Genomic DNA, 72,089 nt, shown 5'->3' with positions numbered 1-72,089 from the left:
TTGCCCAGGACTGGCCAACACAAGGACAAGTCAGCATTAACCAGGGTATTACATTTTTGAAAAAAACTTTTTTAAAGAAATGTTCCATAGATGAGATTTTGACTTTTACCTGGATTGTGTATCGACATGGCTGATAAGCACGAGTATGAAGAAATGTCCTGAATGAAATACAAATTGAAAATCTCCTTTTACAGGAATAATTCGACTCTGGCTACAATGTGGAAGGGACAGATTCAGGTGGTGTTGATAGTCAGTTACAAACTGCCTCGTGACATTGCCCAGGACTGGCCAAGACAAGGACAAGTCAGCATTAACCTTGGTATTACATTTTTTTTAAAAACTTTTTAAAAGAAATGTTCAATAGATGAGATTTTGGATGTTAGCTGGGTTCTGCATCGACATGGCTGAAGAGCACGAATATGTAGAAATGTCCTGAATGAAATATGATTTGAACATTTCCTGTTACAGGACTAATTTGACTCTGGCTACAGTGGGAAGGGACAGATTCAGGTGGTGTCAATAGTCAGCTACACACGTTCCTGTGACATTGCCCGGGAATAGACAAAACAAGGACAGGTCAGCATTAACCTTGGTATTAAATTTTTTCAAAAACTTTTATAAAGAAATGTTCAATTGAAGAGATTTTGGATGTTAGCTGGATTCTGTATCGACATGGCTGAAGAGCACAAATACGTAAAAAATGTCCTGAATGAAATACGATTTGAAAATTTTCTCTTACAGGACTAATTTGACTCTGGCTACAGTGTGGAAGGGAAATATTCAGGTGGTGTCAATAGTCAGCTACACACTGCCCTGTGACATTGCCCGGGACTAGCCAAGACAAGGACAAGTTAGCATTAACCTTGGTATTACATTTAATAAAAAACTTTTTTAAAGAAACATTTACTAGATGAGATTTTGGATGTTAGCTGGATTGTGTATCGACATGGCTGAAAGATTGCATGAGATTGCATGAGAGCAGCCAAGACTCGGACAAGTCAGCATTAACCAGGGTATTACATTTTTGAAAAAAACTTTTTTAAAGAAATGTTCCATAGATGAGATTTTGACTTTTACCTGGATTGTGTATCGACATGGCTGATAAGCACGAGTATGAAGAAATGTCCTGAATGAAATACAAATTGAAAATCTCCTTTTACAGGACTAATTCGACTCTGGCTACAATGTGGAAGGGACAGATTCAGGTGGTGTTGATAGTCAGTTACAAACTTCCTCGTGACATTGCCCAGGACTGGCCAAGACAAGGACAAGTTAGCATTAACCTTGGTATTACATTTAAAAAAAAACTTTTTTAAAGAAACATTTACTAGATGAGATTTTGGATGTTAGCTGGATTGTGTATCGACATGGCTGAAAAGGACGAGTATGAAGAAATGTCCTGAATTAAATACAAACTGAAAAGCTCATTTCACAGGACTAATTTGACTCTGGCTACAGTGTGGAAGGGAAATATTCAGGTGGTGTCAATAGTCAGCTACACACTGCCCTGTGACATTGCCTGGGACTAGCCAAGACAAGGACAAGTCAGCATTAACCTTGGTATTACATTTTTGAATTTTTTTTAAAAGAAATGTTCAATAGATAAGATTTTGACTTTTAGCTGGATTGTGTATCGACATGGCTGAAAAGCACGAGTATGGAGAAATATCCTGAATGAAATACAAATTGAAAATCACCTTTTACAGGACTAATTCGACTCTGGCTACAAAGTGGAAGGAACAGATTCAGGTGGTGTTGGTAGTCAGTTAGAAACTGCCTCGTGACATTGCCCAGGACTGGCCAAGACAAGGAAAAGTCAGCATTAACCTTGGTATTACATTTAAAAAAAAAACTTTTTAAAGGAAATGTTCAATAGATGAGATTTTGGATGTTAGCTGGATTCTGTATCGACATGGCTGAAGAGCACAAATACGTAAAAAATGTCCTGAATGAAATACGATTTGAAATTGTTCTCTTACAGGACTAATTTGACTCTGGCTACAGTGTGGAAGCTGTGACTAGCCAAGACAAGGACAATTCAGTATTAACCTTGGTATTACATTTTTGTTTTTTTAAGAAATGTTCAATAGATGAGAGTTTGACTTTTACCTGGATTGTGTATCGACATGGCTGAAAAGCACGAGTATGGAGAAATGTCCTAAATGAAATACAAATTGAAAATCTCCTTTTACGGGACTAATTCGATTCTGGCAACAATGTGGAAGGGACAGATTCAGGTGGTGTTGATAGTCAGTTACAAACTGCCTAATGACATTGCCCAGGACTGGCCAAGACAAAGACAAGTCAGCATTAACCTTGGTATTACATTTTTGAAAAAAACTTTTTAAAAGAAATGTTCAATAGATGAGATTTTGGATGTTAGCTGGGTTCTGCATCGACATGGCTGAAGAGCACGAATATGTAGAAATGTCCTGAATGAAATATGATTTGAACATTTCCTGTTACAGGACTAATTTGACTCTGGATACAGTGGGAAGGGACAGATTCAGGTTGTGTCAATAGTCAGCTACACACGTTCCTGTGACATTGCCCGGGAATAGACAAAACAAGGACAGGTCAGCATAAACCTTGGTATTAAATTTTTTCAAAAACTTTTATAAAGAAATGTTCAATAGATGAGATTTTGGATGTTAGCTGGATTCTGTATCGACATGGCTGAAGAGCACAAATACGTAAAAAATGTCCTGAATGAAATACGATTTGAAAATTTTCTCTTACAGGACTAATTCGACTCTGGCTACAATGTGGAAGGGACAGATTCAGGTGGTGTTGAAAGTCAGTTACAAACTGCCCCGTGACATTGCCCAGGACTGGCCAACACAAGGACAAGTCAGCATTAACCAGGGTATTACATTTTTGAAAAAAACTTTTTTAAAGAAATGTTCAATAGATAAGATTTTGACTTTTACCTGGATTGTGTATCGACATGGCTGAAAAGCACGAGTATGGAGACATGTCCTGAATGAAGTACAAATTGAAAATCACCTTTTACAGGACTAATTCGACTCTGGCTACAATGTGGAAGGAACAGATTCAGGTGGTGTTGGTAGTCAGTTACAAACTGCCTAATGACATTGCCCAGGACTGGCCAAGACAAAGACAAGTCAGCATTAACCTTGGTATTACATTTTAAAAAAAAAAGTATTTTTCAAAGATACATTTACTAGATGAGATTTTGGCTGTTATCTGGATTGTGTATCGACATGGCTGAAGAGCACGAATATGGAGAAATGTCCTGAATGAAATACGATTTGAAAATCTCCTTTGGCAGGACTAGTTTTGCGCTGGCCACAGTGTAAAAGGGACAGATTCAGGCAGTGTCAAAAGTTAGCTACACACTCCCTCATGAGATTGCATGAGAGTAGCCAAGACTCGGACAAGTCAGCATTAACCAGGGTATTACATTTTTGAAAAAAAAACTTTTTTAAAGAAATGTTCAATAGATGAGATTTTGCCTTTTACCTGGATTGTGTATCGACATGGCTGAAAAGCACGAGTATGGAGAAATGTCCTGAATGAAATACAAATTGAAAATCACCTTTTACAGGACTAATTCGACTCTGGCAACAATGTGGAAGGGACAGATTCAGGTGGTGTTGATAGTCAGTTACAAACTGCCTCGTGACATTGCCCAGGACTGGCCAACACAAGGACAAGTCAGCATTAACCAGGGTATTACATTTTAAAAAAAAAACTTTTTTAAAGAAATGTTCAATAGTTGAGATTTTGACTTTTACATGGATTGTGTTTCGACATGGCTGAAAAGCACGAGTATGAAAAAATGTCCTGAATTAAATACAAATTGAAAATCTCCTTTTACAGGACTAATTCGACTCTGGCTACAATGTGGAAGGGACAGATTCAGGTGGTGTTGATAGTCAGTTAGAAACTGCCTCGTGACATTGCCCAGGACTGGCCAAGACAAGGACAAGTCAGCATTAACCTTGGTATTACATTTAAAAAAAAAAAACTTTTTAAAGGAAATGTTCAATAGATGAGATTTTGGATGTTAGCTGGATTCTGTATCGACATGGCTGAAGAGCACAAATACGTAACAAATGTCCTGAATGAAATACGATTTGAAATTGTTCTCTTACAGGACTAATTTGACTCTGGCTACAGTGTGGAAGCTGTGACTAGCCAAGACAATTCAGTATTAACCTTGGTATTACATTTTTGTTTTTTGTTTTTTAAGAAATGTTCAATAGATGAGAGTTTGACTTTTACCTGGATTGTGTATCGACATGGCTGAAAAGCACGAGTATGGAGAAATGACCTAAATGAAATACAAATTGAAAATCTCCTTTTACGGGACTAATTCGATTCTGGCAACAATGTGGAAGGGACAGATTCAGGTGGTGTTGATAGTCAGTTACAAACTGCCTAATGGCATTGCCCAGGACTGGCCAAGACAAAGACAAGTCAGCATTAACCTTGGTATTACATTTTTTCAAAAACTTTTATAAAGAAATGTTCAATAGATGAGATTTTGGATGTTAGCTGGATTCTGTATCGACATGGCTGAAGAGCACAAATACGTAAAAAATGTCCTGAATGAAATACGATTTGAAAATTTTCTCTTACAGGACTAATTTGACTCTGGCTACAATGTGGAAGGGAAATATTCAGGTGGTGTTGATAGTCAGTTACAAACTGCCTCGTGACATTGCCCAGGACTGGCCAACACAAGGACAAGTCAGCATTAACCAGGGTATTACATTTTTGAAAAAAACTTTTTTAAAGAAATGTTCAATACATGAGATTTTGACTTTTACCTGGATTGTGTATCGACATGGCTGAAAAGCACGAGTATGAAGAAATGTCCTGAATGAAATACAAACTGAAAATCTCCTTTTACAGGACTAATTCGACTCTGGCTACAATGTGGAAGGGACAGATTCAGGTGGTGTTGATAGTCAGTTACAAACTGCCTCGTGACATTGCCCAGGACTGGCCAACACAAGGACAAGTCAGCATTAACCAGGGTATTACATTTTTGAAAAAAACTTTTTAAAAGAAATGTTCAATAGATGAGATTTTGACTTTTACCTGGATTGTGTATCGACATGGCTGAAAAGCACGAGTATGAAGAAATGTCCTGAATGAAATACAAACTGAAAATCTCCTTTTACAGGACTAATTCGACTCTGGCTACAATGTGGAAGGGACAGATTCAGGTGGTTTTGATAGTTACAAACTGCCTCGTGAAATTGCCCAGGACTGGCCAACACAAAGACAAGTCAGCATTAACCTTGGTATTACATTTAAAAAAAAAACGTTTTAAAAGAAATGTTCAATAGATGAGATTTTGGATGTTAGCTGGGTTCTGCATCGACATGGCTGAAGAGCACGAATATGTAGAAATGTCCTGAATGAAATATGATTTGAACATTTCCTGTTACAGGACTAATTTGACTCTGGCTACAGTGGGAAGGGACAGATTCAGGTGGTGTCAATAGTCAGCTACACACGTTCCTGTGACATTGCCCGGGAATAGACAAAACAAGGACAGGTCAGCATTAACCTTGGTATTACATTTTTTCAAAAACTTTTATAAAGAAATGTTCAATTGATGAGATTTTGAATGTTAGCTGGATTCTGTATCGGCATGGCTGAAGAGCACAAATACGTAAAAAATGTCCTGAATGAAATACGATTTGAAAATTTTCTCTTACAGGACTAATTTGACTCTGGCTACAGTGTGGAAGGGAAATATTCAGGTGGTGTCAATAGTCAGCTACACACTGCCCTGTGACATTGCCCAGAACTGGCCAACACAAGGACAAGTCAGCATTAACCAGGGTATTACATTTAAAAAAAAGCTTTTTTAAAGAAACATTTACTAGATGAGATTTTGGCTGTTAGCTGGATTGTGTATCGACATGGCTGAAGAGCACGAATATGGAGAAATGTCCTGAATGAAATACGATTTGAAAATCTCCTTTGGCAGGACTAGTTTTGTGCTGGCCACAGTGTGAAAGGGACAGATTCAGGCAGTGTCAAAAGTTAGCTACATACTCCCTCATGCGATTGCATGAGAGCAGCCAAGACTCGGACAAGTCAGCATTAACCAGGGTATTACATTTTTGAAAAAAACTTTTTTAAAGAAATGTTCAAAAGATGAGATTTTGACTTTTACCTGGATTGTGTATCGACATGGCTGAAAAGCACGAGTATGAAAAAATGTCCTGAATGAAATACAAATTGAAAATCTCATTTTACAGGACTAATTCGACTCTGGCTACAATGTGGAAGGGATAGATTCAGGTGGTGTTGATAGTCAGTTACAAACTGCCTCGTGACATTGCCCAGGACTGGCCAACACAAGGACAAGTCAGCATTAACCAGGGTATTACATTTTTGAAAAAAACCTTTTTTAAAGAAATGTTCAATAGATGAGATTTTGACTTTTACCTGGATTGTGTATCGACATGGCTGAAAAGCACGAGTAGGAAGAAATGTCCTGAATGAAATACAAACTGAAAATCTCCTTTTACAGGACTAATTCGACTCTGGCTACAATGTGGAAGGGACAGATTCAGGTGGTTTTGATAGTCAGTTACAAACTGCCTCGTGAAATTGCCCTGGACTGGCCAACACAAAGACAAGTCAGCATTAACCTTGGTATTACATTTTTGAAAAAAACTTTTTAAAAGAAATGTTCAGTAGATGAGATTTTGGATGTTAGCTGGGTTCTGCATCGACATGGCTGAAGAGCACGAATATGTAGAAATGTCCTGAATGAAATATGATTTGAACATTTCCTGTTACAGGACTAATTTGACTCTGGCTACAGTGGGAAGGGACAGATTCAGGTGGTGTCAATAGTCAGCTACACACTGCCCTGTGACATTGCCCGGGACTAGCCAAGACAAGGACAAGTCAGCATTAACCTTGGTATTACATTTAAAAAAAAAAACTTTTTAAAGGAAATGTTCAATAGATGAGATTTTGGATGTTAGCTGGATTCTGTATCGACATGGCTGAAGAGCACAAATACGTAAAAAATGTCCTGAATGAAATACGATTTGAAAATGCTCTCTTACAGGACTAATTTGAATCTGGCTACAGTGTGGAAGCTGTGACTAACCAAGAAAAGGACAATTCGGCATTAACCCTGGTATTACATTTTTTTTTTTTTAAAGAAATGTTCAATAGATGAGAGTTTGACTTTTACCTGGATTGTGTATCGACATGGCTGAAAAGCACGAGTATGGAGAAATGACCTAAATGAAATACAAATTGAAAATCTCCTTTTACAGGACTAATTCGACTCTGGCTACAATGTGGAAGGGACAGATTCAGGTGGTGTTGATAGTCAGTTACAAACTGCCTAATGACATTGCCCAGGACTGGCCAAGACAAAGACAAGTCAGCATTAACCTTGGTATTACATTTTTGAAATTTTTTTTTAAAAGAAATGTTCAATAGATGAGATTTTGGATGTTAGCTGGGTTCTGCATCGACATGGCTGAAGAGCACGAATATGTAGAAATGTCCTGAATGAAATATGATTTGAACATTTCCTGTTACAGGACTAATTTGACTCTGGCTACAGTGGGAAGGGACAGATTCAGGTGGTGTCAATAGTCAGCTACACACGTTCCTGTGACATTGCCCGGGAATAGACAAAACAAGGACAGGTCAGCATTAACCTTGGTATTAAATTTTTTCAAAAACTTTTATAAAGAAATGTTCAATTGAAGAGATTTTGGATGTTAGCTGGATTCTGTATCGACATGGCTGAAGAGCACAAATACGTAAAAAATGTCCTGAATAAAATACGATTTGAAAATTTTCTCTTACAGGACTAATTTGAATCTGGCTACAGTGTGGAAGGGAAATATTCAGGTGGTGTCAATAGTCAGCTACACACTGCCCTGTGACATTGCCCAGAACTAGCCAAGACAAGGACAAGTCAGCATTAACCTTGGTATTACATTTAAAAAAAAGCTTTTTTAAAGAAACATTTACTAGATGAGATTTTGGCTGTTAGCTGGATTGTGTATCGACATGGCTGAAGAGCACGAATATGGAGAAATGTCCTGAATGAAATACGATTTGAAAATCTCCTTTGGCAGGACTAGTTTTGTGCTGGCCACAGTGTGAAAGGGACAGATTCAGGCAGTGTCAAAAGTTAGCTACACACTCCCTCATGCGATTGCATGAGAGCAGCCAAGACTCGGACAAGTCAGCATTAACCAGGGTATTACATTTTTGAAAAAAACTTTTTTAAAGAAATGTTCAAAAGATGAGATTTTGACTTTTACCTGGATTGTGTATCGACATGGCTGAAAAGCACGAGTATGAAAAAATGTCCTGAATGAAATACAAATTGAAAATCTCATTTTACAGGACTAATTCGACTCTGGCTACAATGTGGAAGGGATAGATTCAGGTGGTGTTGATAGTCAGTTACAAACTGCCTCGTGACATTGCCCAGGACTGGCCAACACAAGGACAAGTCAGCATTAACCAGGGTATTACATTTTTGAAAAAAACCTTTTTTAAAGAAATGTTCAATAGATGAGATTTTGACTTTTACCTGGATTGTGTATCGACATGGCTGAAAAGCACGAGTAGGAAGAAATGTCCTGAATGAAATACAAACTGAAAATCTCCTTTTACAGGACTAATTCGACTCTGGCTACAATGTGGAAGGGACAGATTCAGGTGGTTTTGATAGTCAGTTACAAACTGCCTCGTGAAATTGCCCTGGACTGGCCAACACAAAGACAAGTCAGCATTAACCTTGGTATTACATTTTTGAAAAAAACTTTTTAAAAGAAATGTTCAGTAGATGAGATTTTGGATGTTAGCTGGGTTCTGCATCGACATGGCTGAAGAGCACGAATATGTAGAAATGTCCTGAATGAAATATGATTTGAACATTTCCTGTTACAGGACTAATTTGACTCTGGCTACAGTGGGAAGGGACAGATTCAGGTGGTGTCAATAGTCAGCTACACACTGCCCTGTGACATTGCCCGGGACTAGCCAAGACAAGGACAAGTCAGCATTAACCTTGGTATTACATTTAAAAAAAAAAACTTTTTAAAGGAAATGTTCAAAAGATGAGATTTTGGATGTTAGCTGGATTCTGTATCGACATGGCTGAAGAGCACAAATACGTAAAAAATGTCCAGAATGAAATACGATTTGAAAATGCTCTCTTACAGGACTAATTTGACTCTGGCTACAGTGTGGAAGCTGTGACTAACCAAGAAAAGGACAATTCGGCATTAACCCTGGTATTACATTTTTTTTTTTTAAAGAAATGTTCAATAGATGAGAGTTTGACTTTTACCTGGATTGTGTATCGACATGGCTGAAAAGCACGAGTATGGAGAAATGACCTAAATGAAATACAAATTGAAAATCTCCTTTTACAGGACTAATTCGACTCTGGCTACAATGTGGAAGGGACAGATTCAGGTGGTGTTGATAGTCAGTTACAAACTGCCTAATGACATTGCCCAGGACTGGCCAAGACAAAGACAAGTCAGCATTAACCTTGGTATTACATTTTTGCAATTTTTTTTTAAAAGAAATGTTCAATAGATGAGATTTTGGATGTTAGCTGGGTTCTGCATCGACATGGCTGAAGAGCACGAATATGTAGAAATGTCCTGAATGAAATATGATTTGAACATTTCCTGTTACAGGACTAATTTGACTCTGGCTACAGTGGGAAGGGACAGATTCAGGTGGTGTCAATAGTCAGCTACACACGTTCCTGTGACATTGCCCGGGAATAGACAAAACAAGGACAGGTCAGCATTAACCTTGGTATTAAATTTTTTCAAAAACTTTTATAAAGAAATGTTCAATTGAAGAGATTTTGGATGTTAGCTGGATTCTGTATCGACATGGCTAAAGAGCACAAATACGTAAAAAATGTCCTGAATAAAATACGATTTGAAAATTTTCTCTTACAGGACTAATTTGAATCTGGCTACAGTGTGGAAGGGAAATATTCAGGTGGTGTCAATAGTCAGCTACACACTGCCCTGTGACATTGCCCAGAACTAGCCAAGACAAGGACAAGTCAGCATTAACCTTGGTATTACATTTAAAAAAAAGCTTTTTTAAAGAAACATTTACTAGATGAGATTTTGGCTGTTAGCTGGATTGTGTATCGACATGGCTGAAGAGCACGAATATGGAGAAATGTCCTGAATGAAATACGATTTGAAAATCTCCTTTGGCAGGACTAGTTTTGCGCTGGCCACAGTGTGAAAGGGACAGATTCAGGCAGTGTCAAAAGTTAGCTACACACTCCCTCATGAGATTGCATGAGAGCAGCCAAGACTCGGACAAGTCAGTATTAACCAGGGTATTACATTTTTGAAAAAAACTTTTTTAAAGAAATGTTCCATAGATGAGATTTTGACTTTTACCTGGATTGTGTATCGACATGGCTGATAAGCACGAGTATGAAGAAATGTCCTGAATGAAATACAAATTGAAAATCTCCTTTTACAGGAATAATTCGACTCTGGCTACAATGTGGAAGGGACAGATTCAGGTGGTGTTGATAGTCAGTTACAAACTGCCTCGTGACATTGCCCAGGACTGGCCAAGACAAGGACAAGTCAGCATTAACCTTGGTATTACATTTTTAAAAAAAACTTTTTAAAAGAAATGTTCAATAGATGAGATTTTGGATGTTAGCTGGGTTCTGCATCGACATGGCTGAAGAGCACGGATATGTAGAAATGTCCTGAATGAAATATGATTTGAACATTTCCTGTTACAGGACTATTTGACTCTGGCTACAGTGGGAAGGGACAGATTCAGGTGGTGTCAATAGTCAGCTACACACGTTCCTGTGACATTGCCCGGGAATAGACAAAACAAGGACAGGTCAGCATTAACCTTGGTATTAAATTTTTTCAAAAACTTTTATAAAGAAATGTTCAATTGAAGAGATTTTGGATGTTAGCTGGATTCTGTATCGACATGGCTGAAGAGCACAAATACGTAAAAAATGTCCTGAATGAAATACGATTTGAAAATTTTCTCTTACAGGACTAATTTGACTCTGGCTACAGTGTGGAAGGGAAATATTCAGGTGGTGTCAATAGTCAGCTACACACTGCCCTGTGACATTGCCCGGGACTAGCCAAGACAAGGACAAGTTAGCATTAACCTTGGTATTACATTTAATAAAAAACTTTTTTAAAGAAACATTTACTAGATGAGATTTTGGATGTTAGCTGGATTGTGTATCGACATGGCTGAAAGATTGCATGAGATTGCATGAGAGCAGCCAAGACTCGGACAAGTCAGCATTAACCAGGGTATTACATTTTTGAAAAAAACTTTTTTAAAGAAATGTTCCATAGATGAGATTTTGACTTTTACCTGGATTGTGTATCGACATGGCTGATAAGCACGAGTATGAAGAAATGTCCTGAATGAAATACAAATTGAAAATCTCCTTTTACAGGACTAATTCGACTCTGGCTACAATGTGGAAGGGACAGATTCAGGTGGTGTTGATAGTCAGTTACAAACTGCCTCGTGACATTGCCCAGGACTGGCCAAGACAAGGACAAGTTAGCATTAACCTTGGTATTACATTTAAAAAAAAACTTTTTTAAAGAAACATTTACTAGATGAGATTTTGGATGTTAGCTGGATTGTGTATCGACATGGCTGAAAAGGACGAGTATGAAGAAATGTCCTGAATTAAATACAAACTGAAAAGCTCATTTCACAGGACTAATTTGACTCTGGCTACAGTGTGGAAGGGAAATATTCAGGTGGTGTCAATAGTCAGCTACACACTGCCCTGTGACATTGCCTGGGACTAGCCAAGACAAGGACAAGTCAGCATTAACCTTGGTATTACATTTTTGAATTTTTTTTAAAAGAAATGTTCAATAGATAAGATTTTGACTTTTAGCTGGATTGTGTATCGACATGGCTGAAAAGCACGAGTATGGAGAAATATCCTGAATGAAATACAAATTGAAAATCACCTTTTACAGGACTAATTCGACTCTGGCTACAAAGTGGAAGGAACAGATTCAGGTGGTGTTGGTAGTCAGTTAGAAACTGCCTCGTGACATTGCCCAGGACTGGCCAAGACAAGGAAAAGTCAGCATTAACCTTGGTATTACATTTAAAAAAAAAAACTTTTTAAAGGAAATGTTCAATAGATGAGATTTTGGATGTTAGCTGGATTCTGTATCGACATGGCTGAAGAGCACAAATACGTAAAAAATGTCCTGAATGAAATACGATTTGAAATTGTTCTCTTACAGGACTAATTTGACTCTGGCTACAGTGTGGAAGCTGTGACTAGCCAAGACAAGGACAATTCAGTATTAACCTTGGTATTACATTTTTGTTTTTTGTTTTTTTAAGAAATGTTCAATAGATGAGAGTTTGACTTTTACCTGGATTGTGTATCGACATGGCTGAAAAGCACGAGTATGGAGAAATGTCCTAAATGAAATACAAATTGAAAATCTCCTTTTACGGGACTAATTCGATTCTGGCAACAATGTGGAAGGGACAGATTCAGGTGGTGTTGATAGTCAGTTACAAACTGCCTAATGACATTGCCCAGGACTGGCCAAGACAAAGACAAGTCAGCATTAACCTTGGTATTACATTTTTGAAAAAAACTTTTATAAAGAAATGTTCAATAGATGAGATTTTGGATGTTAGCTGGATTCTGTATCGACATGGCTGAAGAACACAAATACGTAAAAAATGTCCTGAATGAAATACGATTTGAAAATTTTCTCTTACAGGACTAATTCGACTCTGGCTACAATGTGGAAGGGACAGATTCAGGTGGTGTTGATAGTCAGTTACAAACTGCCCCGTGACATTGCCCAGGACTGGCCAACACAAGGACAAGTCAGCATTAACCAGGGTATTACATTTTTGAAAAAAACTTTTTTAAAGAAATGTTCAATAGATAAGATTTTGACTTTTACCTGGATTGTGTATCGACATGGCTGAAAAGCACGAGTATGGAGACATGTCCAGAATGAAATACAAATTGAAAATCACCTTTTACAGGACTAATTCGACTCTGGCTACAATGTGGAAGGAACAGATTCAGGTGGTGTTGGTAGTCAGTTACAAACTGCCTAATGACATTGCCCAGGACTGGCCAAGACAAAGACAAGTCAGCATTAACCTTGGTATTACATTTAAAAAAAAAAAGTATTTTTCAAAGATACATTTACTAGATGAGATTTTGGCTGTTATCTGGATTGTGTATCGACATGGCTGAAGAGCACGAATATGGAGAAATGTCCTGAATGAAATACGATTTGAAAATCTCCTTTGGCAGGACTAGTTTTGCGCTGGCCACAGTGTAAAAGGGACAGATTCAGGCAGTGTCAAAAGTTAGCTACACACTCCCTCATGAGATTGCATGAGAGCAGCCAAGACTCGGACAAGTCAGCATTAACCAGGGTATTACATTTTTGAAAAAAACTTTTTTAAAGAAATGTTCAATAGATGAGATTTTGCCTTTTACCTGGATTGTGTATCGACATGGCTGAAAAGCACGAGTATGGAGAAATGTCCTGAATGAAATACAAATTGAAAATCACCTTTTACAGGACTAATTCGACTCTGGCTACAATGTGGAAGGGACAGATTCAGGTGGTGTTGATAGTCAGTTACAAACTGCCTCGTGACATTGCCCAGGACTGGCCAACACAAGGACAAGTCAGCATTAACCAGGGTATTACATTTAAAAAAAAAAACTTTTTTAAAGAAATGTTCAATAGATGAGATTTTGACTTTTACATGGATTGTGTTTCGACATTGCTGAAAAGCACGAGTATGAAAAAATGTCCTGAATTAAATACAAACTGAAAATCTCCTTTTACAGGACTAATTCGACTCTGGCTACAATGTGGAAGGGACAGATTCAGGTGGTGTTGATAGTCAGTTACAAACTGCCTAATGACATTGCCCAGGATTGGCCAAGACAAAGACAAGTCAGCATTCACCTTGGTATTACATTTTTGAAAAAAACTTTTTTAAAGAAATGTTCAATAGATGAGATTTTGGATGTTAGCTGGGTTCTGCATCGACATGGCTGAAGAGCACGAATATGTAGAAATGTCCTGAATGAAATATGATTTGAACATTTCCTGTTACAGGACTAATTTGACTCTGGCTACAGTGGGAAGGGACAGATTCAGGTGGTGTCAATAGTCAGCTACACACGTTCCTGTGACTTTGCCCAGGAATAGACAAAACAAGGACGGGTCAGCATTAACCTTGGTATTAAATTTTTTCAAAAACTTTTATAAAGAAATGTTCAATTGATGACATTTTGGATGTTAGCTGGATTCTGTATCGACATGGCTGAAGAGCACAAATACGTAAAAAATGTCCTGAATGAAATACGATTTGAAAATTTTCTCTTACAGGACTAATTTGACTCTGGCTACAGTGTGGAAGGGAAATATTCAGGTGGTGTCAATAGTCAGCTACACACTGCCCTGTGACATTGCCCGGGACTAGCCAACACAAGGACAAGTTAGCATTAACCTTGGTATTACATTTAAAAAAAAAACTTTTTTAAAGAAACATTTACTAGATGAGATTTTGGATGTTAGCTGAACTGTGTATCGACATGGCTGAAAAGCACGAGTATGAAGAAATGTCCAGAATTAAATACAAACTGAAAATCTCATTTCACAGGACTAATTTGACTCTGGCTACAGTGTGGAAGGGAAATATTCAGGTGGTGTCAATAGTCAGCTACACACTGCCCTGTGACATTGCCCGGGACTAGCCAAGACAAGGACAAGTCAGCATTAACCTTGGTATTACATTTTTGAATTTTTTTTTAAAGAAATGTTCAATAGATAAGATTTTGACTTTTACCTGGATTGTGTATCGACATGGCTGAAAAGCACGAGTATGGAGAAATGTCCTGAATGAAATACAAATTGAAAATCACCTTTTACAGGACTAATTCGACTCTGGCTACAATGTGGAAGGAACAGATTCAGGTGGTGTTGGTAGTCAGTTACAAACTGCCTAATGACATTGCCCAGGACTGGCCAAGACAAAGACAAGTCAGCATTAACCTTGGTATTACATTTAAAAAAAAAAAGTATTTTTCAAAGATACATTTACTAGATGAGATTTTGGCTGTTATCTGGATTGTGTATCGACATGGCTGAAGAGCACGAATATGGAGAAATGTCCTGAATGAAATACGATTTGAAAATCTCCTTTGGCAGGACTAGTTTTGCGCTGGCCACAGTGTAAAAGGGACAGATTCAGGCAGTGTCAAAAGTTAGCTACACACTCCCTCATGAGATTGCATGAGAGTAGCCAAGACTCGGACAAGTCAGCATTAACCAGGGTATTACATTTTTGAAAAAAAAAACTTTTTTAAAGAAATGTTCAATAGATGAGATTTTGCCTTTTACCTGGATTGTGTATCGACATGGCTGAAAAGCACGAGTATGGAGAAATGTCCTGAATGAAATACAAATTGAAAATCACCTTTTACAGGACTAATTCGACTCTGGCTACAATGTGGAAGGGACAGATTCAGGTGGTGTTGATAGTCAGTTACAAACTGCCTCGTGACATTGCCCAGGACTGGCCAACACAAGGACAAGTCAGCATTAACCAGGGTATAACATTTAAAAAAAAAAAACTTTTTTAAAGAAATGTTCAATAGTTGAGATTTTGACTTTTACATGGATTGTGTTTCGACATGGCTGAAAAGCACGAGTATGAAAAAATGTCCTGAATTAAATACAAATTGAAAATCTCCTTTTACAGGACTAATTCGACTCTGGCTACAATGTGGAAGGGACAGATTCAGGTGGTGTTGATAGTCAGTTAGAAACTGCCTCGTGACATTGCCCAGGACTGGCCAAGACAAGGACAAGTCAGCATTCACCTTGGTATTACATTTAAAAAAAAAAACTTTTTAAAGGAAATGTTCAATAGATGAGATTTTGGATGTTAGCTGGATTCTGTATCGACATGGCTGAAGAGCACAAATACGTAACAAATGTCCTGAATGAAATACGATTTGAAATTGTTCTCTTACAGGACTAATTTGACTCTGGCTACAGTGTGGAAGCTGTGACTAGCCAAGACAATTCAGTATTAACCTTGGTATTACATTTTTGTTTTTTGTTTTTTAAGAAATGTTCAATAGATGAGAGTTTAACTTTTACCTGGATTGTGTATCGACATGGCTGAAAAGCACGAGTATGGAGAAATGACCTAAATGAAATACAAATTGAAAATCTCCTTTTACGGGACTAATTCGATTCTGGCAACAATGTGGAAGGGACAGATTCAGGTGGTGTTGATAGTCAGTTACAAACTGCCTAATGGCATTGCCCAGGACTGGCCAAGACAAAGACAAGTCAGCATTAACCTTGGTATTACATTTTTGAAAAAAACTTTTTAAAAGAAATGTTCAATAGATGAGATTTTGGATGTTAGCTGGGTTCTGCATCGACATGGCTGAAGAGCACGAATATGTAGAAATGTCCTGAATGAAATATGATTTGAACATTTCCTGTTACAGGACTAATTTGACTCTGGATACAGTGGGAAGGGACAGATTCAGGTGGTGTCAATAGTCAGCTACACACGTTCCTGTGACATTGCCCGGGAATAGACAAAACAAGGACAGGTCAGCATAAACCTTGGTATTAAATTTTTTCAAAAACTTTTATAAAGAAATGTTCAATAGATGAGATTTTGGATGTTAGCTGGATTCTGTATCGACATGGCTGAAGAGCACAAATACGTAAAAAATGTCCTGAATGAAATATGATTTGAAAATTTTCTCTTACAGGACTAATTTGACTCTGGCTACAATGTGGAAGGGACAGATTCAGGTGGTGTTGATAGTCAGTTACAAACTGCCTCGTGACATTGCCCAGGACTGGCCAACACAAGGACAAGTCAGCATTAACCAGGGTATTACATTTTTGAAAAAAACTTTTTAAAAGAAATGTTCAATAGATGAGATTTTGACTTTTACCTGGATTGTGTATCGACATGGCTGAAAAGCACGAGTATGAAGAAATGTCCTGAATGAAATACAAACTGAAAATCTCCTTTTACAGGACTAATTCGACTCTGGCTACAATGTGGAAGGGACAGATTCAGGTGGTTTTGATAGTTACAAACTGCCTCGTGAAATTGCCCAGGACTGGCCAACACAAAGACAAGTCAGCATTAACCTTGGTATTACATTTAAAAAAAAAAACGTTTTAAAAGAAATGTTCAATAGATGAGATTTTGGATGTTAGCTGGGTTCTGCATCGACATGGCTGAAGAGCACGAATATGTAGAAATGTCCTGAATGAAATATGATTTGAACATTTCCTGTTACAGGACTAATTTGACTCTGGCTACAGTGGGAAGGGACAGATTCAGGTGGTGTCAATAGTCAGCTACACACGTTCCTGTGACATTGCCCGGGAATAGACAAAACAAGGACAGGTCAGCATTAACCTTGGTATTACATTTTTTCAAAAACTTTTATAAAGAAATGTTCAATTGATGAGATTTTGGATGTTAGCTGGATTCTGTATCGACATGGCTGAAGAGCACAAATACGTAAAAAATGTCCTGAATGAAATACGATTTGAAAATTTTCTCTTACAGGACTAATTTGACTCTGGCTACAGTGTGGAAGGGAAATATTCAGGTGGTGTCAATAGTCAGCTACACACTGCCCTGTGACATTGCCCAGAACTGGCCAACACAAGGACAAGTCAGCATTAACCAGGGTATTACATTTTAAAAAAAGCTTTTTTAAAGAAACATTTACTAGATGAGATTTTGGCTGTTAGCTGGATTGTGTATCGACATGGCTAAAGAGCACGAATATGGAGAAATGTCCTGAATGAAATACGATTTGAAAATCTCCTTTGGCAGGACTAGTTTTGCGCTGGCCACAGTGTGAAAGGGACAGATTCAGGCAGTGTCAAAAGTTAGCTACACACTCCCTCATGAGATTGCATGAGAGCAGCCAAGACTCGGACAAGTCAGTATTAACCAGGGTATTACATTTTTGAAAAAAACTTTTTTAAAGAAATGTTCCATAGATGAGATTTTGACTTTTACCTGGATTGTGTATCGACATGGCTGATAAGCACGAGTATGAAGAAATGTCCTGAATGAAATACAAATTGAAAATCTCCTTTTACAGGAATAATTCGACTCTGGCTACAATGTGGAAGGGACAGATTCAGGTGGTGTTGATAGTCAGTTACAAACTGCCTCGTGACATTGCCCAGGACTGGCCAAGACAAGGACAAGTCAGCATTAACCTTGGTATTACATTTTTAAAAAAAACTTTTTAAAAGAAATGTTCAATAGATGAGATTTTGGATGTTAGCTGGGTTCTGCATCGACATGGCTGAAGAGCACGAATATGTAGAAATGTCCTGAATGAAATATGATTTGAACATTTCCTGTTACAGGACTAATTTGACTCTGGCTACAGTGGGAAGGGACAGATTCAGGTGGTGTCAATAGTCAGCTACACACGTTCCTGTGACATTGCCCGGGAATAGACAAAACAAGGACAGGTCAGCATTAACCTTGGTATTAAATTTTTTCAAAAACTTTTATAAAGAAATGTTCAATTGAAGAGATTTTGGATGTTAGCTGGATTCTGTATCGACATGGCTGAAGAGCACAAATACGTAAAAAATGTCCTGAATGAAATACGATATGAAAATTTTCTCTTACAGGACTAATTTGACTCTGGCTACAGTGTGGAAGGGAAATATTCAGGTGGTGTCAATAGTCAGCTACACACTGCCCTGTGACATTGCCCAGAACTGGCCAACACAAGGACAAGTCAGCATTAACCAGGGTATTACATTTTAAAAAAAGCTTTTTTAAAGAAACATTTACTAGATGAGATTTTGGCTGTTAGCTGGATTGTGTATCGACATGGATGAAGAGCACGAATATGGAGAAATGTCCTGAATGAAATACGATTTGAAAATCTCCTTTGGCAGGACTAGTTTTGTGCTGGCCACAGTGTGAAAGGGACAGATTCAGGCAGTGTCAAAAGTTAGCTACACACTCCCTCATGCGATTGCATGAGAGCAGCCAAGACTCGGACAAGTCAGCATTAACCAGGGTATTACATTTTTGAAAAAAACTTTTTTAAAGAAATGTTCAATAGATGAGATTTTGACTTTTACCTGGATTGTGTATCGACATGGCTGAAAAGCACGAGTATGAAAAAATGTCCTGAATGAAATACAAATTGAAAATCTCATTTTACAGGACTAATTCGACTCTGGCTACAATGTGGAAGGGATAGATTCAGGTGGTGTTGATAGTCAGTTACAAACTGCCTCGTGACATTGCCCAGGACTGGCCAACACAAGGACAAGTCAGCATTAACCAGGGTATTACATTTTTGAAAAAAACCTTTTTTAAAGAAATGTTCAATAGATGAGATTTTGACTTTTACCTGGATTGTGTATCGACATGGCTGAAAAGCACGAGTATGAAGAAATGTCCTGAATGAAATACAAACTGAAAATCTCCTTTTACAGGACTAATTCGACTCTGGCTACAATGTGGAAGGGACAGATTCAGGTGGTTTTGAAAGTCAGTTACAAACTGCCTCGTGAAATTGCCCTGGACTGGCCAACACAAAGACAAGTCAGCATTAACCTTGGTATTACATTTTTGAAAAAAACTTTTTAAAAGAAATGTTCAATAGATGAGATTTTGGATGTTAGCTGGGTTCTGCATCGACATGGCTGAAGAGCACGAATATGTAGAAATGTCCTGAATGAAATATGATTTGAACATTTCCTGTTACAGGACTAATTTGACTCTGGCTACAGTGGGAAGGGACAGATTCAGGTGGTGTCAATAGTCAGCTACACTCGTTCCTGTGACATTGCCCGGGAATAGACAAAACAAGGACAGGTCAGCATTAACCTTGGTATTAAATTTTTTCAAAAACTTTTATAAAGAAATGTTCAATTGAAGAGATTTTGGATGTTAGCTGGATTCTGTATCGACATGGCTGAAGAGCACATATACGTAAAAAATGTCCTGAATAAAATACGATTTGAAAATTTTCTCTTACAGGACTAATTTGACTCTGGCTACAGTGTGGAAGGGAAATATTCAGGTGGTGTCAATAGTCAGCTACACACTGCCCTGTGACATTGCCCAGAACTAGCCAAGACAAGGACAAGTCAGCATTAACCTTGGTATTACATTTAAAAAAAAAGCTTTTTTAAAGAAACATTTACTAGATGAGATTTTGGCTGTTAGCTGGATTGTGTATCGACATGGCTAAAGAGCACGAATATGGAGAAATGTCCTGAATGAAATACGATTTGAAAATCTCCTTTGGCAGGACTAGTTTTGCGCTGGCCACAGTGTGAAAGGGACAGATTCAGGCAGTGTCAAAAGTTAGCTACACACTCCCTCATGAGATTGCATGAGAGCAGCCAAGACTCGGACAAGTCAGTATTAACCAGGGTATTACATTTTTGAAAAAAACTTTTTTAAAGAAATGTTCCATAGATGAGATTTTGACTTTTACCTGGATTGTGTATCGACATGGCTGATAAGCACGAGTATGAAGAAATGTCCTGAATGAAATACAAATTGAAAATCTCCTTTTACAGGAATAATTCGACTCTGGCTACAATGTGGAAGGGACAGATTCAGGTGGTGTTGATAGTCAGTTACAAACTGCCTCGTGACATTGCCCAGGACTGGCCAAGACAAGGACAAGTCAGCATTAACCTTGGTATTACATTTTTAAAAAAAACTTTTTAAAAGAAATGTTCAATAGATGAGATTTTGGATGTTAGCTGGGTTCTGCATCGACATGGCTGAAGAGCACGAATATGTAGAAATGTCCTGAATGAAATATGATTTGAACATTTCCTGTTACAGGACTAATTTGACTCTGGCTACAGTGGGAAGGGACAGATTCAGGTGGTGTCAATAGTCAGCTACACACGTTCCTGTGACATTGCCCGGGAATAGACAAAACAAGGACAGGTCAGCATTAACCTTGGTATTAAATTTTTTCAAAAACTTTTATAAAGAAATGTTCAATTGAAGAGATTTTGGATGTTAGCTGGATTCTGTATCGACATGGCTGAAGAGCACAAATACGTAAAAAATGTCCTGAATGAAATACGATATGAAAATTTTCTCTTACAGGACTAATTTGACTCTGGCTACAGTGTGGAAGGGAAATATTCAGGTGGTGTCAATAGTCAGCTACACACTGCCCTGTGACATTGCCCGGGACTAGCCAAGACAAGGACAAGTTAGCATTAACCTTGGTATTACATTTAATAAAAAACTTTTTTAAAGAAACATTTACTAGATGAGATTTTGGATGTTAGCTGGATTGTGTATCGACATGGCTGAAAGATTGCATGAGATTGCATGAGAGCAGCCAAGACTCGGACAAGTCAGCATTAACCAGGGTATTACATTTTTGAAAAAAACTTTTTTAAAGAAATGTTCCATAGATGAGATTTTGACTTTTACCTGGATTGTGTATCGACATGGCTGATAAGCACGAGTATGAAGAAATGTCCTGAATGAAATACAAATTGAAAATCTCCTTTTACAGGACTAATTCGACTCTGGCTACAATGTGGAAGGGACAGATTCAGGTGGTGTTGATAGTCAGTTACAAACTGCCTCGTGACATTGCCCAGGACTGGCCAAGACAAGGACAAGTTAGCATTAACCTTGGTATTACATTTAAAAAAAAACTTTTTTAAAGAAACATTTACTAGATGAGATTTTGGATGTTAGCTGGATTGTGTATCGACATGGCTGAAAAGGACGAGTATGAAGAAATGTCCTGAATTAAATACAAACTGAAAATCTAATTTCACAGGACTAATTTGACTCTGGCTACAGTGTGGAAGGGAAATATTCAGGTGGTGTCAATAGTCAGCTACACACTGCCCTGTGACATTGCCTGGGACTAGCCAAGACAAGGACAAGTCAGCATTAACCTTGGTATTACATTTTTGAATTTTTTTTAAAAGAAATGTTCAATAGATAAGATTTTGACTTTTAGCTGGATTGTGTATCGACATGGCTGAAAAGCACGAGTATGGAGAAATATCCTGAATGAAATACAAATTGAAAATCACCTTTTACAGGACTAATTCGACTCTGGCTACAAAGTGGAAGGAACAGATTCAGGTGGTGTTGGTAGTCAGTTACAAACTGCCTAATGACATTGGGGGTAATTCCAAGTTGATCGCAGCAGGAATTTTTTTAGCAGTTGGGCAAAACCATGTGCACTGCAGGGGTGGGCAGATATAACATTTGCAGAGAGAGTTAGATTTGGGCTGGGTTAGTTTGTTTCTGTGCAGGGTAAATACTGGCTGCCTTATTTTTACACTGCAATTTAGATTGCAGATTAAACTCACCACACCCAAATCTATCTCTCTCTGCACATGTTATATCTGCCTCCCCTGCAGTGCACATGGTTTTGCCCAACTGCTAAAAAAAAATCCTGCTGCGATCAACTTGGAATTACCCCCATTGCCCAGGACTGGCCAAGACAAAGACAAGTCAGCATTAACCTTGGTATTACATTTTTAAAAAAAAACTTTTTTAAAGAAACATTTACTAGATGAGATTTTGGCTGTTATCTGGATTGTGTATCGACATGGCTGAAGAGCACGAATATGGAGAAATGTCCTGAATGAAATACGATTTGAAAATCTCTTTTGGCAGGACTAGTTTTGCGCTGGCCACAGTGTAAAAGGGACAGATTCAGGCAGTGTAAAAAGTTAGCTACACACTCCCTCATGAGATTGCATGAGAGTAGCCAAGACTCGGACAAGTCAGCATTAACCAGGGTATTACATTTAAAAAAAAAACTTTTTTAAAGAAATGTTCAATAGTTGAGATTTTGACTTTTACCTGGATTGTGTTTCGACATGGCTGAAAAGCACGAGTATGGAGAAATGTCCTGAATGAAATACAAATTGAAAATCACCTTTTACAGGACTAATTCGACTCTGGCTACAATGTGGAAGGGACAGATTCAGGTGGTTTTGATAGTTACAAACTGCCTCGTGAAATTGCCCAGGACTGGCCAACACAAAGACAAGTCAGCATTAACCTTGGTATTACATTTTTGAAAAAAACTTTTTAAAAGAAATGTTCAATAGATGAGATTTTGGATGTTAGCTGGGTTCTGCATCAACATGGCTGAAGAGCACGAATATGTAGAAATGTCCTGAATGAAATATGATTTGAACATTTCCTGTTACAGGACTAATTTGACTCTGGCTACAGTGGGAAGGGACAGATTCAGGTGGTGTCAATAGTCAGCTACACACGTTCCTGTGACATTGCCCGGGAATAGACAAAACAAGGACAGGTCAGCATTAACCTTGGTATTACATTTTTTCAAAAACTTTTATAAAGAAATGTTCAATTGATGAGATTTTGGATGTTAGCTGGATTCTGTATCGACATGGCTGAAGAGCACAAATACGTAAAAAATGTCCTGAATGAAATACGATTTGAAAATTTTCTCTTACAGGACTAATTTGACTCTGGCTACAGTGTGGAAGGGAAATATTCAGGTGGTGTCAATAGTCAGCTACACACTGCCCTTGGACATTGCCCAGAACTAGCCAAGACAAGGACAAGTCAGCATTAACCTTGGTATTACATTTAAAAAAAAGCTTTGTTAAAGAAACATTTACTAGATGAGATTTTGGCTGTTAGCTGGATTGTGTATCGACATGGCTGAAGAGCACGAATATGGAGAAATGTCCTGAATGAAATACGATTTGAAAATCTCCTTTGGCAGGACTAGTTTTGCGCTGGCCACAGTGTGAAAGGGACAGATTCAGGCAGTGTCAAAAGTTAGCTACACACTCCCTCATGAGATTGCATGAGAGCAGCCAAGACTCGGACAAGTCAGCATTAACCAGGGTATTACATTTTTGAAAAAAACTTTTTTAAAGAAATGTTCAATAGATGAGATTTTGACTTTTACCTGGATTGTGTATCGACATGGCTGAAAAGCACGAGTATGAAAAAATGTCCTGAATGAAATACAAATTGAAAATCTCCTTTTACAGGACTAATTCGACTCTGGCTACAACGTGGAAGGGACAGATTCAGGTGGTGTTGATAGTCAGTTACAAACTGCCTAATGACATTGCCCAGGACTGGCCAAGACAAAGACAAGTCAGCATTAACCTTGGTATTACATTTTTGAAAAAAATTTTTTAAAAGAAATGTTCAATAGATGAGATTTTGGATGTTAGCTGGGTTCTGCATCGACATGGCTGAAGAGCACGAATATGTAGAAATGTCCTGAATGAAATATGATTTGAACATTTCCTGTTACAGGACTAATTTGACTCTGGCTACAGTGGGAAGGGACAGATTCAGGTGGTGTCAATAGTCAGCTACACACGTTCCTGTGACATTGCCCGGGAATAGACAAAACAAGGACAGGTCAGCATTAACCTTGGTATTACATTTTTTCAAAAACTTTTATAAAGAAATGTTCAATTGAAGAGATTTTGGATGTTAGCTGGATTCTGTATCGACATGGCTGAAGAGCACAAATACGTAAAAAATGTCCTGAATGAAATACGATTTGAAAATTTTCTCTTACAGGACTAATTTGACTCTGGCTACAGTGTGGAAGGGAAATATTCAGGTGGTGTCAATAGTCAGCTACACACTGCCCTGTGACAATGCCCAGAACTAGCCAAGACAAGGACAAGTCAGCATTAACCTTGGTATTACATTTAATAAAAAACTTTTTTAAAGAAACATTTACTAGATGAGATTTTGGATGTTAGCTGGATTGTGTATCGACATGGCTGAAGAGCACGAATATGGAGAAATGTCCTGAATGAAATACGATTTGAAAATCTCCTTTGGCAGGACTAGTTTTGTGCTGGCCACAGTGTGAAAGGGACAGATTCAGGCAGTGTCAAAAGTTAGCTACACACTCCCTCATGAGATTGCATGAGAGCAGCCAAGACTCGGACAAGTCAGCATTAACCAGGGTATTACATTTTTGAAAAAAACTTTTTTAAAGAAATGTTCAATAGATGCGATTTTGACTTTTACCTGGATTGTGTATCGACATGGCTGATAAGCACGAGTATGAAGAAATGTCCTGAATGAAATACAAATTGAAAATCTCCTTTTACAGGACTAATTCGACTCTGGCTATAATGTGGAAGGGACAGATTCAGGTGGTGTTGATAGTCAGTTACAAACTGCCTCGTGACATTGCCCAGGACTGGCCAAGACAAGGACAAGTCAGCATTAACCTTGGTATTACATTTTTGAAAAAACTTTTTTAAAAGAAATGTTCAATAGATGCAGTGCCGGTGCAAGGCTTCTCGGCACCCTAGGCAAAACCTCTGCCTGCTGCCCTCCCTACCCCCACACCCACCCACCCCTCAGGAAAAACTGTGGCAGTGGCTTCTTAGAAGTTCCACAGCTGTCAAAAAGAGACCGTCCCCTAAAAAAAATATATATATATTTAAAAAATAAATAAATAAAAAAAAGACACTGACACAAATTCCGCTGACACAAACACACTGACACAGATACACTACCACTACTTACTGACACAGACATCACTTGTTGGCAAATACATACTTACTGACAGACACCCCCTAACTGACATAGACACTAGTTACTGGCAGATACCTCTTACTGACACAGATGCCCCTGACTGACAAATACCCCTGGCAGACACCAGTTATTGGCATATACATACACATACCCAGACATACCTTACTGACACAAATTTACTGACACAGATACTTACTGACATATACCCTTTACTGACACACACACTACTTACAGACATACAGTGCACCCCTTACTGATACCACTTACTGGCATGTACATAGACACCCCTTGCTGACAAAGATACAACTTACTGACACACACTACACAGACACCACTTACCGACACAAACACTTACTGACACACACAAACACACTACTTACTGACACACACACACACACACACACACACACACCACTTACTGACACAAATGCACATACTACACAGACACCACTTACTGACACACACAAAAACACTACTTACTGACATAAATGCACACAGACACCACTTACTGACGCAAACACACACACACACACACACACACACACACACACACACACACACACACACACACACACACACCACTTACTGACACAAATGCACATAGACACCACTTAGTGACACACACACACACACACACACACACACACACACACACACACACACACACATACACCCTATATAGATACCACTTACTGACAAGAATGCAGATACCAGCTACTGACACACAAACACCACTTACTTACACAAACACACTAAACAGACACCACTTACTAACACAAGGAGAGACGTTAACCCCTCGGCTGTGCGCCGCTTCACGCAGATGTCAGCTCGCTTTGCCATCCACGGACCCGGCTGTTATCTTCTCAGTGCTGCCTCCTCTTCCATGCCCAGGTGTTGGTCCTACTGGCAGGCGGGGGCCGGGTTCTCTGGGACACCCAGTGCCAGATTAAGGTCCTCATGGTCCTGGAGCTGAAATCTATGAAGGGCCTATTGTGTGCCACCGCAAGGGGTGTGACCAGCATGGTGGTGGTGTGGCCACTGGTATGGGGGTGTGAACAGCGCTGTATATATTTGTGTGTGTGTGTATGTGTGTGTGTGTATGTATGTATGTATGTATGTATGTGTGTGTGTGTGTGTTTGAAACAGAAAAATCTCAGTGCTTTACTTATTATATTACAATAGTTATTTAATTAAAAGGGAAGGAAAAAGGGGGAAGAACAGTGGAAGATGGGAGGAAGACAGGAGGAAGAACAGGGTCTAAATGGGAGGAAGAGGGGAGAGAGACAGGGAGAAGAATAGGGGCTAGATGGGAGTAAGTAAGACGGGAGGGATACAGGGGGAAGAACAGTAAGAGATCGGAGAGAGAAGGTAAAATGGCAGGAAGAAGGGAGAGATACAGGTGAGAGAACAGGGGAAGATGGGAGGCACAAGGGGGATGGAAGGAAGATCAGGTGCTAGAAGGGAGGAAAACAGCAGGAGATATGGGGAAGAACAATGGAAGATGGGAGGAAGATAGGGGGGAAAACAGTCTGGTGTTCTGGTGAGGAAGTGGGGGATCAGCCTGGTGACAGGGGAGGAGGGGTATTAGCTTGGTGACAAGGGGATGAGGGGGGATTAGGCGGGTGAGGGAGGGAGGGGGAGGGGGGGATTAGCCGGGTGAGGGAGGGAGGGGGAGGGATTAGGCGGGTGAGGGAGGGAAGAGGGGGGATTAGCCGGGTGAGGGAGGGAGGGGGGAGGGATTAGCCGGGTGAGGGAGGGAGGGGTGGGGGGATTAGCCGGGTGAGGGAGGGAGGGGTGGGGTGATTAGCCGGGTGAGGGAGGGAGGGGTGGGGGGATTAGCCGGGTGAGGGAGGGAGGGGGGGGATGAGGGAGGGGGGGGATTAGTCGGGTGAGGGAGGGAGGGGGGGGATTAGTCGGGTGAGGGAGGGAGGGGGGGGGATTAGCCGGGTGAGGTAGGGAGGGGGGGGATTAGTCGGGTGAGGGAGGGAGGGGGGGGATTAACCGGGTGAGGGAGGGAGGGGGGGGATTAACCGGGTGAGGGAGGGAGGGGGGGGGATTAACCGGGTGAGGGAGGGAGGGGGGGGATTAACCGGGTGAGGGAGGGAGGGGTGGGGGGATTAGCCGGGTGAGGGAGGGAGGGGTGGGGGGATTAGCCGGGTGAGGGAGGGAGGGGTGGGGGGATTAGCCGGGTGAGGGAGGGAGGGGTGGGGGGATTAGCCAGGTGAGGGAGGGAGGGGTGGGGGGATTAGCCGGGTGAGGGAGGGAGGGGTGGGGTGATTAGCCGGGTGAGGGAGGGAGGGGTGGGGGGATTAGCCGGGTGAGGGAGGGAGGGGGGGGGATGAGGGAGGGGGGGGGATTAGTCGGGTGAGAGAGGGAGGGGGGGGATTAGTCGGGTGAGGGAGGGAGGGGGGGATTAGCCGGGTGAGGTAGGGAGGGGGGGATTAGTCGGGTGAGGGAGGGAGGGGGGGGATTAACCGGGTGAGGGAGGGAGGGGGGGGATTAACCGGGTGAGGGAGGGAGGGGGGGGGGAATTAGCCTGGTGAGGGGAGGGGAGGGTGTTAACCTGGTGACAGGGGGAGGACGAGTGATATGTCTGTAGGGCAGTTAGCCTGAACAGTGGGAGGAGGGGGGGGGTTATGCTGGTGAGGGGGGGAGGGGGGGGGTTAGCCTAGTGACAGGGGGAGGAGGGGGGATTAAGCTGGTGAGAGGGGTTAATCTGGTGAGGAGGGGTGATTACTTTGGTGAGGGGGGTGGGTCAGCCTGGTGACAGGGGGGGAGGGGGATTAGTTTGCTGAGGGAGTTAGCCTGGTGACAGGGAGAGGAGGGGAGGGGAGGTTAGGCTGGTGAGGGAGGGGGGCAGGGGGATTAGCCAGGTAACAGGGGCAGGAGGTGTGATCAGTCTGGAGGGTGGGTTAACCTGGTGACAGGGGGGGTGGAGGAGATTAGCCTTGTAACAGGGTGAGGTATGGGGGATTAACCTGGTAACAGTGGGAGCCAATCGCTGCACAGCTGCGGGCCACCCGGCGTCTAGAGGGAGCCGCTGCTGGGACAGGAGCCCTGCGGGAGCCGAGTGCCGACAAGGCCCGGGACGCAGCTTGGCCTTCCAGATAGGCTGGGGGCGTGGCCCAGGCTGTCCGACGCCCCTCTCACTGTCGTGGAAGCGGAGAACAAGATGCAGGAGAGCGGGCGGGTAACACTTTGTGAACACAATTACGGGGGGGGGGGGGGGGGACGGATAACATACGGGGGAGCCCAATCGCAGAGAGGGGGGGTGGGGAACGGCCAACATGACGTGGGAGCCAATCGCGGGGGGGGGGGAGCTACCAGCTGTTAATTTATTCAGTGTGTGGTGCCGCCCTCCAGTGGTCGCCGCCCCTAGGCAGCTGCCTAAAGCTGCCTAGTGGTAGCGCCGGCCCTGAATAGATGAGATTTTGGATGTTAGGTGGGTTCTGCATCGACATGGCTGAAGAGCACGAATATGTAGAAATGTCCTGAATGAAATATGATTTGAACATTTCCTGTTACAGGACTAATTTGACTCTGGCTACAGTGGGAAGGGACAGATTCAGGTGGTGTCAATAGTCAGCTACACACGTTCCTGTGACATTGCCCGGGAATAGACAAAACAAGGACAGGTCAGCATTAACCTTGGTATTAAATTTTTTCAAAAACTTTTATAAAGAAATGTTCAATTGAAGAGATTTTGGATGTTAGCTGGATTCTGTATCGACATGGCTGAAGAGCACAAATAAGTAAAAAATGTCCTGAATGAAATACGATTTGAAAATTTTCTCTTACAGGACTAATTTGACTCTGGCTACAGTGTGGAAGGGAAATATTCAGGTGGTGTCAATAGTCAGCTACACACTGCCCTGTGACATTGCCCGGGACTAGCCAAGACAAGGACAAGTTAGCATTAACCTTGGTATTACATTTAAAAAAAAACTTTTTTAAAGAAACATTTACTAGATGAGATTTTGGATGTTAGCTGGATTGTGTATCGACATGGCTGAAAAGCACGAGTATGAAGAAATGTCCTGAATTAAATACAAACTGAAAATCTCATTTCACAGGACTAATTTGACTCTGGCTACAGTGTGGAAGGGAAATATTCAGGTGGTGCCAATAGTCAGCTACACACTGCCTAATGACATTGCCCGGGACTAGCCAAGACAAGGACAAGTCAGCATTAACCTTGGTATTACATTTTTGAATTTTTTTTAAAAGAAATGTTCAATAGATAAGATTTTGACTTTTAGCTGGATTGTGTATCGACATGGCTGAAAAGCACGAGTATGGAGAAATGTCCTGAATGAAATATAAATTGAAAATCACCTTTTACAGGACTAATTCGATTCTGGCTACAAAGTGGAAGGAACAGATTCAGGTGGTGTTGGTAGTCAGTTACAAACTGCCTAATGACATTGCCCAGGACTGGCCAAGACAAAGACAAGTCAGCATTAACCTTGGTATTACATTTAAAAAAAAAAAACTTTTTTAAAGAAACATTTACTAGATGAGATTTTGGCTGTTATCTGGATTGTGTATCGACATGGCTGAAGAGCACGAATATGGAGAAATGTCCTGAATGAAATACGATTTGAAAATCTCCTTTGGCAGGACTAGTTTTGCGCTGGCCACAGTGTAAAAGGGACAGATTCAGGCAGTGTCAAAAGTTAGCTACACACTCCCTCATGAGATTGCATGAGAGTAGCCAAGACTCGGACAAGTCAGCATTAACCAGGGTATTACATTTAAAAAAAAAAACTTTTTTAAAGAAATGTTCAATAGATGAGATTTTGACTTTTACCTGGATTGTGTATCGACATGGCTGAAAAGCACGAGTATGGAGAAATGTCCTGAATGAAATACAAATTGAAAATCACCTTTTACAGGACTAATTCGACTGGCTACAATGTGGAAGGGACAGATTCAGGTGGTGTTGATAGTCAGTTACAAACTGCCTCGTGACATTGCCCAGGACTGGCCAACACAAGGACAAGTCAGCATTAACCAGGGTATTACATTTTAAAAAAAAACTTTTTTAAAGAAATGTTCAATAGATGAGATTTGGACTTTTACCTGGATTGTGTTTCGACATGGCTGAAAAGCACGAGTATGAAAAAATGTCCTGAATTAAATACAAATTGAAAATCTCCTTTTACAGGACTAATTCGACTCTGGCTACAATGTGGAAGGGACAGATTCAGGTGGTGTTGATAGTCAGTTACAAACTGCCTCGTGACATTGCCCAGGACTGGCCAAGACAAGGACAAGTCAGCATTAACCTTGGTATTAAATAAAAAAAAAAAACTTTTTAAAGGAAATGTTCAAAAGATGAGATTTTGGATGTTAGCTGGATTCTGTATCGACATGGCTGAAGAGCACAAATACGTAAAAAATGTCCTGAATGAAATACGATTTGAAATTGTTCTCTTACAGGACTAATTTGACTCTGGCTACAGTGTGGAAGCTGTGACTAGCCAAGACAAGGACAATTCAGTATTAACCTTGGTATTACATTTTTGTTTTTTGTTTTTTAAGAAATGTTCAATAGATGAGAGTTTGACTTTTACCTGGATTGTGTATCGACATGGCTGAAAAGCACGAGTATGGAGAAATGTCCTAAATGAAATACAAATTGAAAATCTCCTTTTACGGGACTAATTCGATTCTGGCAACAATGTGGAAGGGACAGATTCAGGTGGTGTTGATAGTCAGTTACAAACTGCCTAATGACATTGCCCAGGACTGGCCAAGACAAAGACAAGTCAGCATTAACCTTGGTATTACATTTTTGAATTTTTTTTTTTAAAAGAAATGTTCAATAGATGAGATTTTGGATGTTAGCTGGGTTCTGCATCGACATGGCTGAAGAGCACGAATATGTAGAAATGTCCTGAATGAAATATGATTTGAACATTTCCTGTTACAGGACTAATTTGACTCTGGCTACAGTGGGAAGGGACAGATTCAGGTGGTGTCAATAGTCAGCTACACACGTTCCTGTGACATTGCCCGGGAATAGACAAAACAAGGACAGGTCAGCATTAACCTTGGTATTAAATTTTTTCAAAAACTTTTATAAAGAAATGTTCAATTGAAGAGATTTTGGATGTTAGCTGGATTCTGTATCGACATGGCTGAAGAGCACAAATACGTAAAAAATGTCCTGAATGAAATACGATTTGAAAATTTTCTCTTACAGGACTAATTTGACTCTGGCTACAGTGTGGAAGGGAAATATTCAGGTGGTGTCAATAGTCAGCTACACACTGCCCTGTGACATTGCCCAGAACTAGCCAAGACAAGGACAAGTCAGCATTAACCTTGGTATTACATTTTAAAAAAAGCTTTTTTAAAGAAACATTTACTAGATGAGATTTTGGCTGTTAGCTGGATTGTGTATCGACATGGCTGAAGAGCACGAATATGGAGAAATGTCCTGAATGAAATACGATTTGAAAATCTCATTTGGCAGGACTAGTTTTGCGCTGGCCACAGTGTGAAAGGGACAGATTCAGGCAGTGTCAAAAGTTAGCTACACACTCCCTCATGAGATTGCATGAGAGCAGCCAAGACTCGGACAAGTCAGCATTAACCAGGGTATTACATTTTTGAAAAAAACTTTTTTAAAGAAATGTTCAATAGATGAGATTTTGACTTTTACCTGGATTGTGTATCGACGTGGCTGATAAGCACGAGTATGCAGAAATGTCCTGAATTAAATACAAATTGAAAATCTCCTTTTACAGGACTAATTCGACTCTGGCTACAATGTGGAAGGGACAGATTCAGGTGGTGTTGATAGTCAGTTACAAACTGCCTCGTGACATTGCCCAGGACTGGCCAAGACAAGGACAAGTCAGCATTAACCTTGGTATTACATTTTTGAAAAAAACTTTTTTAAAGAAATGTTCAATAGATGAGATTTTGGATGTTAGCTGGGTTCTGCATCGACATGGCTGAAGAGCACGAATATGTAGAAATGTCCTGAATGAAATATGATTTGAACATTTCCTGTTACAGGACTAATTTGACTCTGGCTACAGTGGGAAGGGACAGATTCGGGTGGTGTCAATAGTCAGCTACACACGTTCCTGTGACATTGCCCGGGAATAGACAAAACAAGGACAGGTCAGCATTAACCTTGGTATTACATTTTTTCAAAAACTTTTATAAAGAAATGTTCAATTGAAGAGATTTTGGATGTTAGCTGGATTCTGTATCGACATGGCTGAAGAGCACAAATACGTTAAAAATGTCCTGAATGAAATACGATTTGAAAATTTTCTCTTACAGGACTAATTTGACTCTGGCTACAGTGTGGCAGGGAAATATTCAGGTGGTGTCAATAGTCAGCTACACACTGCCCTGTGACATTGCCCAGAACTAGCCAAGACAAGGACAAGTCAGCATTAACCTTGGTATTACATTTTAAAAAAAGCTTTTTTAAAGAAACATTTACTAGATGAGATTTTGGCTGTTAGCTGGATTGTGTATCGACATGGCTGAAGAGCACGAATATTGAGAAATGTCCTGAATGAAATACGATTTGAAAATCTCCTTTGGCAGGACTAGTTTTGCGCTGGCCACAGTGTGAAAGGGACAGATTCAGGCAGTGTCAAAAGTTAGCTACACACTCCCTCATGAGATTGCATGAGAGCAGCCAAGACTCGGACAAGTCAGCATTAACCAGGGTATTACATTTTTGAAAAAACCTTTTTTAAAGAAATGTTCAATAGATGAGATTTTGACTTTTACCTGGATTGTGTATCGACATGGCTGATAAGCACGAGTATGAAGAAATGTCCTGAATTAAATACAAATTGAAAATCTCCTTTTACAGGACTAATTCGACTCTGGCTACAATGTGGAAGGGACAGATTCAGGTGGTGTTGATAGTCAGTTACAAACTGCCTCGTGACATTGCCCAGGACTGGCCAAGACAAGGACAAGTCAGCATTAACCTTGGTATTACATTTTTGAAAAAAACTTTTTAAAAGAAATGTTCAATAGATGAGATTTTGGATGTTAGCTGGGTTCTGCATCAACATGGCTGAAGAGCACGAATATGTAGAAATGTCCTGAATGAAATATGATTTGAACATTTCCTGTTACAGGACTAAGTTGACTCTGGCTACAGTGGGAAGGGACAGATTCAGGTGGTGTCAATAGTCAGCTACACACGTTCCTGTGACATTGCCCGGGAATAGACAAAACAAGGACAGGTCAGCATTAACCTTGGTATTAAATTTTTTCAAAAACTTTTATAAAGAAATGTTCAATTGAAGAGATTTTGGATGTTTGCTGGATTCTGTATCGACATGGCTGAAGAGCACAAATACGTAAAAAATGTCCTGAATGAAAAACGATTTGGAAATTTTCTCTTACAGGACTAATTTGACTCTGGCTACAGTGTGGAAGGGAAATATTCAGGTGGTGTCAATAGTCAGCTACACACTGCCCTGTGACATTGCCCGGGACTAGCCAAGACAAGGACAAGTCAGCATTAACCTTGGTATTACATTTTTGATTTTTTTTTTTTAAAGAAATGTTCAATAGATGAGAGTTTGACTTTTACCTGGATTGTGTATCGACATGGCTGAAAAGCACGAGTATGGAGAAATGTCCTAAATGAAATACAAATTGAAAATCTCCTTTAACGGGACTAATTCGATTCTGGCAACAATGTGGAAGGGACAGATTCAGGTGGTGTTGATAGTCAGTTACAAACTGCCTAATGACATTGCCCAGGACTGGCCAAGACAAAGACAAGTCAGCATTAACCTTGGTATTACATTTTAAAAAAAAACTTTTTAAAAGAAATGTTCAATAGATGAGATTTTGGATGTTAGCTGGGTTCTGCATCGACATGGCTGAAGAGCACGAATATGTAGAAATGTCCTGAATGAAATATGATTTGAACATTTCCTGTTACAGGACTAATTTGACTCTGGCTACAGTGGGAAGGGACAGATTCAGGTGGTGTCAATAGTCAGCTACACACGTTCCTGTGACATTGCCCGGGAATAGACAAAACAAGGACAGGTCAGCATAAACCTTGGTATTAATTTTTTTCAAAAACTTTTATAAAGAAATGTTCAATTGATGAGATTTTGGATGTTAGCTGGATTCTGTATCGACATGGCTGAAGAGCACAAATACGTAAAAAATGTCCTGAATGAAATACGATTTGAAAATTTTCTCTTACAGGACTAATTTGACTCTGGCTACAGTGTGGAAGGGAAATATTCAGGTGGTGTCAATAGTTAGCTACACACTGCCCTGTGACATTGCCGGGGACTATTTTCTGAAATGGAGAGAGATTGCGCTCACTGGGATAGGTTGGGGATGAGTGCTGCTTGACCTGGGGGTGTCCTACCCCCTGTTTGCAGAAATTGTTGGAGGGATTAGGTCAGCGCGCTCTGGGGATGTGTGTTGAGGAGGGGGGGTGGGGGAAACGGGAAGGGGGGGATTGTTTTTGTGTTTGTATAGGGATGTCTATAATGTATGTCTCTCATTCGGGTGCAATGATGTCTCGTGAGACAAAATTGGGTTATTAATATTTATTGGGTGTATAACGTGGGTGGGTCCCCTCTTCAGGTATGTCTTGCAGACTACCCTTTCTGGGTGTACCTTCCTAGACGGTACACCTATGGTGGGGCCCTTATAGTCAGTATGTCCAATTACCACTATCAGGTGTGTCTTGCAGACCACCCTTTATGTGTATACCCTCCTGATGGTATACTTTCTCAGAAGGACCCCAGCTGGGGTTAATGTCGGGTGTCCCTGTTTATGGGTCACCTTTACCATAGGTGTGGTGAGCCTATGTGCTTCTGGTGGGTATGATTGTTTGTGTGGTGTTACTGTTCTGACAGTTTGTGTCTTTTCTGTGGCGCTGGTTCCCGTCCCTGCAGCAGGCACCGCGTCTATCTCCTGCTTCCGGGGTCCCGTCTGCTCGTTCCTGATGGCCGCGTCACGTGCAGTGTCACGTGAGCGGGCGATGCAGGTCCAGAGCCGTGTGTAACTCCTTCTCCGGCCGGAGAAGGGTATGCTCGAAGTATGGGGAAAGTCTGTGTGTATGTCAGGTCGCAGGTATCCAACGCGTTTCAGCTTACAAGCCTAGAAAAGACACACGGAGGCAACGAAGGAAGCGGGCACGAAACTACAGACACCGGCGACAGACGCTCCAGATTCGTCCCCGGCGGAAGGTGAGATCTCACAGCCCCATACCCGCTACCCAAAGCCGAAAACCCAGAGTCTGACAGGCGGGACGCTGCAAACTGTCAGAACAGTAACACCACACAAACAATCATACCCACCAGAAGCACATAGGCTCACCACACCTATGGTAAAGGTGACCCATAAACAGGGACACCCGACATTAACCCCAGCTGGGGTCCTTCTGAGAAAGTATACCATCAGGAGGGTATACACATAAAGGGTGGTCTGCAAGACACACCTGATAGTGGTAATTGGACATACTGACTATAAGGGCCCCACCATAGGTGTACCGTCTAGGAAGGTACACCCAGAAAGGGTAGTCTGCAAGACATACCTGAAGAGGGGACCCACCCACGTTATACACCCAATAAATATTAATAACCCAATTTTGTCTCACGAGACATCATTGCACCCGAATGAGAGACATACATTATAGACATCCCTATACTAACACAAAAACAATCCCCCCCTTCCCGTTTCCCCCACCCCCCCTCCTCAACACACATCCCCAGAGCGCGCTGACCTAATCCCTCCAACAATTGCCCGGGACTAGCCAAGACAAGGACAAGTCAGCATTAACCTTGGTATTACATTTAAAAAAAGCTTTTTTAAAGAAACATAAACTAGATGAGATTTTGGCTGTTAGCTGGATTGTGTATCGACATGGCTGAAGAGCACGAATATGGAGAAATGTCCTGAATGAAATCCGATTTGAAAATCTACTTTGGCAGGACTAGTTTTGCGCTGGCCACAGTGTGAAAGGGACAGATTCAGGCAGTGTCAAAAGTTAGCTACACACTCCCTCATGAGATTGCATGAGAGTAGCCAAGACTCGGACAAGTCAGCATTAACCAGGGTATTACATTTTTGAAAAAAATACTTTTTTAAAGAAATGTTCAATAGATGAGATTTTGACTTTTACCTGGATTGTGTATCGACATGGCTGAAAAGCACGAGTATGAAAAATGTCCTGAATGAAATACAAATTGAAAATCTCCTTTTACAGGACTAATTCGACTCTGGCTACAATGTGGAAGGGACAGATTCAGGTGGTGTTGATAGTCAGTTACAAACTGCCTCGTGAAATTGCCCAGGACTGGCCAAGACAAGGACAAGTCAGCATTAACCTTGGTATTACATTTTTGAATAAAACTTTTTAAAGGAAATGTTCAATAGATGAGATTTTGGATGTTAGCTGGATTCTGTATCGACATGGCTGAAGAGCACAAATACGTAAAAAATGTCCTGAATGAAATACTATTTGAAAATTTTCTCTTACAGGACTAATTTAACTCTGGCTACAGTGTGGAAGCTGTGACTAGCCAAGACAAGGACAATTCAGCATTAACCTTGGTATTACATTTTTGATTTTTTTTTTTAAAGAAATGTTCAATAGATGAGATTTTGACTTTTACCTGGATTGTGTATCGACATGGCTGAAAAGCACGAGTATGGAGAAATGTCCTGAATGAAATACAGATTGAAAATCTCCTTTTACAGTACTAATTCAACTCTGGCAACAATGTGGAAGGGACAGATTCAGGTGGTGTTGATAGTCAGTTATAAACTGCCTAATGACATTGCCCAGGACTGGCCAAGACAAAGGCAAGTCAGCATTAACCTTGGTATTACATTTTTGAAAAAAACTTTTTAAAAGAAATGTTCAATAGATGAGATTTTGGATGTTAGCTGGGTTCTGCATCGACATGGCTGAAGAGCACGAATATGTAGAAATGTCCTGAATGAAATATAATTTGAACATTTCCTGTTACAGGACTAATTTGACTCTGGCTACAGTGTGGAAGGGAATTATTCAGGTGGTGTCAATAGTCAGCTACACACTGCCCTGTGACATTGCCCGGGACTAGCCAAGACAAAGACAAGTTAGCATTAACCTTGGTATTACATTTATAAAAAGAACTTTTTAAAAGAAACATTTACTAGATGAGATTTTGGATGTTAGCTGGATTGTGTATCGACATGGCTGAAAAGCACGAGTATGAAGAAATGTCCTGAATTAAATACAAACTGAAAATCTCATTTCACAGGACTAATTTGACTCTGGCTACAGTGTGGAAGGGAAATATTCAGGTGGTGTCAATAGTCAGCTACACACTGCCCTGTGACATTGCCCGGGACTAGCCAAGACTCGGACAAGTCAGCATTAACCTTGGTATTACATTTTTGATTTTTTTTTTTAAAGAAATGTTCAATAGATAAGAGTTCGACTTTTACCTGGATTGTGTATCGACATGGCTGAAAAGCACGAGTATGGAGAAATGTCCTGAATGAAATACAAATTGAAAATCACCTTTTACAGGACTAATTCGACTCTGGCTACAATGTGGAAGGAACAGATTCAGGTGGTGTTGATAGTCAGTTACAAACTGCATAATGACATTACCCAGGACTGGCCAAGACAAAGACAAGTCAGCATTAACCTTGGTATTACATTTAAAAAAAAAAACTTTTTTAAAGAAACATTTACTGGATGAGATTTTGGCTGTTAGCTGGATTGTGTATCGACATGGCTGAAGGGCAAGAATATGGAGAAATGTCCTGAATGAAATACGATTTGAAAATCTCCTTTGGCAGGACTAGTTTTGCGCTGGCCACAGTGTAAAAGGGACAGATTCAGGCAGTGTCAAAAGTTAGCTACACACTCCCTCATGAGATTGCATGAGAGTAGCCAAGACTCGGACAAGTCAGCATTAACCAGGGTATTACAGTTTTGAAAAAAACTTTTTGAAAGAAATGTTCAATAGATGAGATTTAGACTTTTACCTGGATTGTGTATCGACATGGCTGAAAAGCACGAGTATGAAGAAATGTCCTGAATTAAATACAAACTGAAAATCTCCTTTTACAGGACTAATTCGACTCTGGCTACAATGTGGAAGGGACAGATTCAGGTGGTGTTGATAGTCAGTTACAAACTGCCTCGTGACATTGCCCAGGACTGGCCAAGACAAGGACAAGTCAGCATTAACCTTGGTATTACATTTTTGAAAAAAACTTTTTAAAGGAAATGTTCAATAGATGAGATTTTGGATGTTAGCTGGATAGTGTATCGACACGGCTGAAAAGCACGAGTATGAAGAAATGTCCTGAATTAAATACAAACTGAAAATCTCATTTCACAGGACTAATTTGACTCTGGCTACAGTGTGGAAGGGAAATATTCAGGTGGTGTCAATAGTCAGCTACACACTGCCCTGTGACATTGCCCGGGACTAGCCAAGACAAGGACAAGTCAGCATTAACCTTGGTATTACATTTTTTTAAATTTTTTTTAAAGAAATGTTCAATAGATAAGATTTTGACTTTTACCTGGATTGTGTATCGACATGGCTGAAAAGCATGCGTATGGTGAAATGTCCTGAATGAAATACAAATTGAAAACCACCTTTTGCAGGACTAATTCGACTCTGGCTACAGTGAGGAAGGAACAGATTCAGGTGGTGTTGATAGTCAGTTACAAACTGCCTAATGACATTGCCCAGGACTGGCCAAGACAAAGACAAGTCAGCATTAACCTTGGTATTACATTTAAAAAAAACTTTTTTAAAGAAACATTTACTAGATGAGATTTTGACTGTTAGCTGGATTGTGTATCGACATGGCTGAAGAGCACGAATATGGAGAAATGTCCTGAATGAAATACGATTTGAAAATCTCCTTTGGCAGGACTAGTTTTGCGCTGGCCACAGTGTGAAAGGGACAGATTCAGGCAGTGTCAAAAGTTAGCTACACACTCCCTCATGAGATTGCATGAGAGTAGCCAAGGCTCGGACAAGTCAGCATTAACCTTGGTATTAACTTTTGTCAAAAACTTTTTTTAAAGAAATGTTCAATAGATGAGATTTTGACTTTTACCTGGATTGTGTATCAACGTGGCTGAAAAGCACGAGTATGAATAAATGTCCTGAATGAAATACAAATTGAAATCTCCTTTTACAGGACTAATTCGACTCTGGCTACAATGTGGAAGGGACAGATTCAGGTGGTGTTGATAGTCAGTTACAAACTGCCTCGTGACATTGCCCAGGACTGGCCAAGACAAGGACAAGTCAGCATTAACCTTGGTATTACATTTAAAAAAAAAACTTTTTTAAAGAAATGTTCAATAGATGAGATTTTGACTATTACCTGGATTGTGTATCGACATGGCAGAAAAGCACGAGAATGAAGAAATGTCCTGAATGAAATACAAATTGAAAATCTCCTTTTACAAGACTAATTCGACTCTGGCTACAATGTGGAAGGGACAGATTCAGGTGGTGTTGATAGTTACAAACTGCCTCGTGACATTGCCCAGGATTGGCCAACACAAGGACAAGTCAGCATTAACCAGGGTATTACATTTTTGAAAAAACTTTTTTAAAGAAATGTTCAATAGATGAGATTTTGGATGTTATCTGGATTCTGTATCGACATGGCTGAAGAGCACAAATACGTAAAAAATGTCCTGAATGAAATACGATTTGAAAATTTTCTTTTACAGGACTAATTTGAGTCTGGCTACAGTGTGGAAGCCGTGACTAGCCAAGACAAGGACAATTCAGCATTAACCTTGGTATTACATTTGTGATTTTTTTAAAAGAAATGTTCAATAGATGAGATTTTGACTTTTACCTTGAATGTGTATCGACATGGCTGAAAAGCACGAGTATGGAGAAATGTCCTGAATGAAATACAAATTGAAAATCTCCCTTTACAGGACTAATTCGACTCTGGCTACAATGTGGAAAGGACAGATTCAGGTGGTGTTGATAGTCAGTTACAAACTGCCTAATGACATTGCCCAGGACTGGCCAAGACAAAGACAAGTCAGCATTAACCTTGGTATTACATTTAAAAAAAAAAACTTTTTTAAAGAAACATTTACTAGATGAGATTTTGGTGTTAGCTGGATTGTGTATCGACATGGCTGAAGGGCAAGAATATGGAGAAATGTCCTGAATGAAATACGATTTGAAAATCTCCTTTGGCAGGACTAGTTTTGCGCTGGCCACAGTGTAAAAGGGACAGATTCAGGCAGTGTCAAAAGTTAGCTACACACTCCCTCATGAGATTGCATGAGAGTAGCCAAGACTCGGACAAGTCAGCATTAACCAGGGTATTACAGTTTTGAAAAAAACTTTTTGAAAGAAATGTTCAATAGATGAGATTTAGACTTTTACCTGGATTGTGTATCGACATGGCTGAAAAGCACGAGTATGAAGAAATGTCCTGAATGAAATACAAACTGAAAATCTCCTTTTACAGGACTAATTCGACTCTGGCTACAATGTGGAAGGGACAGATTCAGGTGGTGTTGATAGTCAGTTACAAACTGCCTCGTGACATTGCCCAGGACTGGCCAAGACAAGGACAAGTCAGCATTAACCTTGGTATTACATTTTTGAAAAAAACTTTTTAAAGGAAACGTTCAATAGATGAGATTTTGGATGTTAGCTGGATAGTGTATCGACACGGCTGAAAAGCACGAGTATGAAGAAATGTCCTGAATTAAATACAAACTGAAAATCTCATTTCACAGGACTAATTTGACTCTGGCTACAGTGTGGAAGGGAAATATTCAGGTGGTGTCAATAGTCAGCTACACACTGCCCTGTGACATTGCCCGGGACTAGCCAAGACAAGGACAAGTCAGCATTAACCTTGGTATTACATTTTTTTAAATTTTTTTTAAAGAAATGTTCAATAGATAAGATTTTGACTTTTACCTGGATTGTGTATCGACATGGCTGAAAAGCATGCGTATGGTGAAATGTCCTGAATGAAATACAAATTGAAAACCACCTTTTGCAGGACTAATTCGACTCTGGCTACAGTGTGGAAGGAACAGATTCAGGTGGTGTTGATAGTCAGTTACAAACTGCCTAATGACATTGCCCAGGACTGGCCAAGACAAAGACAAGTCAGCATTAACCTTGGTATTACATTTAAAAAAAACTTTTTTAAAGAAACATTTACTAGATGAGATTTTGACTGTTAGCTGGATTGTGTATCGACATGGCTGAAGAGCACGAATATGGAGAAATGTCCTGAATGAAATACGATTTGAAAATCTCCTTTGGCAGGACTAGTTTTGCGCTGGCCACAGTGTGAAAGGGACAGATTCAGGCAGTGTCAAAAGTTAGCTACACACTCCCTCATGAGATTGCATGAGAGTAGCCAAGGCTCGGACAAGTCAGCATTAACCTTGGTATTAACTTTTGTCAAAAACTTTTTTTAAAGAAATGTTCAATAGATGAGATTTTGACTTTTACCTGGATTGTGTATCAACGTGGCTGAAAAGCACGAGTATGAATAAATGTCCTGAATGAAATACAAATTGAAATCTCCTTTTACAGGACTAATTCGACTCTGGCTACAATGTGGAAGGGACAGATTCAGGTGGTGTTGATAGTCAGTTACAAACTGCCTCGTGACATTGCCCAGGACTGGCCAAGACAAGGACAAGTCAGCATTAACCTTGGTATTACATTAAAAAAAAAAAACTTTTTTAAAGAAATGTTCAATAGATGAGATTTTGACTCTTACCTGGATTGTGTATCGACATGGCAGAAAAGCACGAGAATGAAGAAATGTCCTGAATGAAATACAAATTGAAAATCTCCTTTTACAAGACTAATTCGACTCTGGCTACAATGTGGAAGGGACAGATTCAGGTGGTGTTGATAGTTACAAACTGCCTCGTGACATTGCCCAGGATTGGCCAACACAAGGACAAGTCAGCATTAACCAGGGTATTACATTTTTGAAAAAACTTTTTTAAAGAAATGTTCAATAGATGAGATTTTGGATGTTATCTGGATTCTGTATCGACATGGCTGAAGAGCACAAATACGTAAAAAATGTCCTGAATGAAATACGATTTGAAAATTTTCTTTTACAGGACTAATTTGAGTCTGGCTACAGTGTGGAAGCCGTGACTAGCCAAGACAAGGACAATTCAGCATTAACCTTGGTATTACATTTGTGATTTTTTTTTAAAGAAATGTTCAATAGATGAGATTTTGACTTTTACCTTGAATGTGTATCGACATGGCTGAAAAGCACGAGTATGGAGAAATGTCCTGAATGAAATACAAATTGAAAATCTCCCTTTACAGGACTAATTCGACTCTGGCTACAATGTGGAAAGGACAGATTCAGGTGGTGTTGATAGTCAGTTACAAACTGCCTAATGACATTGCCCAGGACTGGCCAAGACAAAGACAAGTCAGCATTAACCTTGGTATTACATTTTTGAAATTTTTTTTTAAAAGAAATGTTCAATAGATGAGATTTTGGATGTTAGCTGGGTTCTGCATCAACATGGCTGAAGAGCACGAATATGTAGAAATGTCCTGAATGAAATATGATTTGAAAATTTCATGTTACAGGACTAATTTTACTCTGGCTACAGTGTGGAAGGGAAATATTCAGGTGGTGTCAATAGTCAGCAACACACTGCCCTGTGACATTGCCCGGGACTAGCCAAGACAAGGACAAGTCAGCATTAACCAGGGTATTACATTTAAAAAAAAAAAACATTTTTTAAAGAAATGTTCAATAGATGAGATTTTGACTTTTACCTGGATTGTGTATCAACATGGCTGAAAAGCATGAGTATGAAGAAATTTCCTGAATGAAATACAAATTGAAAATCTCATTTCACAGGACTAATTTGACTCTGGCTACAGTGTGGAAGGGAAATATTCAGGTGGTGTCAATAGTCAGCTACACACTGCCCTGTGACATTGCCCGGGACTAGCCAAGACAAGGACAAGTCAGCATTAACCTTGGTATTACATTTTTTTTTTTTTTTTAAAGAAATGTTCAATAGATGAGAGTTTGACTTTTACCTGGATTGTGTATCGACATGGCTGAAAACCACGAGTATGGAGAAATGTCCTAAATGAAATACAAATTGAAAATCTCCTTTAACGGGACTAATTCGATTCTGGCAACAATGTGGAAGGGACAGATTCAGGTGGTGTTGATAGTCAGTTACAAACTGCCTAATGACATTGCCCAGGACTGGCCAAGACAAAGACAAGTCAGCATTAACCTTGGTATTACATTTTTGAAAAAATTTTTTTAAAAGAAATGTTCAATAGATGAGATTTTGGATGTTAGCTGGGTTCTGCATCGACATGGCTGAAGAGCACGAATATGTAGAAATGTCCTGAATGAAATATGATTTGAACATTTCCTGTTACAGGACTAATTTGACTCTGGCTACAGTGGGAAGGGACAGATTCAGGTGGTGTCAATAGTCAGCTACACACGTTCCTGTGACATTGCCCGGGAATAGACAAAACAAGGACAGGTCAGCATAAACCTTGGTATTAATTTTTTTCAAAAACTTTTATAAAGAAATGTTCAATAGATGAGATTTTGGATGTTAGCTGGATTCTGTATCGACATGGCTGAAGAGCACAAATACGTAAAAAATTTCCTGAATGAAATACGATTTAAAAAATTTCTCTTACAGGACTAATTTGACTCTGGCTACAGTGTGGAAGGGAAATATTCAGGTGGTGTCAATAGTCAGCTACACACTGCCCTGTGACATTGCCCGGGACTAGCCAAGACAAGGACAAGTCAGCATTAACCTTGGTATTACATTTAAAAAAAGCTTTTTTAAAGAAACATAAACTAGATGAGATTTTGGCTGTTAGCTGGATTGTGTATCGACATGGCTGAAGAGCACGAATATGGAGAAATGTCCTGAATGAAATACGATTTGAAAATCTCCTTTGGCAGGACTAGTTTTGCGCTGGCCACAGTGTAAAAGGGACAGATTCAGGCAGTGTCAAAAGTTAGCTACACACTCCCTCATGAGATTGCATGAGAGTAGCCAAGACTCGGACAAGTCAGCATTAACCAGGGTATTACATTTTTGAAAAAAAAAACTTTTTTAAAGAAATGTTCAATAGATGAGATTTTGACTTTTACCTGGATTGTGTATCGACATGGCTGAAAAGCACGAGTATGAAAAATGTCCTGAATGAAATACAAATTGAAAATCTCCTTTTACAGGACTAATTCGACTCTGGCTACAATGTGGAAGGGACAGATTCAGGTGGTGTTGATAGTCAGTTACAAACTGCCTCGTGAAATTGCCCAGGACTGGCCAAGACAAGGACAAGTCAGCATTAACCTTGGTATTACATTTTTGAATAAAACTTTTTAAAGGAAATGTTCAATAGATGAGATTTTGGATGTTAGCTGGATTCTGTATCGACATGGCTGAAGAGCACAAATACGTAAAAAATGTCCTGAATGAAATACGATTTGAAAATTTTCTCTTACAGGACTAATTTGACTCTGGCTACAGTGTGGAAGGGAAATATTCAGGTGGTGTCAATAGTCAGCTACACACTGCCCTGTGACATTGCCCGGGACTAGCCAAGACAAGGACAAGTCAGCATTAACCTTGGTATTACATTTAAAAAAAGCTTTTTTAAAGAAACATAAACTAGATGAGATTTTGGCTGTTAGCTGGATTGTGTATCGACATGGCTGAAGAGCACGAATATGGAGAAATGTCCTGAATGAAATCCGATTTGAAAATCTACTTTGGCAGGACTAGTTTTGCGCTGGCCACAGTGTGAAAGGGACAGATTCAGGCAGTGTCAAAAGTTAGCTACACACTCCCTCATGAGATTGCATGAGAGTAGCCAAGACTCGGACAAGTCAGCATTAACCAGGGTATTACATTTTTGAAAAATTTTTTTTTTGAAAGAAATGTTCAATAGATGAGATTTTGACTTTTACCTGGATTGTGTATCGACATGGCTGAAAAGCACGAGTATAAAAAATGTCCTGAATGAAATACAAATTGAAAATCTCCTTTTACAGGACTAATTCGACTCTGGGTACAATGTGGAAGGGACAGATTCAGGTGGTGTTGATAGTCAGTTACAAACTGCCTCGTGAAATTGCCCAGGACTGGCCAAGACAAGGACAAGTCAGCATTAACCTTGGTATTACATTTTTGAATAAAACTTTTTAAAGGAAATGTTCAATAGATGAGATTTTGGATGTTAGCTGGATTCTGTATCGACATGGCTGAAGAGCACAAATACGTAAAAAATGTCCTGAATGAAATACTATTTGAAAATTTTCTCTTACAGGATTAATTTGACTCTGGCTACAGTGTGGAAGCTGTGACTAGCCAAGACAAGGACAATTCAGCATTAACCTTGGTATTACATTTTTGATTTTTTTTTTAAAGAAATGTTCAATAGATGAGATTTTGACTTTTACCTGGATTGTGTATCGACATGGCTGAAAAGCACGAGTATGGAGAAATGTCCTGAATGAAATACAGATTGAAAATCTCCTTTTACAGTACTAATTCAACTCTGGCAACAATGTGGAAGGGGCAGATTCAGGTGGTGTTGATAGTCAGTTATAAACTGCCTAATGACATTGCCCAGGACTGGCCAAGACAAAGGCAAGTCAGCATTAACCTTGGTATTACATTTTTGAAAAAAACTTTTTAAAAGTAATGTTCAATAGATGAGATTTTGGATGTTAGCTGGGTTCTGCATCGACATGGCTGAAGAGCACGAATATGTAGAAATGTCCTGAATGAAATATGATTTGAACATTTCCTGTTACAGGACTAATTTGACTCTGGCTACAGTGTGGAAGGGAATTATTCAGGTGGTGTCAATAGTCAGCTACACACTGCCCTGTGACATTGCCCGGGACTAGCCAAGACAAAGACAAGTTAGCATTAACCTTGGTATTACATTTATAAAAAGAACTTTTTTAAAGAAACATTTACTAGATGAGATTTTGGATGTTAGCTGGATTGTGTATCGACATGGCTGAAAAGCACGAGTATGAAGAAATGTCCTGAATTAAATACAAACTGAAAATCTCATTTCACAGGACTAATTTGACTCTGGCTACAGTGTGGAAGGGAAATATTCAGGTGGTGTCAATAGTCAGCTACACACTGCCCTGTGACATTGCCCGGGACTAGCCAAGACTCGGACAAGTCAGCATTAACCTTGGTATTACATTTTTGAATTTTTTTTAAAGAAATGTTCAATAGATAATATTTCGACTTTTACCTGGATTGTGTATCGACATGGCTGAAAAGCACGAGTATGGAGAAATGTCCTGAATGAAATACAAATTGAAAATCACCTTTTACAGGACTAATTCGACTCTGGCTACAATGTGGAAGGAACAGATTCAGGTGGTGTTGATAGTCAGTTACAAACTGCATAATGACATTACCCAGGACTGGCCAAGACAAAGACAAGTCAGCATTAACCAGGGTATTACATTTAAAAAAAAAGCTTTTTTAAAGAAACATTTACTAGATGAGATTTTGGCTGTTAGCTGGATTGTGTATCGACATGGCTGAAGAGCACGAATATGGAGAAATGTCCTGAATGAAATACGATTTGAAAATCTCCTTTGGCAGGACTAGTTTTGCGCTGGCCACAGTGTGAAAGGGACAGATTCCGGCAGTGTCAAAAGTTAGCTACACACTCCCTCATGAGATTGCATGAGAGCAGCCAAGACTCGGACAAGTCAGCATTAACCAGGGTATTACATTTTTGAAAAAAACTTTTTTAAAGAAATGTTCAATAGATGAGATTTTGACTTTTACCTGGATTGTGTATCGACATGGCTGATAAGCACGAGTATGAAGAAATGTCCTGAATGAAATACAAATTGAAAATCTCCTTTTACAGGACTAATTCGACTCTGGCTACAATGTGGAAGGGACAGATTCAGGTGGTGTTGATAGTCAGTTACAAACTGCCTCGTGACATTGCCCAGGGCTGGCCAAGACAAGGACAAGTCAGCATTAACCTTGGTATTACATTTTTGAAAAAAACTTTTTTAAAGAAATGTTCAATAGATGAGATTTTGGATGTTAGCTGGGTTCTGCATCGACATGGCTGAAGAGCACGAATATGTAGAAATGTCCTGAATGAAATGTGATTTGAACATTTCCTGTTACAGGACTAATTTGACTCTGGCTACAGTGGGAAGGGACAGATTCGGGTGGTGTCAATAGTCAGCTACACACGTTCCTGTGACATTGCCCGGGAATAGACAAAACAAGGACAGGTCAGCATTAACCTTGGTATTACATTTTTTCAAAAACTTTTATAAAGAAATGTTCAATTGAAGAGATTTTGGATGTTAGCTGGATTCTGTATCGACATGGCTGAAGAGCACAAATACGTAAAAAATGTCCTGAATGAAATACGATTTGAAAATTTTCTCTTACAGGACTAATTTGTCTCTGGCTACAGTGTGGAAGGGAAATATTCAGGTGGTGTCAATAGTCAGCTACACACTGCCCTGTGACATTGCCCAGAACTAGCCAAGACAAGGACAAGTCAGCATTAACCTTGGTATTACATTTTAAAAAAAGCTTTTTTAAAGAAACATTTACTAGATGAGATTTTGGCTGTTAGCTGGATTGTGTATCGACATGGCTGAAGAGCACGAATATTGAGAAATGTCCTGAATGAAATACGATTTGAAAATCTCCTTTGGCAGGACTAGTTTTGCGCTGGCCACAGTGTGAAAGGGACAGATTCAGGCAGTGTCAAAAGTTAGCTACACACTCCCTCATGAGATTGCATGAGAGCAGCCAAGACTCGGACAAGTCAGCATTAACCAGGGTATTACATTTTTGAAAAAAACTTTTTTAAAGAAATGTTCAATAGATGAGATTTTGACTTTTACCTGGATTGTGTATCGACATGGCTGATAAGCACGAGTATGAAGAAATGTCCTGAATTAAATACAAATTGAAAATCTCCTTTTACAGGACTAATTCGACTCTGGCTACAATGTGGAAGGGACAGATTCAGGTGGTGTTGATAGTCAGTTACAAACTGCCTCGTGACATTGCCCAGGACTGGCCAAGACAAGGACAAGTCAGCATTAACCTTGGTATTACATTTTTGAAAAAAACTTTTTAAAAGAAATGTTCAATAGATGAGATTTTGACTTTTACCTGGATTGTGTATCGACATGGCTGATAAGCACGAGTATGAAGAAATGTCCTGAATTAAATACAAATTGAAAATCTCCTTTTACAGGACTAATTCGACTCTGGCTACAATGTGGAAGGGACAGATTCAGGTGGTGTTGATAGTCAGTGACAAACTGCCTCGTGACATTGCCGAGGACTGGCCAAGACAAGGACAAGTCAGCATTAACCTTGGTATTACATTTTTGAAAAAAACTTTTTAAAAGAAATGTTCAATAGATGAGATTTTGGATGTTAGCTGGGTTCTGCATCAACATGGCTGAAGAGCACGAATATGTAGAAATGTCCTGAATGAAATGTGATTTGAACATTTCCTGTTACAGGACTAAGTTGACTCTGGCTACAGTGGGAAGGGACAGATTCAGGTGGTGTCAATAGTCAGCTACACACGTTCCTGTGACATTGCCCGGGAATAGACAAAACAAGGACAGGTCAGCATTAACCTTGGTATTCAATTTTTTCAAAAACTTTTATAAAGAAATGTTCAATTGAAGAGATTTTGGATGTTAGCTGGATTCTGTATCGACATGGCTGAAGAGCACAAATACGTAAAAAATGTCCTGAATGAAAAACGATTTGAAAATTTTCTCTTACAGGACTAATTTGACTCTGGCTACAGTGTGGAAGGGAAATATTCAGGTGGTGTCAATAGTCAGCTACACACTGCCCTGTGACATTGCCCGGGACTAGCCAAGACAAGGACAAGTCAGCATTAACCTTGGTATTACATTTTAAAAAAGCTTTTTTAAAGAAACATAAACTAGATGAGATTTTGGCTGTTAGCTGGATTGTGTATCGACATGGCTGAAGAGCACGAATATGGAGAAATGTCCTGAATGAAATCCGATTTGAAAATCTACTTTGGCAGGACTAGTTTTGCGCTGGCCACAGTGTGAAAGGGACAGATTCAGGCAGTGTCAAAAGTTAGCTACACACTCCCTCATGAGATTGCATGAGAGTAGCCAAGACTCGGACAAGTCAGCATTAACCAGGGTATTACATTTTTGAAAAAAAAAACTTTTTTAAAGAAATGTTCAATAGATGAGATTTTGACTTTTACCTGGATTGTGTATCGACATGGCTGAAAAGCACGAGTATGAAAAATGTCCTGAATGAAATACAAATTGAAAATCTCCTTTTACAGGACTAATTCGACTCTGGCTACAATGTGGAAGGGACAGATTCAGGTGGTGTTGATAGTCAGTTACAAACTGCCTCGTGAAATTGCCCAGGACTGGCCAAGACAAGGACAAGTCAGCATTAACCTTGGTATTACATTTTTGAATAAAACTTTTTAAAGGAAATGTTCAATAGATGAGATTTTGGATGTTAGCTGGATTCTGTATCGACATGGCTGAAGAGCACAAATACGTAAAAAATGTCCTGAATGAAATACTATTTGAAAATTTTCTCTTACAGGACTAATTTGACTCTGGCTACAGTGTGGAAGCTGTGACTAGCCAAGACAAGGACAATTCAGCATTAACCTTGGTATTACATTTTTGATTTTTTTTTAAAGAAATGTTCAATAGATGAGATTTTGACTTTTACCTGGATTGTGTATCGACATGGCTGAAAAGCACGAGTATGGAGAAATGTCCTGAATGAAATACAGATTGAAAATCTCCTTTTACAGTACTAATTCAACTCTGGCAACAATGTGGAAGGGACAGATTCAGGTGGTGTTGATAGTCAGTTACAAACTGCCTAATGACATTGCCCAGGACTGGCCAAGACAAAGGCAAGTCAGCATTAACCTTGGTATTACATTTTTGAAAAAAACTTTTTAAAAGAAATGTTCAATAGATGAGATTTTGGATGTTAGCTGGGTTCTGCATCGACATGGCTGAAGAGCACGAATATGTAGAAATGTCCTGAATGAAATATGATTTGAACATTTCCTGTTACAGGACTAATTTGACTCTGGCTACAGTGTGGAAGGGAATTATTCAGGTGGTGTCAATAGTCAGCTACACACTGCCCTGTGACATTGCCCGGGACTAGCCAAGACAAAGACAAGTTAGCATTAACCTTGGTATTACATTTATAAAAATAACTTTTTTAAAGAAAAATTTACTAGATGAGATTTTGGATGTTAGCTGGATTGTGTATCGACATGGCTGAAAAGCACGAGTATGAAGAAATGTCCTGAATTAAATACAAACTGAAAATCTCATTTCACAGGACTAATTTGACTCTGGCTACAGTGTGGAAGGGAAATATTCAGGTGGTGTCAATAGTCAGCTACACACTAGAGATGAGCGCCGGAAATTTTTCGGGTTTTGTGTTTTGGTTTTGGGTTCGGTTCCGCGGCCGTGTTTTGGGTTCGACCGCGTTTTGGCAAAACCTCACCAAATTTTTTTTGTCGGATTCGGGTGTGTTTTGGATTCGGGTGTTTTTTTCAAAAAACCCTAAAAAACAGCTTAAATCATAGAATTTGGGGGTCATTTTGATCCCAAAGTATTATTAACCTCAAAAACCATAATTTCCACTCATTTTCAGTCTATTCTGAATACCTCACACCTCACAATATTATTTTTAGTCCTAAAATTTGCACCGAGGTCGCTGGATGACTAAGCTAAGCGACCCTAGTGGCCGACACAAACACCTGGCCCATCTAGGAGTGGCACTGCAGTGTCACGCAGGATGGCCCTTCCAAAAAACACTCCCCAAACAGCACATGACGCAAAGAAAAAAAGAGGCGCAATGAGGTAGCTGTGTGAGTAAGATAAGCGACCCTAGTGGCCGACACAAACACCGGGCCCATCTAGGAGTGGCACTGCAGTGTCACGCAGGATGTCCCTTCCAAAAAACCCTCCCCAAACAGCACATGACGCAAAGAAAAAAAGAGGCGCAATGAGGTAGCTGTGTGAGTAAGATAAGCGACCCTAGTGGCCGACACAAACACCGGGCCCATCTAGGAGTGGCACTGCAGTGTCACGCAGGATGGCCCTTTCAAAAAACACTCCCCAAACAGCACATGACGCAAAGAAAAAAAGAGGCGCAATGAGGTAGCTGTGTGAGTAAGATAAGCGACCCTAGTGGCCGACACAAACACCGTGCCCATCTAGGAGTGGCACTGCAGTGTCACGCAGGATGGCCCTTCCAAAAAACCCTCCCCAAACAGCACATGACGCAAAGAAAAAAAGAGGCGCAATGAGGTAGCTGTGTGAGTAAGATAAGCGACCCTAGTGGCCGACACAAACACCGTGCCCATCTAGGAGTGGCACTGCAGTGTCACGCAGGATGGCCCTTCCAAAAAACCCTCCCCAAACAGCACATGACGCAAAGAAAAAAAGAGGCGCAATGAGGTAGCTGTGTGAGTAAGATAAGCGACCCTAGTGGCCGACACAAACACCGTGCCCATCTAGGAGTGTCACTGCAGTGTCACGCAGGATGGCCCTTCCAAAAACCCCCCCCCAAACAGCACATGACGCAAAGAAAAAAAGAGGTGCAATGAGGTAGCTGTGTGAGTAAGATAAGCGACCCTAGTGGCCGACACAAACACCGTGCCCATCTAGGAGTGGCACTGCAGTGTCACGCAGGATGGCCCTTCCAAAAAACACTCCCCAAACAGCACATGACGCAAAGAAAAAAAGAGGCGCAATGAGGTAGCTGTGTAAGATAAGCGACCCTAGTGGCCGACACAAACACCGGGCCCATCTAGGAGTGGCACTGCAGTGTCACGCAGGATGGCCCTTCCAAAAAACCCTCCCCAAACAGCACATGACGCAAAGAAAAAAAGAGGCGCAATGAGGTAGCTGTGTGAGTAAGATAAGCGACCCTAGTGGCCGACACAAACACCGGGCCCATCTAGGAGTGGCACTGCAGTGTCACGCAGGATGGCCCTTCCAAAAAACATTCCACAAACAGCACATGACGCAAAGAAAAATTAAAGAAAAAAGAGGTGCAAGATGGAATTGTCCTTGGGCCCTCCCACCCACCCTTATGTTGTATAAACAGGACATGCACACTTTAACCAACCCATCATTTCAGTGACAGGGTCTGCCACACGACTGTGACTGAAATGACGGGTTGGTTTGGACCCCCACCAAAAAAGAAGCAATTAATCTCTCCTTGCACAAACTGGCTCTACAGAGGCAAGATGTCCACCTCATCATCATCCTCCGATATATCACCGTGTACATCCCCCTCCTCACAGATTATCAATTCGTCCCCACTGGAATCCACCATCTCAGCTCCCTGTGTACTTTGTGGAGGCAATTGCTGCTGGTCAATGTCTCCACGGAGGAATTGATTATAATTCATTTTAATGAACATCATCTTCTCCACATTTTCTGGATGTAACCTCGTACGCCGATTGCTGACAAGGTGAGCGGCGGCACTAAACACTCTTTCGGAGTACACACTTGTGGGAGGGCAACTTAGGTAGAATAAAGCCAGTTTGTGCAAGGGCCTCCAAATTGCCTCTTTTTCCTGCCAGTATAAGTACGGACTGTGTGACGTGCCTACTTGGATGCGGTCACTCATATAATCCTCCACCATTCTTTCAATGGTGAGAGAATCATATGCAGTGACAGTAGACGACATGTCCGTAATCGTTGTCAGGTCCTTCAGTCCGGACCAGATGTCAGCATCAGCAGTCGCTCCAGACTGCCCTGCATCACCGCCAGCGGGTGGGCTCGGAATTCTGAGCCTTTTCCTCGCACCCCCAGTTGCGGGAGAATGTGAAGGAGGAGATGTTGACAGGTCGCGTTCCGCTTGACTTGACAATTTTGTCACCAGCAGGTCTTTCAACCCCAGCAGACTTGTGTCTGCCGGAAAGAGAGATCCAAGGTAGGCTTTAAATCTAGGATCGAGCACGGTGGCCAAAATGTAGTGCTCTGATTTCAACAGATTGACCACCCGTGAATCCTTGTTAAGCGAATTAAGGGCTCCATCCACAAGTCCCACATGCCTAGCGGAATCGCTCCGTGTTAGCTCCTCCTTCAATGTCTCCAGCTTCTTCTGCAAAAGCCTGATGAGGGGAATGACCTGACTCAGGCTGGCAGTGTCTGAACTGACTTCACGTGTGGCAAGTTCAAAGGGCATCAGAACCTTGCACAACGTTGAAATCATTCTCCACTGCGCTTGAGACAGGTGCATTCCACCTCCTATATCGTGCTCAATTGTATAGGCTTGAATGGCCTTTTGCTGCTCCTCCAACCTCTGAAGCATATAGAGCAGGCATTCCCAACCGCGGTCCTCAAGGCACACCAACAGTGCAGGTTTTTGTGATATCCAGGGTGCAGCACAGATGGTTAAATCAAAATAACTGAGCTACTAATTAAGTCACCTGTGCTGAAGCCTGGATATCACTAAAACCTGCACTGTTAGTGTGCCTTGAGGACCGTGGTTGGGAATGCCTGATATAGAGGGTTGAATTCCACCTCGTTACCACTTCTTGCTTCAGATGATGGCAGGGCAGGTTCAGTAGTTTTTGGTGGTGCTCCAGTCTTCTGTACGTGTTGCCTGTACGCCGAAAGTGTCCCGCAATTCTTCTGGCCACCGACAGCATCTCTTGCACGCCCCTGTCGTTTTAAAAAAAATTCTGCACCACCAAATTCAAGGTATGTGCAAAACATGGGACGTGCTGGAATTTGCCCATATTTAATGCACACACAATATTGCTGGCGTTGTCCGATGCCACAAATCCACAGGAGAGTCCAATTGGGGTAAGCCATTCCGCGATGATCTTCCTCAGTTGCCGTAAGAGGTTTTCAGCTGTGTGCGTATTCTGGAAAGCGGTGATACAAAGCGTAGCCTGCCTAGGAAAGAGTTGGCGTTTGCGAGATGCTGCTACTGGTGCTGCCGCTGCTGTTCTTGCGGCGGGAGTCCATACATCTACCCAGTGGGCTGTCACAGTCATGTAGTCCTGACCCTGCCCTGCTCCACTTGTCCACATGTCCGTGGTTAAGTGGACATTGGGTACAACTGCATTTTTTAGGACACTGGTGAGTCTTTTTCTGACGTCCGTGTACATTCTCGGTATCGCCTGCCTAGAGAAGTGGAACCTAGATGGTATTTGGTAACGGGGGCACACTGCCTCAATAAATTGTCTAGTTCCCTGTGAACTAACGGCGGATACCGGACGCACGTCTAACACCAACATAGTTGTCAAGGCCTCAGTTATCCGCTTTGCAGCAGGATGACTGCTGGGATATTTCATCTTCCTCGCAAAGGACTGTTGGACAGTCAATTGCTTACTGGAAGTAGTACAAGTGGGCTTACGACTTCCCCTCTGGGATGACCATCGACTCCCAGCAGCAACAACAGCAGCGCCAGCAGCAGTAGGCGTTACACGCAAGGATGCATCGGAGGAATCCCAGGCAGGAGAGGACTCTTCAGAATTGCCAGTGACATGGCCTGCAGGACTATTGGCATTCCTGGGGAAGGAGGAAATTGACACTGAGGGAGTTGGTGGGGTGGTTTGCGTGAGCTTGGTTACAAGAGGAAGGGATTTACTGGTCAGTGGACTGCTTCCGCTGTCGCCCAAAGTTTTTGAACTTGTCACTGACTTATTATGAATGCGCTGCAGGTGACGTATAAGGGAGGATGTTTCGAGGTGGTTAACGTCCTTACCCCTACTTATTACAGCTTGACAAAGGCAACACACGGCTTGACACCTGTTGTCCGCTTTTCTGTTGAAATACCTCCACACTGAAGAGCTGATTTTTTTGGTATTTTCACCAGGCATGTCAACGGCCATATTCCTCCCACGGACAACAGGTGTCTCCCCGGGTGCCTGACTTAAACAAACCACCTCACCATCAGAATCCTCCTGGTCAATTTCCTCCCCAGCGCCAGCAACACCCATATCCTCCTCATCCTGGTGTACTTCAACACTGACATCTTCAATCTGACTATCAGGAACTGGACTGCGGGTGCTCCTTCCAGCACTTGCAGGGGGCGTGCAAATGGTGGAAGGCGCATGCTCTTCACGTCCAGTGTTGGGAAGGTCAGGCATCGCAACCGACACAATTGGACTCTCCTTGTGGATTTGGGATTTCGAAGAACGCACAGTTCTTTGCGGTGCTTTTGCCAGCTTGAGTCTTTTCAGTTTTCTAGCGAGAGGCTGAGTGCTTCCATCCTCATGTGAAGCTGAACCACTAGCCATGAACATAGGCCAGGGCCTCAGCCGTTCCTTGCCACTCCGTGTGGTAAATGGCATATTGGCAAGTTTACGCTTCTCCTCCGACAATTTTATTTTAGGTTTTGGAGTCCTTTTTTTACTGATGTTTGGTGTTTTGGATTTGACATGCTCTGTACTATGACATTGGGCATCGGCCTTGGCAGACGACGTTGCTGGCATTTCATCGTCTCGGCCATGACTAGTGGCAGCAGCTTCAGCACGAGGTGGAAGTGGATCTTGATCTTTCCCTAATTTTGGAACCTCAACATTTTTGTTCTCCATATTTTAATAGGCACAACTAAAAGGCACCTCAGGTAAACAATGGAGATGGATGGATACTAGTATACAATTATGGATGGACTGCCGAGTGCCGACACAGAGGTAGCTACAGCCGTGGACTACCGTACTGTACTGTGTCTGCTGCTAATATAGACTTGATGATAATGAGATGCAGTATGTATGTATAAAGAAGAAAGAAAAAAAAACCACGGGTAGGTGGTATACAATTACAATTATGGACGGACTGCCGAGTGCCGACACAGAGGTAGCTACAGCCGTGGACTACCGTACTGTACTGTGTCTGCTGCTAATATAGACTGGATGATAATGAGAATTAGTATGTATAAAGAAGAAAAAAAAACCACGGGTAGGTGGTATACAATTATGGATGGACTGCCGAGTGCCGACACAGAGGTAGCTACAGCCGTGGACTACCGTACTGTACTGTGTCTGCTGCTAATATAGACTGGATGATAATGAGATGTAGTACGTATAAAGAAGAAAGAAAAAAAAACCACGGGTAGGTGGTATACAATTATGGACGGACTGCCGAGTGCCGACACAGAGGTAGCTACAGCCATGGACTACCGTACTGTACTGTGTCTGCTGCTAATATAGACTGGATGATAATGAGATGTAGTATGTATAAAGAAGAAAGAAAAAAAAACCACGGGTAGGTGGTATACAATTATGGACGGACTGCCGAGTGCCGACACAGAGGTAGCTACAGCCGTGGACTACCGTACTGTACTGTGTCTGCTGCTAATATAGACTGGATGATAATGAGATGTAGTATGTATAAAGAAGAAAAAAAAAACCACGGGTAGGTGGTATACAATTATGGATGGACTGCCGAGTGCCGACACAGAGGTAGCTACAGCCGTGGACTACCGTACTGTACTGTGTCTGCTGCTAATATAGACTGGATGATAATGAGATGTAGTATGTATAAAGAAGAAAAAAAAAAACCACGGGTAGGTGGTATACAATTATGGACTGACTGCCGAGTGCCGACACAGAGGTAGCTACAGCCGTGGACTACCGTACTGTACTGTGTCTGCTGCTAATATAGACTGGATGATAATGAGATGTAGTATGTATAAAGAAGAAAGAAAAAAAAACCACGGGTAGGTGGTATACAATTATGGATGGACTGCCGAGTGCCGACACAGAGGTAGCTACAGCCGTGGACTACCGTACTGTACTGTGTCTGCTGCTAATATAGACTGGATGATAATAAGATGTAGTATGTATAAAGAAGAAGAAAAAAACCACGGGTAGGTGGTATACAATTATGGATGGACTGCCGAGTGCCGACACAGAGGTAGCTACAGCCGTGGACTACCGTACTGTACTGTGTCTGCTGCTAATATAGACTGGATGATAATGAGATGCAGTATGTATAAAGAAGAAAAAAAAAACACGGGTAGGTGGTATACAATTATGGACGGACTGCCGAGTGCCGACACAGAGGTAGCTACAGCCGTGGACTACCGTACTGTACTGTGTCTGCTGCTAATATAGACTGGATGATAATGAGATGTAGTATGTATAAAGAAGAAAAAAAAAACCACGGGTAGGTGGTATACAATTATGGATGGACTGCCGAGTGCCGACACAGAGGTAGCTACAGCCTTGGACTACCGTACTGTACTGTGTCTGCTGCTAATATAGACTGGATGATAATGAGATGTAGTATGTATAAAGAAGAAAGAAAAAAAAACCACGGGTAGGTGGTATACAATTATGGACGGACTGCCGAGTGCCGACACAGAGGTAGCTACAGCCGTGGACTACCGTACTGTACTGTGTCTGCTGCTAATATAGACTGGATGATAATGAGATGTAGTATGTATAAAGAAGAAAGAAAAAAAAACCACGGGTAGGTGGTATACAATTATGGATGGACTGCCGAGTGCCGACACAGAGGTAGCTACAGCCGTGGACTACCGTACTGTGTCTGCTGCGACTGGATGATAAATAATGATATAAAAAATATATATATATCACTACTGCAGCCGGACAGGTATATATTAATGACGGACCTGCTGGACACTGTCTGTCAGCAGAATGAGTTTTTTAAAGAATAAAAAAACACCACACAAGTCACACGACGAGTGTTTAACTTTTTCAGGCAATCACAATATAGTATACTATACTGGTGGTCAGTGTGGTCAGGTCACTGGTCAGTCACACTGGCAGTGGCACTCCTGCAGCAAAAGTGTGCACTGTTTAATTTTAATAATATGTACTCCTGGCTCCTGCTATAACCTATAACTGCTCCCCAGTCTCCCCCACAATTAAGCTGTGTGAGCACAGTCAGATATTATACATAGATGATGCAGCACACTGGGCTGAGCACAGATATGGTATGTGACTGAGTCACTGTGTATCGTTTTTTTCAGGCAGAGAACGGATTATATTAAATAAAACTGCACTGGTGGTCACTGGTCAGTGGTCAGTCACTAGTAAACTCTGCACTCTCTAGTACTCCTAAGCTCCAGTAAATCAAGTGTCTCTGTCTCAATCTCACTCTCTCTCTTCTAATCTAAATGGAGAGGACGCCAGCCACGTCCTCTCCCTATCAATCTCAATGCACGTGTGAAAATGGCGGCGACGCGCGGCTCCTTATATAGAATCCGAGTCTCGCGATAGAATCCGAGCCTCGCGAGAATCCGACAGCGTCATGATGACGTTCGGGCGCGCTCGGGTTAACCGAGCAAGGCGGGAAGATCCGAGTCGCTCGGATCCGTGTAAAAAAAGCTGAAGTTCGGGCGGGTTCGGATTCCGAGGAACCGAACCCGCTCATCTCTACTACACACTGCCCTGTGACATTGCCCGGGACTAGCCAAGACTCGGACAAGTCAGCATTAACCTTGGTATTACATTTTTGAATTTTTTTTTTAAAGAAATGTTCAATAGATAAGATTTCAACTTTTACCTGGATTGTGTATCGACATGGCTGAAAAGCACGAGTATGGAGAAATGTCCTGAATGAAATACAAATTGAAAATCACCTTTTACAGGACTAATTCGACTCTGGCTACAATGTGGAAGGAACAGATTCAGGTGGTGTTGATAGTCAGTTACAAACTGCATAATGACATTACCCAGGACTGGCCAAGACAAAGACAAGTCAGCATTAACCTTGGTATTACATTTAAAAAAAAAAACTTTTTTAAAGAAAAATTTACTAGATGAGATTTTGGCTGTTAGCTGGATTGTGTATCGACATGGCTGAAGGGCAAGAATATGGAGAAATGTCCTGAATGAAATACGATTTGAAAATCTCCTTTGGCAGGACTAGTTTTGCGCTGGCCACAGTGTAAAAGGGACAGATTCAGGCAGTGTCAAAAGTTAGCTACACACTCCCTCATGAGATTGCATGAGAGTAGCCAAGACTCGGACAAGTCAGCATTAACCAGGGTATTACAGTTTTGAAAAAAACTTTTTGAAAGAAATGTTCAATAGATGAGATTTTGACTTTTACCTGGATTGTGTATCGACATGGCTGAAAAGCACGAGTATGAAGAAATGTCCTGAATGAAATACAAACTGAAAATCTCCTTTTACAGGACTAATTCGACTCTGGCTACAATGTGGAAGGGACAGATTCAGGTGGTGTTGATAGTCAGTTACAAACTGCCTCGTGACATTGCCCAGGACTGGCCAAGACAAGGACAAGTCAGCATTAACCTTGGTATTACATTTTTGAAAAAAACTTTTTAAAGGAAATGTTCAATAGATGAGATTTTGGATGTTAGCTGGATAGTGTATCGACACGGCTGAAAAGCACGAGTATGAAGAAATGTCCTGAATTAAATACAAACTGAAAATCTCATTTCACAGGACTAATTTGACTCTGGCTACAGTGTGGAAGGGAAATATTCAGGTGGTGTCAATAGTCAGCTACACACTGCCCTGTGACATTGCTCGGGACTAGCCAAGACAAGGACAAGTCAGCATTAACCTTGGTATTACATTTTTTTACATTTTTTTTAAAGAAATGTTCAATAGATAAGATTTTGACTTTTACCTGGATTGTGTATCGACATGGCTGAAAAGCATGCGTATGGTGAAATGTCCTGAATGAAATACAAATTGAAAACCACCTTTTACAGGACTAATTCGACTCTGGCTACAGTGTGGAAGGAACAGATTCAGGTGGTGTTGATAGTCAGTTACAAACTGCCTAATGACATTGCCCAGGACTGGCCAAGACAAAGACAAGTCAGCATTAACCTTGGTATTACATTTAAAAAAAAACTTTTTTAAAGAAACATTTACTAGATGAGATTTTGACTGTTAGCTGGATTGTGTATCGACATGGCTGAAGAGCACGAATATGGAGAAATGTCCTGAATGAAATACGATTTGAAAATCTCCTTTGGCAGGACTAGTTTTGCGCTGGCCACAGTGTGAAAGGGACAGATTCAGGCAGTGTCAAAAGTTAGCTACACACTCCCTCATGAGATTGCATGAGAGTAGCCAAGGCTCGGACAAGTCAGCATTAACCTTGGTATTAACTTTTGTCAAAAACTTTTTTTAAAGAAATGTTCAATAGATGAGATTTTGACTTTTACCTGGATTGTGTATCAACGTGGCTGAAAAGCACGAGTATGAATAAATGTCCTGAATGAAATACAAATTGAAATCTCCTTTTACAGGACTAATTCGACTCTGGCTACAATGTGGAAGGGACAGATTCAGGTGGTGTTGATAGTCAGTTACAAACTGCCTCGTGACATTGCCCAGGACTGGCCAAGACAAGGACATGTCAGCATTAACCTTGGTATTACATTTAAAAAAAAAACTTTTTTAAAGAAATGTTCAATAGATGAGATTTTGACTATTACCTGGATTGTGTATCGACATGGCAGAAAAGCACGAGAATGAAGAAATGTCCTGAATGAAATACAAATTGAAAATCTCCTTTTACAAGACTAATTCGACTCTGGCTACAATGTGGAAGGGACAGATTCAGGTGGTGTTGATAGTTACAAACTGCCTCGTGACATTGCCCAGGATTGGCCAACACAAGGACAAGTCAGCATTAACCAGGGTATTACATTTTTGAAAAAACTTTTTTAAAGAAATGTTCAATAGATGAGATTTTGGATGTTATCTGGATTCTGTATCGACATGGCTGAAGAGCACAAATACGTAAAAAATGTCCTGAATGAAATACGATTTGAAAATTTTCTCTTACAGGACTAATTTGAGTCTGGCTACAGTGTGGAAGCCGTGACTAGCCAAGACAAGGACAATTCAGCATTAACCTTGGTATTACATTTGTGATTTTTTTTTAAGAAATGTTCAATAGATGAGATTTTGACTTTTACCTGGAATGTGTATCGACATGGCTGAAAAGCACGAGTATGGAGAAATGTCCTGAATGAAATACAAATTGAAAATCTCCCTTTACAGGACTAATTCGACTCTGGCTACAATGTGGAAAGGACAGATTCAGGTGGTGTTGATAGTCAGTTACAAACTGCCTAATGACATTGCCCAGGACTGGCCAAGACAAAGACAAGTCAGCATTAACCTTGGTATTACATTTTTGAAATTTTTTTTAAAAGAAATGTTCAATAGATGAGATTTTGGATGTTAGCTGGGTTCTGCATCAACATGGCTGAAGAGCACGAATATGTAGAAATGTCCTGAATGAAATATGATTTGAAAATTTCATGTTACAGGACTAATTTTACTCTGGCTACAGTGTGGAAGGGAAATATTCAGGTGGTGTCAATAGTCAGCAACACACTGCCCTGTGACATTGCCCGGGACTAGCCAAGACAAGGACAAGTCAGCATTAACCAGGGTATTACATTTAAAAAAAAAAACTTTTTTAAAGAAATGTTCAATAGATGAGATTTTGACTTTTACCTGGATTGTGTATCAACATGGCTGAAAAGCATGAGTATGAAGAAATTTCCTGAATGAAATACAAATTGAAAATCTCATTTCACAGGACTAATTTGACTCTGGCTACAGTGTGGAAGGGAAATATTCAGGTGGTGTCAATAGTCAGCTACACACTGCCCTGTGACATTGCCCGGGACTAGCCAAGACAAGGACAAGTCAGCATTAACCTTGGTATTACATTTTTGATTTTTTTTTTTTTAAAGAAATGTTCAATAGATGAGAGTTTGACTTTTACCTGGATTGTGTATCGACATGGCTGAAAAGCACGAGTATGGAGAAATGTCCTAAATTAAATACAAATTGAAAATCTCCTTTAACGGGACTAATTCGATTCTGGCAACAATGTGGAAGGGACAGATTCAGGTGGTGTTGATAGTCAGTTACAAACTGCCTAATGACATTGCCCAGGACTGGCCAAGACAAAGACAAGTCAGCATTAACCTTGGTATTACATTTTTGAAAAAAACTTTTTAAAAGAAATGTTCAATAGATGAGATTTTGGATGTTAGCTGGGTTCTGCATCGACATGGCTGAAGAGCACGAATATGTAGAAATGTCCTGAATGAAATATGATTTGAACATTTCCTGTTACAGGACTAATTTGACTCTGGCTACAGTGGGAAGGGACAGATTCAGGTGGTGTCAATAGTCAGCTACACACGTTCCTGTGACATTGCCCGGGAATAGACAAAACAAGGACAGGTCAGCATAAACCTTGGTATTAATTTTTTTCAAAAACTTTTATAAAGAAATGTTCAATAGATGAGATTTTGGATGTTAGCTGGATTCTGTATCGACATGGCTGAAGAGCACAAATACGTAAAAAATGTCCTGAATGAAATACGATTTGAAAATTTTCTCTTACAGGACTAATTTGACTCTGGCTACAGTGTGGAAGGGAAATATTCAGCTACACACTGCCCTGTGACATTGCCCGGGACTAGCCAAGACAAGGACAAGTCAGCATTAACCTTGGTATTACATTTAAAAAAAGCTTTTTTAAAGAAACATAAACTAGATGAGATTTTGGCTGTTATCTGGATTGTGTATCGACATGGCTGAAGAGCACGAATATGGAGAAATGTCCTGAATGAAATCCGATTTGAAAATCTACTTTGGCAGGACTAGTTTTGCGCTGGCCACAGTGTGAAAGGGACAGATTCAGGCAGTCTCAAAAGTTAGCTACACACTCCCTCATGAGATTGCATGAGAGTAGCCAAGACTCGGACAAGTCAGCATTAACCAGGGTATTACATTTTTGAAAAAAAAACTTTTTTAAAGAAATGTTCAATAGATGAGATTTTGACTTTTACCTGGATTGTGTATCGACATGGCTGAAAAGCACGAGTATGAAAAATGTCCTGAATGAAATACAAATTGAAAATCTCCTTTTACAGGACTAATTCGACTCTGGCTACAATGTGGAAGGGACAGATTCAGGTGGTGTTGATAGTCAGTTACAAACTGCCTCGTGAAATTGCCCAGGACTGGCCAAGACAAGGACAAGTCAGCATTAACCTTGGTATTACATTTTTGAAAAAAACTTTTTAAAAGAAATGTTCAATAGATGAGATTTTGGATGTTAGCTGGATTCTGTATCGACATGGCTGAAGAGCACAAATACGTAAAAAATGTCCTGAATGAAATACTATTTGAAAATTTTCTCTTACAGGACAAATTTGACTCTGGCTACAGTGTGGAAGCTGTGACTAGCCAAGACAAGGACAATTCAGCATTAACCTTGGTATTACATTTTTGATTTTTTTTTTAAAGAAATGTTCAATAGATGAGATTTTGACTTTTACCTGGATTGTGTATCGACATGGCTGAAAAGCACGAGTATGGAGAAATGTCCTGAATGAAATACAGATTGAAAATCTCCTTTTACAGTACTAATTCAACTCTGGCAACAATGTGGAAGGGACAGATTCAGGTGGTGTTGATAGTCAGTTATGAACTGCCTAATGACATTGCCCAGGACTGGCCAAGACAAAGGCAAGTCAGCATTAACCTTGGTATTACATTTTTGAAAAAACTTTTTAAAAGAAATGTTCAATAGATGAGATTTTGGATGTTAGCTGGGTTCTGCATCGACATGGCTGAAGAGCACGAATATGTAGAAATGTCCTGAATGAAATATGATTTGAACATTTCCTGTTACAGGACTAATTTGACTCTGGCTACAGTGTGGAAGGGAATTATTCAGGTGGTGTCAATAGTCAGCTACACACTGCCCTGTGACATTGCCCGGGACTAGCCAAGACAAAGACAAGTTAGCATTAACCTTGGTATTACATTTATAAAAAGAACTTTTTTAAAGAAACATTTACTAGATGAGATTTTGGATGTTAGCTGGATTGTGTATCGACATGGCTGAAAAGCACGAGTATGAAGAAATGTCCTGAATTAAATACAAACTGAAAATCTCAATTCACAGGACTAATTTGACTCTGGCTACAGTGTGGAAGGGAAATATTCAGGTGGTGTCAATAGTCAGCTACACACTGCCCTGTGACATTGCCCGGGACTAGCCAAGACTCGGACAAGTCAGCATTAACCTTGGTATTACATTTTTGAATTTTTTTTTAAAGAAATGTTCAATAGATAAGATTTCGACTTTTACCTGGATTGTGTATCGACATGGCTGAAAAGCACGAGTATGGAGAAATGTCCTGAATGAAATACAAATTGAAAATCACCTTTTACAGGACTAATTCGACTCTGGCTACAATGTGGAAGGAACAGATTCAGGTGGTGTTGATAGTCAGTTACAAACTGCATAATGACATTACCCAGGACTGGCCAAGACACAGACAAGTCAGCATTAATCTTGGTATTACATTTAAAAAAAAAAAACTTAGTCAGCTACACACTGCCCTGTGACATTGCCCGGGACTAGCCAAGACTCGGACAAGTCAGCATTAACCTTGGTATTACATTTTTGAATTTTTTTTTTAAAGAAATGTTCAATAGATGAGAGTTTGACTTTTACCTGGATTGTGTATCGACATGGCTGATAAGCACGAGTATGAAGAAATGTCCTGAATGAAATACAAATTGAAAATCTCATTTCACAGGACTAATTTGACTCTGGCTACAGTGTGGAAGGGAAATATTCAGGTGGTGTCAATAGTCAGCTACACACTGCCCTGTGACATTGCCCGGGACTAGCCAAGACAAGGACAAGTCAGCATTAACCTTGGTATTACATTTTTGATTTTTTTTTAAAAGAAATGTTCAATAGATGAGAGTTTGACTTTTACCTGGATTGTGTATCGACATGGCTGAAAAGCACGAGTATGGAGAAATGTCCTAAATGAAATACAAATTGAAAATCTCCTTTAATGGGACTAATTCGATTCTGGCAACAATGTGGAAGGGACAGATTCAGGTGGTGTTGATAGTCAGTTACAAACTGCCTAATGACATTGCCCAGGACTGGCCAAGACAAAGACAAGTCAGCATTAACCTTGGTATTACATTTTTGAAAAAAACTTTTTAAAAGAAATGTTCAATAGATGAGATTTTGGATGTTAGCTGGGTTCTGCATCGACATGGCTGAAGAGCACGAATATGTAGAAATGTCCTGAATGAAATATGATTTGAACATTTCCTGTTACAGGACTAATTTGACTCTGGCTACAGTGGGAAGGGACAGATTCAGGTGGTGTCAATAGTCAGCTACACACGTTCCTGTGACATTGCCCGGGAATAGACAAAACAAGGACAGGTCAGCATAAACCTTGGTATTAATTTTTTTCAAAAACTTTTATAAAGAAATGTTCAATAGATGAGATTTTGGATGTTAGCTGGATTCTGTATCGACATGGCTGAAGAGCACAAATACGTAAAAAATGTCCTGAATGAAATACGATTTGAAAATTTTCTCTTACAGGACTAATTTGACTCTGGCTACAGTGTGGAAGGGAAATATTCAGGTGGTGTCAATAGTCAGCTACACACTGCCCTGTGACATTGCCCGGGACTAGCCAAGACAAGGACAAGTCAGCATTAACCTTGGTATTACATTTTAAAAAAGGTTTTTTAAAGAAACATAAACTAGATGAGATTTTGGCTGTTAGCTGGATTGTGTATCGACATGGCTGAAGAGCACGAATATGGAGAAATGTCCTGAATGAAATCCGATTTGAAAATCTACTTTGGCAGGACTAGTTTTGCGCTGGCCACAGTGTGAAAGGGACAGATTCAGGCAGTGTCAAAAGTTAGCTACACACTCCCTCATGAGATTGCATGAGAGTAGCCAAGACTCGGACAAGTCAGCATTAACCAGGGTATTACATTTTTAAAAAAAAAACTTTTTTAAAGAAATGTTCAATAGATGAGATTTTGACTTTTACCTGGATTGTGTATCGACATGGCTGAAAAGCACGAGTATGAAAAATGTCCTGAATGAAATACAAATTGAAAATCTCCTTTTACAGGACTAATTCGACTCTGGCTACAATGTGGAAGGGACAGATTCAGGTGGTGTTGATAGTCAGTTACAAACTGCCTCGTGAAATTGCCCAGGACTGGCCAAGACAAGGACAAGTCAGCATTAACCTTGGTATTACATTTTTGAATAAAACTTTTTAAAGGAAATGTTCAATAGATGAGATTTTGGATGTTATCTGGATTCTGTATCGACATGGCTGAAGAGCACAAATACGTAAAAAATGTCCTGGATGAAATACTATTTGAACATTTTCTCTTACAGGACTAATTTGACTCTGGCTACAGTGTGGAAGCTGTGACTAGCCAAGACAAGGACAATTCAGCATTAACCTTGGTATTACATTTTAGATTTTTTTTTTAAAGAAATGTTCAATAGATGAGATTTTGACTTTTACCTGGATTGTGTATCGACATGGCTGAAAAGCACGAGTATGGAGAAATGTCCTGAATGAAATACAGATTGAAAATCTCCTTTTACAGTACTAATTCAACTCTGGCAACAATGTGGAAGGGACAGATTCAGGTGGTGTTGATAGTCAGTTATAAACTGCCTAATGACATTGCCCAGGACTGGCCAAGACAAAGGCAAGTCAGCATTAACCTTGGTATTACATTTTTGAAAAAAACTTTTTAAAAGAAATGTTCAATAGATGAGATTTTGGATGTTAGCTGGGTTCTGCATCGACATGGCTGAAGAGCACGAATATGTAGAAATGTCCTGAATGAAATATGATTTGAACATTTCCTGTTACAGGACTAATTTGACTCTGGCTACAGTGTGGAAGGGAATTATTCAGGTGGTGTCAATAGTCAGCTACACACTGCCCTGTGACATTGCCCGGGACTAGCCAAGACAAAGACAAGTTAGCATTAACCTTGGTATTACATTTATAAAAATAACTTTTTTAAAGAAACATTTACTAGATGAGATTTTGGATGTTAGCTGGATTGTGTATCGACATGGCTGAAAAGCACGAGTATGAAGAAATGTCCTGAATTAAATACAAACTGAAAATCTCATTTCACAGGACTAATTTGACTCTGGCTACAGTGTGGAAGGGAAATATTCAGGTGGTGTCAATAGTCAGCTACACACTGCCCTGTGACATTGCCCGGGACTAGCCAAGACTCGGACAAGTCAGCATTAACCTTGGTATTACATTTTTGAATTTTTTTTTTAAAGAAATGTTCAATAGATAAGATTTTGACTTTTACCTGGATTGTGTATCGACATGGCTGAAAAGCACGAGTATGGAGAAATGTCCTGAATGAAATACAAATTGAAAATCACCTTTTACAGGACTAATTCGACTCTGGCTACAATGTGGAAGGAACAGATTCAGGTGGTGTTGATAGTCAGTTACAAACTGCATAATGACATTACCCAGGACTGGCCAAGACAAAGACAAGTCAGCATTAACCTTGGTATTACATTTAAAAAAAAAAAAAACTTTTTTAAAGAAACATTTACTAGATGAGATTTTGGCTGTTAGCTGGATTGTGTATCGACATGGCTGAAGGGCAAGAATATGGAGAAATGTCCTGAATGAAATACGATTTGAAAATCTCCTTTGGCAGGACTAGTTTTGCGCTGGCCACAGTGTAAAAGGGACAGATTCAGGCAGTGTCAAAAGTTAGCTACACACTCCCTCATGAGATTGCATGAGAGTAGCCAAGACTCGGACAAGTCAGCATTAACCAGGGTATTACAGTTTTGAAAAAAACTTTTTGAAATAAATGTTCAATAGATGAGATTTTGACTTTTACCTGGATTGTGTATCGACATGGCTGAAAAGCACGAGTATGAAGAAATGTCCTGAATGAAATACAAACTGAAAATCTCCTTTTACAGGACTAATTCGACTCTGGCTACAATGTGGAAGGGACAGATTCAGGTGGTGTTGATAGTCAGTTACAAACTGCCTCGTGACATTGCCCAGGACTGGCCAAGACAAGGACAAGTCAGCATTAACCTTGGTATTACATTTTTGAAAAAAACTTTTTAAAGGAAATGTTCAATAGATGAGATTTTGGATGTTAGCTGGATAGTGTATCGACACGGCTGAAAAGCACGAGTATGAAGAAATGTCCTGAATTAAATACAAACTGAAAATCTCATTTCACAGGACTAATTTGACTCTGGCTACAGTGTGGAAGGGAAATATTCAGGTGGTGTCAATAGTCAGCTACACACTGCCCTGTGACATTGCTCAGGACTAGCCAAGACAAGGACAAGTCAGCATTAACCTTGGTATTACATTTTTTTTAAAAAATTTTAAAGAAATGTTCAATAGATAAGATTTTGACTTTTACCTGGATTGTGTATCGACATGGCTGAAAAGCATGCGTATGGTGAAATGTCCTGAATGAAATACAAATTGAAAACCACCTTTTACAGGACTAATTCGACTCTGGCTACAGTGTGGAAGGAACAGATTCAGGTGGTGTCAATAGTCAGTTACAAACTGCCTAATGACATTGCCCAGGACTGGCCAAGACAAAGACAAGTCAGCATTAACCTTGGTATTACATTTTAAAAAAACTTTTTTAAAGAAACATTTACTAGATGAGATTTTGACTGTTATCTGGATTGTGTATCGACATGGCTGAAGAGCACGAATATGGAGAAATGTCCTGAATGAAATACGATTTGAAAATCTCCTTTGGCAGGACTAGTTTGGCGCTGGCCACAGTGTGAAAGGGACAGATTCAGGCAGTGTCAAAAGTTAGCTACACACTCCCTCATGAGATTGCATGAGAGTAGCCAAGGCTCGGACAAGTCAGCATTAACCTTGGTATTAACTTTTGTCAAAAACTTTTTTTAAAGAAATGTTCAATAGATGAGATTTTGACTTTTACCTGGATTGTGTATCAACGTGGCTGAAAAGCACGAGTATGAATAAATGTCCTGAATGAAATACAAATTGAAATCTCCTTTTACAGGACTTATGGGCCCTACACACTGGCCGATATTTTGAAAGATATGAACGATCTCGTTCATAAATGAACGAGATCTCGTTCATATCTTTCAGTGTGGAGACTTAAGCGATGAACGATGCGCGTCCCCGCGCTCGTTCATCGCTGGTCTCCTGTCGGCTGTGCATGCAGGCCAATATGGACGATCTCGTCCATATTTGCCTGCACGTCTATGGAGCCGGGTGACGGGGGGAGTGAAGAAGCTTCACTCCCCCCGTCACTGCCCCCCCCCGCCGCCGGGTCGCTCGTCGGCCGTATCGGCCGTCGGGCACCTCGGCCAGTGAGTAGGGCCCATAATTCGACTCTGGCTACAATGTGGAAGGGACAGATTCAGGTGGTGTTGATAGTCAGTTACAAACTGCCTCGTGACATTGCCCAGGACTGGCCAAGACAAGGACAAGTCAGCATTAACCTTGGTATTACATTTTTAAAAAAAAAACTTTTTAAAGAAATGTTCAATAGATGAGATTTTGACTATTACCTGGATTGTGTATCGACATGGCAGAAAAGCACGAGAATGAAGAAATGTCCTGAATGAAATACAAATTGAAAATCTCCTTTTACAAGACTAATTCGACTCTGGCTACAATGTGGAAGGGACAGATTCAGGTGGTGTTGATAGTTACAAACTGCCTCGTGACATTGCCCAGGATTGGCCAACACAAGGACAAGTCAGCATTAACCAGGGTATTACATTTTTGAAAAAACTTTTTTAAAGAAATGTTCAATAGATGAGATTTTGGATGTTATCTGGATTCTGTATCGACATGGCTGAAGAGCACAAATACGTAAAAAATGTCCTGAATGAAATACGATTTGAAAATTTTCTCTTACAGGACTAATTTGAGTCTGGCTACAGTGTGGAAGCCGTGACTAGCCAAGACAAGGACAATTCAGCATTAACCTTGGTATTACATTTGTGATTTTTTTTAAAGAAATGTTCAATAGATGAGATTTTGACTTTTACCTGGAATGTGTATCGACATGGCTGAAAAGCACGAGTATGGAGAAATGTCCTGAATGAAATACAAATTGAAAATCTCCCTTTACAGGACTAATTCGACTCTGGCTACAATGTGGAAAGGACAGATTCAGGTGGTGTTGATAGTCAGTTACAAACTGCCTAATGACATTGCCCAGGACTGGCCAAGACAAAGACAAGTCAGCATTAACCTTGGTATTACATTTTTGAATTTTTTTTTTAAAAGAAATGTTCAATAGATGAGATTTTGGATGTTAGCTGGGTTCTGCATCAACATGGCTGAAGAGCACGAATATGTAGAAATGTCCTGAATGAAATATGATTTGAAAATTTCATGTTACAGGACTAATTTTACTCTGGCTACAGTGTGGAAGGGAAATATTCAGGTGGTGTCAATAGTCAGCAACACACTGCCCTGTGACATTGCCCGGGACTAGCCAAGACAAGGACAAGTCAGCATTAACCAGGGTATTACATTTTTGAAAAAAAACTTTTTTAAAGAAATGTTCAATAGATGAGATTTTGACTTTTACCTGGATTGTGTATCAACATGGCTGAAAAGCATGAGTATGAAAAAATTTCCTGAATGAAATACAAATTGAAAATCTCTTTTTACAGGACTAATTCGACTCTGGCTACAATGTGGAAGGGACAGATTCAGGTGGAGTTGATAGCCAGTTACAAACTGCGTCGTGACATTGCCCAGGACTGGCCAAGACAAGGACAAGTCAGCATTAACCTTTGTACTACATTTTTGAAAAACTTTTTTAAAGAAATGTTCAATAGATGAGATTTTGACTTTTACTGGATTGTGTATCGACATGGCTGAAAAGCACAAATATATAGAAATGTTCTAAATGTAATACGATTTGAACATTTCCTTTTATAGGACTAATTTGACTTTGGCTACAGTGTGGAAGGAACAGATTCAGGTGGTGTCAATAGTCAGCTACACACTGCCTTGTGACATAGCCTGGTACTGGCCAAGAGACAGACAAGTCAGCATTAACCTTGGTATTAAATTTTTTCAGAAACTTTTTTAAAGAAATGTTCAGTAGATAAGATTTTGGCTGTTAGCTGGATTGTATATCGACATGGCTGAAGAGCACGAGTATAGATAACTGTCCTGAATGAAATACAATTTGAAATCTTCTTTGGCAGGACTAGTTGGACTCTGGCTACAGTGTGGAAGGGACAGATTCAGGTGGTGTCAATAGTCAGTTACCCACTGCCACATGACATTTCCCAGGACTAGCCAAAACTCAGACAAGGCATCATTAGCCTTGATATTACGTTTCGTCAAAAACTTTTTAAAGAAATGTTCAATAGATGAGACGTTGGCTATTAGCTGGATTGTGTATTGACATGGCTGAAAAGCACGAGTATGGAGCAATGTCTTGAATGAAATACGATTT

The sequence above is a fragment of the Pseudophryne corroboree genome, chromosome 1 (assembly GCF_028390025.1).
Source record: "Pseudophryne corroboree isolate aPseCor3 chromosome 1, aPseCor3.hap2, whole genome shotgun sequence".
NCBI classification, from domain to species: domain Eukaryota; kingdom Metazoa; phylum Chordata; class Amphibia; order Anura; family Myobatrachidae; genus Pseudophryne; species Pseudophryne corroboree.
Note: the sequence above shows the minus strand (reverse complement) of the source record.